The sequence below is a fragment of the Juglans regia genome, chromosome 15 (genome assembly GCF_001411555.2).
Source record: "Juglans regia cultivar Chandler chromosome 15, Walnut 2.0, whole genome shotgun sequence".
In the NCBI taxonomy this organism is placed as follows: domain Eukaryota; kingdom Viridiplantae; phylum Streptophyta; class Magnoliopsida; order Fagales; family Juglandaceae; genus Juglans; species Juglans regia.
The window spans coordinates 8593743-8654811 of record NC_049915.1 but is presented as its reverse complement, the minus strand read 5'-3'; the positions used below and the strand labels follow the sequence as shown (position 1 = coordinate 8654811).

The following is a 61069-nucleotide window of genomic DNA, read 5'->3' as shown; positions in this document are numbered from 1 at the left end:
AAATTTAGTTTTCTATATGAGTACTTTGAATAATTATATGTGAAAATAAATGAGCAAATTGGTTTGGTCCAATGCAACCAACCTGTGTTGTATTGATCAATATATATAGATTAAACAGTTTGAGTTCTCTAAAGTTCTACAATTGGTATTACACTACAACGCTAAAGCTAACATATCCTACTTTTATGTAATTCTATCTCCTCAATGATCACAATCTTTAGCTCCATTGTTATCCTCATCTGAGCTCGAAGCTTTATCTATATCATCCAGATCTTGATATTTATCTACATCTTCTATTGATAAGGTTTGGTTAATATCCCCCCTCAAACGAATAGGGATGGTACAGACATTGAGCTTGTCTTTGAGCAACATGAATCGTGTGAAAGACAGACCCGTGGTGAAGATGTCGGCCACCTAATCAACTGTGCAAATAGAATCAAGGTAGACATCTTGGGTGTGCTAGCCGGACGGCAACACCCAAGATTTAAATCGGAAATATGCATGCAATGTTCACAAAGAAGTGCACTTGTAAGTAAATAGATGTCTAAATCGCAGTAGAATAAGTAAAAGTAATTTAGTCAGAGACTAAATACTATTGTACTAGAGGTCTAAGAATAAATAGATTCATCCATTAATCACACGTATATCTATATGTCACTTCATTTCTCAAATAATAACATACCAAACCATATGTGTGTTCCCTACGACAAGATACGACGAACCAGACATGATGGTTGCCAGACTATACAATACAACTCCAAAACAATTCAAATACTAACAATGGAGATGGGACTCCATAACTATTGCTTGGGCGGGGTTGGTTTGTCTTCCTCGGGTAGTTCTCCTAAGGTTATTTCTGCATCCAAGTCTACAATTACGATAAACGAAATCATAGGTAGGTTAAACAATTATAACAAAGTTGCTAATGAGAGACAATGCACGTGAAGATGTAATGTATAGTTTCGTGTAAAAGATCAGTGAACATATATATTTATGGGTGGCGAGGAATCACCTGTTAAGTAAAACACAAGTATATAAGCATGGTGAGATATCCCCTTCAGAGGAATTACTCTCTATGAAAAACTCAATTATATATATATCACCAAAATGAGGAATCACCCTCTTCTCGAGCATGTAAAACTCATCATATCTCATCATATAGATTCTTATCACATAAAGTCTTATTGCATAAAATGCTAAGCAAGGAAAATCACTTCATCGTTCGACTTGGGAAATCGCTCCCACCCGACCAACGTGCAAGCTAATTCGCTAGTTTCAAATCATTCAACACATACACCGAAGTACACATTTTGCCCAGCCAACAAACTCAAAAACACCACATATGATACGTCTGAGGAATCTCTCGATTCGTCCATTAAGTGAGGCCAATACAAAAGCATTCCACCTCGACCATTACGGGGAATCACTCCCACCCATATGAAACTCATGTCAATGTGTCGTAGGAATGATAAGGAGAATCCTCAACCCGTCCATGATGATTGACACACAATTAAGACTCACACACCCAAAATCACCACATCATTAACCCAAACCATTCAAACATCAAAATCTCAAAGTCATAATGTAAAGATATTTGGAAACACAATGAAAGAAAATATTTATTATTTCATGAGCAAAAAGGGGAAAGTTACAAAATATGAAATGCTAGAACTCACAACCTACCCACAACATTCACCCCCTATTTCCCAGTAGCACAGTATTGTCTTAGAAGCTAACCTACATCAACGATATTAGAAACACTATGGTGGCGCTGCGTTGCTCCTCTCGTCGCTCCCTTTGAAGTCACTTGCTTTCGTCAAAGGCTTTGACTCCAAAGAAAGTCAAGTACTCATGATCTCAAAGTGAGATTTTATCATTTGTCCAATATCCTTTATAGGGCGGGACCGTCAGACGTTCTTTAGAAGTACTTCTGGCTCTCTACTTGCTTGAATAGGAGCCCTTTAGGTTGTGTTTGGAAGCTAAAATGATTAAGGTTATCTGAGCTGATTTTCATACCTTAAACACATCTCAGCATCCAAATAGCCACAACAATACTCATGTGAAGTGATCTCAGCATAGCCATGTGTTTTCATCACTATTCACTAAGGGGACAACTACACTGACAAATGGCAAATGGAAGAGAATGATTGATTGTCATGTGAGAGTATTGTCGTGTATGGTAGTATTGGTGACTAGTGCTCCTCCAACCCTTTCTTGGTTTTTGAGTTATTATTGGGTGCTTCCCAACCGCTTGATGGAACCGCACGCGTCTTTTTCGTTACGAGAAAAAATAATTGATTGTTGAAATTTAATAGCAATTGTTTCGGTATTGTATTTTTTTTTCTTCTATGTTTCCTCTATTTTTTAGGATAGTTACATTTAATATTCAAATTATTAAATTATTTTTCAGTGAAATACACTAAATACTCTCACTTTTTAAAATGTAATATTCAAATTATTTTGAATATCACATATTCCTACTGAAAAATATTATTTTGAGTATTACATATAGTCCTCCCGATACAACTAATTATTTTGAGTACTTATTAAATAATATGTAAAGGAATTCCATTTAATGTTGGGGCATGATAATTTTGTCTTCATAATTGATAATATTTAATATTCTTAGAAAATTTGAATTAAATAAATCTGGAAAAAAAAATGTGAGAAATTAATTTTTTAATGCATTGGGGGAATTTCCTCATAATATTTTTGTTTATTACTAAAATATTTAAATAAATTAATTATTTCATCATTACAGCAACAAACCAATCAATGATGGGAGCCACTACTTTTTCAACTTCTCATAAAAAGTTAAATATATCTCAATTTACTTTATACATCCAAACACACTCAAACTCATCTCAATGAGACATGTACTCTTACACAAGACTGACTCAAACATCTCAACTCAGTACTACTAACAGATCATCTGAGATCATCTTAGCATCCAAACAGAGCCTTAGTCTCAGTCATCCCACTACATGATGCTAGAGACAGACTAACAGGACAAGGCAAGCACATTCCTATGGTTTGCCTTGCATCCATTCAGCAGTCTCTCCTCGAGTGAGGGTCTCCTATGTGGTGCTGGACCATATCTCTAGGTTCAAATGATATGATCTGCAAGGTTGTGACCTTACTTCTGCGAAACCACTCCAGATGTAATCCTTCAAATGGAGTGTGAGCTTCTACGTACGACTGTTTTGCCTTAAACTTTCAGCATTTCCATATTATCCCAGAAAGCTCTTACGTCCGTAGTAGTCTTGTCCTTGACCGTTGCTCGTCTTAGGTGCGCAACCCTCCTTTCAGTAGCAGCCTTTCTCTCCCTCGTACAGCTAGCGCCCTTTCTCGCTTCATTGGTACATGGTGTAAATCCTTTATTAATTACTCCCTGCGCTAGACGTGTCAACCCAGCTTTCAACATAGTGCTACTCGCCCTGTCGTTGGACAAGCTACACTTTGCAGATCTCGTTGCCTCATTTTCTACCAAACTGATGAAAGGCTTTCCATCTTTGCCTTCCATTGGCACTCAAATGGTGGTCTATCTCCTTTTGCTAGCGCAGTCCTCCTAAAGTTGCCAGATGTTTCAGTTATGATGAACATTAAAAGCTAATACAAGTTGAACTGTGGCAGATTTAATGACTGGATTAAAAGTTTCAAAACAATCCTAGCCATGAACCTGTTGAAACCCTTAGCTACGAGCCATGCCTTTATAGCGGTCAATGCTTCCATCGGCCTTCTATTTTACTTCATAAACCCACTTGGTATGTATGAAATTATGGTGGGGGGTTGTAGACAGATAGTCCAAGTACCATTCACTAGGATTGCTTCATATTCCAGTTCATAACTCTCCTCCATTCCACAGATCTCATAGCTTGATAAAATGAGATTGTTTAAAAGAATGAGATTGAACTGTGGAGGGCCACCAAAGGGTGTTTAGAATTTAAAGGAATAGAACATGTGAGAGTCTAAGAATTGTTGGGTCTAGAGGAACCTATTTGGGAGCGAGTTAGGATCCTAGGTGGGGGGTGGTGCAGAGATGTCAATAGATGTAGGTATTTAGGAAGAAGAGGCAGTATCAACTATTGGACAATTTGGTGCTATAGTGGGAGAAGACAGGGTAGGAATGTTAGTAGAGTGAGAAGCATAAGTATGAGAAGAAGCTATTACTAGCGGGGTTGATGAAGAGGTAGGCTGTTATGCAGTCTGAGCTACAGTAGGCCTTGGCTAGGTAGGAAAAGTAAGCTCATTAAGGACAACACTACGAGAGAGGTAGACTTTCTGAGATATAGAATCATAGCACTTGTAATTGTTTTCGTTCGGAGGATAGCCAAGAAATATGCAATGCTTGTTTCTAAATGCAAGCTTGTTGGAAGCATAGAGATGAAGGAGAGAGGGTAACAAGCACACCCGAATGTTCTCAATTAAGAGTACTCAGGGAGTTCGTTAAAGAGAGAGCTTGATGAAATGTGACTTATGATTTAAGTAAAGGAGTTGGTACATTTATGAGATGTATTGCAATGAGGAATTCATCTACCCAGAAGGATTGAGGAAGCTGACTGAACTAGTAAGGCCAGTCAAATTTCCATGACATGTCAATTCTTCATCTAAGCAACTCCATTTTTCTTCCAACTCTCTCTCCAAGATGAGTTCTCTCCCTCTCCCTAGTGAGTTAAACCCTAGCTTCTTCGTGAAATTTCCTAAAGTCACCCTTCAAAAACCAGTTCTCTCCCTATTACATCAACCATTATCTGGTGAAATGTGTTGGCTATAAACCGGATACATTATTTCTGATTTCGGGACGACTAGTGCAGATAGGAGGGTGAACATTACGACGCTTGCATTTTTTTTTTTTTTTGGAAAACACTATATCCACACAAGATTTCTACAATCTTCTACCGATTTTTTTTTTGTTTTTTCTTTTTTAACTTAATGATTAAGTAAATGTTTTTAAATGAATATATAATTTTTTTTATTTCTAAAAAATATCTAAATACTTTAAAAAAATGGTGAAAGAAAAAGTAAAAAAAAAAAAAAAAAAAGAGTTGAATTATTTGGTGGTAGAAATTCTCTGTGGACGTAGCAACACTCCTTTTTTTTTTATTACACACATCTCTTATTTGATTAATGCCTAATTAACCGGAAAAAAAAAAAAAAGAAAAAAGATTAATGTCTAATGCGCCATGCTTTGCGAGTGGATCGACAAAGTAAATTCAAATATCTTGATTCAAACTGAAAACAAAAAAAAAAAATGAAGAAGAAATTGTCGGGTTCTGGGTTTAAAATCCGGTACCTGGATCGGGCGTACCCGGATTTTGCAACCCAAGTTCTGATCCGGGCTGGAATCCGGAACCAGAATCTAATTTCTCGGATTCTGGACCGGACCAAATTTTCCCGACTTGAATGAATAGTCATACTATATATCGTAATTTCTAACACATTTATCACTATTGCAAATTTTATTGCAAATCTGGAAAAGCTTTGAGGACAAGATCTTAAAGACTTATTTAGTTCATAATAGAGTTGTTTTAAAGGGAGGATGTATAGAACAGTCACATTTTGAGACCAAAACTATCATTATTAAAAACATAATAATAATACTAGATATATACAAGTCTAGAATGTGCACAAGCACCTTGAGGCCACCTTGCAAGAAGTGATTTTGGCCACTCTGGGGTAGCAATTAGCCTTACCCTGATCTGGGAGGCCAAACCACCCAATTATCTGAACCTTTTTTTTTTTTTAATATAAATATATTTATAATTTTCTCAATAATTCTACGTCGGTGACTACATTTTATTCATGTACAAGATATTGAGGTGTCAACCTATAATTGGAGGGTGTAAACAGGACATTTACTTCGCATCCTATTTTAAAATATTTTAATTGGATATTGAGGTGTCAACCTATAATTCTACGTCGGTGACTAACTAGTAAAGGGTAATTGTTACGTAATGTCAAGTACATATATATAGTATTTTCAATTTATCATAGGATACCATACCCCTCGTAGGATCATAGAAAATTCTCAGGTGCCACGTGACCCATATATATAGTAGTAGTATATATAACTGCATTACAAAAAAAATTATATTTTCTTAACTATATATAGATAGTTAAGAAATATAAATAACATAACTGCATCATAAAAAAAAAAAAGTATATTTTCTTACAAATCTATGAATCATATAGTAAAAAAAAGTTATAACCTCATTGCAAAAAAACAAAAAATGAAATGTTAAAGAAAAAGGAATAGTAAATTACAAAGAAAGAAAATAAATAATATATGCAACAACAATAGCAATATATATACAAAAGAAGTTTGATATAAGTTTATAAAATATAGTTTGATTTAAATTTTAAAGAGGAAGTAAAGTTCATATTACAACTATATTAATAAGCATATTTCTTTTTCTTCAGCAGAATTAATTGATAAGATATTAAAATTCTTATGGTGTTGTTGGCTCATGTTATCTATATCTACACGAAATTCGATTTCTAAGATTTCTTTGGCCATACTATCCAATAATGGTAAATGCTCCTGTAAAAATATAAAAAATTTACTATAAAAATTATGTTTTGATTTATAATTGTATATTTCAATTGAAAAAGTTAAAAAAATATAATATTATGTTGCCTTGACAGTATGATTCATAAAATGAATTGCTGAATGACCCAATGAATGAATGAAGGAAGCCACATTATACTAAAAAAAAACACTGCAGCATAAGAAAGGAAAAGACAGAACAACAACTACAAATGATACAACAACAAAAAACGTTTACAAGAAGAAAGACAACAAAAAATCATAGAATAAAAAAAAAACCAACACTGCAACAAAAAATATACAAACGAAAAAAAAACCACATCATGTAACCAATATAATAATGATGAGCAATGAAATGCAAAAAACAGTTCCCGTGTCTCAGACGTGATACTCTCATCAGAGCTGACTGCAATAAGTGATGTGTATCAAAAAACTCACTTAAACCAGCCTTAAAAAAAAAAAAATATGCAGCATCAAAACACCCACTTAAACTTGTTAAAAACAAATAGATCTCTGATCATGCATCACCACATAAAAAAAAAAAAAAAAAATCAGTTTTAAAGCTTGAAACAAAACCAAGTGGAATTATCTTTCATGGCATAGCAAAGGAAAAGAATCCATATATTTCTTTCACAAACAAACAAATATTATCCGTTAAATGGCAAAAGACCACAACCTTTAAATGCAAAAATAAAAAATCATATCTTTCATCAAAACTTCTCCAAACAAACTAAGTCCACAAACATGGCACAACCGAACAAAAATCCATATACTTCTTTTCACAAAAACAAAGAGCATCATCAACTACGGGATGAGAACAAAAAAATAAAAAATAAAAATGCAGGCCTTAAAGCAACATAAAAAATGCCGTCCCAAAAAAATAACCACTCCAAAAACCAAATCTAATCAAGTCTTCAAACACAACACAAAAGATTCTGTTAAGAACCATCATCAACTAATGAAAACCCTCATCATCTAAATTCTCTTTTTTTAGAAGAAGCAAAATAATAAACTTTATTTTTTATTTTATCCCACAAAATGAGTCAAAGTTAAAAAGAAATTCCTTCAAAGAACTAAACCAATTAAGTGTATAAATTCAAAGAGAAACAAAAACCAACGTGATAACATATAAAAAAAAAATGTGCGAACAACTAAATAAAAAAATAAATGAAGCAGAACCCAAAATTGAAGAAGTTAAAAAATGCATAAAACAAAAAACTAAACACATATACCAACAACATGCAAATCCACAACATATACAACCAAAATTCCTTCAAAGAACCAAACAATCAAGTGTATAAATTCAGAGAGAGAGAGAGAGAAGAAGAAGAAGAAGTGTGAACCGCTGAATAAAAGAATAGTGAAGCAGAACCCAAAAATGAAAAAGCTAAAAAATGCATGAAAGGAAAAACTAAACACATAAACTCACAACATGCAAACCCACAAATAACATAAAAATAAAAAAAATTGGAAAAACAGAATGAAAAAAAATCCCATGAAAAATAAACTCCAAAAAAAAAAAGGCCTAGAAACAAATGTATTTATTCACAAAATTAAAAATATTAGTAATAACTACGAAATGAAATAGTTGAGAAAAGCAAACCTTAAAGTAAAACTCCAATGTGAATGCTATTGTTAGAAACTTTCTACAAAAAAGAAACAAAAAGTTAATGTTACGTAATGAATATATTCACAATTAAAAATAATAAAATAATGCAAACAAATTACAAAATACAAATATAAAACAATCTATGCAACTACATATTCATACACATTGAGCAAGTTCAGAAATACCAACCTGAAATCAACAAACAAATAAAATGAAAACATATAAAGAAATCTTCGCAAATGCTCAAAATAGTTGCAGCTAAATCAAATATTATGGTAAGCACAATAATAACATACAACAATATAAGAAATGAGTACAAAATCATATATTGAACAAACAAATATTAAATATTTATGTTTAATGAATATTGATCAATGACTATTGAACAAATATATATTGAAGAATCAAAGCCCAAATTGAGAAAGTTAAGAGATACCAACCTGAAATGACAAGTCCAAACCACTTAGTCATCACAACATCAAACGAAAAAGACAACAATTTACAAGTTTTATCTTTTATACTAAAACAAAAATAAACAAAATATATTATAAAATGCTTTTATTTTATGTTTATTCAATATATATATATATATATATATATACTACATATCAAATCTTGAAACATACAAAAAAATATACAGATGAAAAAAAAAACCATATCATGTAACCAATATAATAATAATGAGCAATAAAATACAAAAAAAGTTCCCGTGTCAAAGACGTAACCCTCTCATCAGAGCTGACTGCAACAAGTAAGGTGCATCAAAGCACTCACTTAAACCGGCCTTAAAAAATAAAACAAATCTGCAACATCAAAACACCCACTTAAACTTGCTAAAAAAAACAAAGATTTCTGATTATGCATCACCACATCATCACCTAAAAAAATCAGTTTTAAAGCTTGATACAAAGCCAAATGGAATCATCATTTGCGGCATAGCAAAGGAAAGAACCCATATATTTCTTCCACAAACAAACAAATAATATATGTTAAGCGGCAAAAAACCAGAACCTTTAAACGCAAAAACAAAAAATCATATCTTTCATCAAAACTTCCCAAAAAAAAATAAGTCCACAAACATGGCACAACCGATCAAAATCCATATACTTATTTTCACAAAAATGAAGCGCATCATCGACCACGGGATGAGAATAAAAAAAATAAAAAATAAATGCAAGCCTAAAAACCACAAAGAAAAAAAAAACCCATACAAAATATTAAAACCAGATTTAACGTCATGAACAAAAAGATCGAACGCGAAAAAGCTAAAACCCACAAAAACAAAACAACGTATCTGCAAATCCAAAGAGAGAATGCGAAAAAATCCATGTAAAAAATCTATTTTTTCATAAAAAAAAAATACAAAAAACTCACAACATGCAAACCCAGAACATACAAAGGAATGACGTACATTTTCAAAACTTGCCTCTAGCTAGCGCAAAATAGAATAAAAAGAATTTACCATCAAACGACAAAAAAAAAAACCATACAAAATGTTAAAACCAAATTTAACTTCATGAAAAACAAGACCGAAAGCAAAAGGTAGAGAGAATGCGAAGAAACCCATGTAAAAAATCTATTTTTTCACAAAAAAAGGAGAAAAGGAACGATGGAAAAATATATTTTTTTCACAAAAAATCCACAACATGCAAACCCACAACATACAAAAGAATGACATATGTGCAAATCTGAAAAGAAAAAGCCAATAGCCCCACGAGAACAGATTCTGTGCAAATACCAAAAATCCACAACATGCACAAATATATGCAAATCCAAAGAGAGAATGCGAAGAAGCCCATGTAAACATTCTATTTTTTCACAAGAAAATACAAGAAGTCGAGAACATCAAAAAATCCAGAACATAAAAACGAACAATTTTTTTTAAAAAAAAATAAGAGCCGGTAGCCACCCGCATAACGGCCTCGTCTCAAGTTTATTAATAAGCCCTCACTTGTGACGGAGGAATACTGTGGTTACATTCAAGGAAAATACCAACCAACAAAAACATAAAGCAAAATAAACAAACAAAAACAAGCCTATAAAGAAGACACAACTAAACAAGCCTATAAAAAGACTACAAAAAAACTTAGCAATAGTAAACATCAACGAGATCTTAATGAAGGAATGCTAGACAAGTCCAAATGCAACAATCATTTAAGGGCCCGAGGCAAAATAGAATTATTTGTATAGACCAAATCGATGCCGTTGGCACCATCCTTTGCCAACCAATTCACCATCTAATTCCCTTCACGTAACATATGTTAAAACCAACAAGTAATTACTTGAGTCAAACTAACAATCACTTCCCAATAATCCTCCAGGTACCAAATCCCACACCTCCCCCTATTCCACCAAGAAATAATCACCGAAGAGTCAACCTCTACAATCACATTCAGAATATGAAGAGATTTGCAAAGCCGCAAACCTGTAAGAAGCGCAAGTAACTCCGCTTTATTATTAGAGCCAAAACCACTAGGAGAGGCAAAAGCTTGCACAAGCTGTCCCTGATCATTGCGAATAACTCCACCAATACCACTAGACCTCGGGTTCCCAAGACTACTACCATCTGTATTCAATTTAAACCACCCTGAAGACGGTTTTTGCCACTTGACTAATTTGCATCGCCTTACCTTTAATGGAGCCGGTTTTATCTATAAAGCCTCAAGGATCATGGCATCATAACGGGACAAACTATAAGAATTATCAACTGCTTGGCAAAGAGTACCAATCCAAATACAAATAGATTTGATGACCGCATCATAAGCTTCCAATTTACCCTCCATTCGAGCTAGACATCACCTTCTCCAAATTCTCTAAGTAATAATGACAGGGAGCAAACCAATAATAACACCCACCTGAGAATTAGACTGGGCACACCGGAACCAAGAGGAGACATGCAGCTTCCAATTACTACCAACCGGAAGTCCAAAGAGGTTATCGAAAAAGCACCATATTTGTTTTGGAAAATCTTCCTCAATGAGAACATGGTTAATGTCTTCATAATGACCTACAATACATAAATCACATTTGGAAACAATAGAGATGCCAACACGATGCAATCTGTCATCTACACTCAAAGCCCTATGCCAAGCCTTCCAAAAATGAATAGACATTTTTAGGGGAAGATTCTTATGTCAAATCCAAGAATGCCAATCCAACGATGAGACTCTAACTCGAATACATTGCCATGCAGATTTAGTAGAAAACATACCTGTCTTTGAGGGAGTCCAGACAAGAACATCCTTCCCCAAGTTTAGCTTGGATAAAAAGGCTAAAATATCATCCACATTCTCTAATCCGACCAAATTCTCTAGGAGATTCACATCCCAACTATCTGACAACCAACACTCTTTGATTTTCAACAAAGGTGACCCACAATAGGCCGATCATTGCACAAAGGACCATTATCCCTCCATTTATCATACCAAAAAAAATATCACCATCTCTAACTCTCCATTTAGAATTATTCAAAATCAAAGGAACACAACGAGCAACCATTCTCCAAAATCTCGAGCTTTTATCAACATCAATAAGGACCCAAGGTTTCGAATCCACATATTTAGCCTTAAAGAAATTTGCCCAGAGAGAATTACCTTGCAAAAGACTCCAAGCTAACCTCATATGCAGAGATGTCTGAGTGTCCCTGATATGCCTCAACCCAAGCCCTCCTTCAGTCACAGGTCTACAAATATTTTTCCACACCACCCATTTCTTTTTATCATTTTCATTTGATTCGCCCCAAAAGAAAGAGCTCATCATCTAATGGATCTTATTGATGACTACTTGAGGGACCTGTAAAACAGCAAAAAGGTGAAGGGCCATACTAGAAATGACATGACGTAATAAAACCAGTTTCCCTCCTGAAGATAGGAGTCGCATTTTCCAACCACTAAGTTTTTGTCTCACTTTAATCATCATGCCTTCAAGGTCTAAAATTTTTAGACGTCCCAGAATAATGTGAACTCCAAGATATTGAAAAGGGAAGTACCCCTCCACAAAACCTGTACTACGGAGAAAACAGCGCTTGCAAGAAGAGGAGATTTTATTCGAACAATACAGGGCGGACTTTTGTTTATTAATGGCCTAACCCGACCATCTTTCATATTGGTCTAAAATACTTTGGAGCACTTGAACAGATCTTTGACTTCCATTAGAGAAAATAACCACATCATCAGCATACATTAAATGAGAAATGATAGGCATACCTCGGGCCTGATGAAAATGCCCAAATCTATTCTCAACTACACTACGGTGGATCAACCTGGAAATGATCTCCTACTTAATAATAAACAAATAGGGAGATACAAGATCACCTTGTCGAAGGCCACGGCCTCCCGGAAAAAAAACTTTCATTGTCTCATTCATCATAACCGAATATCATGGGCTAGAAATACAGAAAAAAATTAGATTGCAAAATTTGAGGTTAGAACCCAAAGCTCTTCATGACCCTTATCAGGAAATTCCAATCCACACAATCATATGCTTTATTTTCGATTTCAACTTACCAATCAACTTACCAATCCACACAATCATATTCCCTTTTGGAAAGGCTCCAAAAGGGCAACTATTTTCGATTTCAACTTACCAATCAACTATTTTAATCTATCTTTAAAAGTCCCAACTCCCCTAATGTTCCCTACAAAAATGGGTTCAATCATTGGGGAAGGTTGGGGGCTCAAGCAAGGACCCGAGAAGAGCTTCTCATTTTAACAAAAAATCTTTTTTTTGTACTTTCTTTTACCTTCGTTGGCCTCAGATTCAGTCATATACTCTTTGTTCTGCAGAAGTACTCCAAGATATAATTCTATCTCTGGTTTAGAGACAACAACCTCCAAACACAAGCTTTCCTCAGCACGTTCTGCACCTTATTCCTCTGCATCTACATCATCCTCCTGATTCACACTCTGTTTCATCATGACAGTAGAATTAGACTCTTTTTCGGAGCCCATTTGCCCCAGTTCACACTCTATATCATCATCCATAGGCAATATAATGGCATATTCCATAACACATATTTCATCATCATTTTCCTTATCAACCTCATTTGTTAGAATTACATGTTCCTTAATCAATGGATCAGTCACAGTTGCGCATGGAACCATCACAACTGCACTTGTCACCGAGTCAACATGATCCCCATTCACAACTGCACCCGAAGTCTCCCCCTTAGGCTCACCACCCCTGTGAACCTCATTCTCTGTCTCACCACCCCTCTAGTCCCCATTCTCTGTCTCACCACGTTTCTGGTCCCCATACTCAGGTTCAGGCAACGGATCAGTCACAACACTCGAAACTATGACATGAACCTCAACAGATTCCCCGTTCACACCCGCGTCATTCAACTCTTTCCTGCCTACTCGTGACTTACCCAACTTCTCAATTTTCACAGCACGGCATGTGAGTTTGTTATGTCCTTGCATCTGGCATTTACAACAATAGGCAGGGAGAGTCTCATAGACTAATTCTTGTTTCCTACTCGAAGGCAGGCCTGGAGCACCAATCCAGAAATGAGATAGAGGGTCTTTTGCCGCATCAACCTCCACACACAACCTCGCACCATCCATTCTCGTGGCATAATGAGTCAGATTATCCTGCTGAATAAAAGTACCGATAGGAGCCATGAGAATACTCAAGAACGCTTCACTGTAAAAGTTTGGAGGAAGTCCCGGGAGTGAGATCCATACCGGAACACGAGAGGACTCGTCATCCTCAGTGAATTATGGTGTCCAATGGAAAACTCGATAGAAACTCCCATTGATCTCGCAGACATCCCTCGATAGAGCTTTCATGAAATCTGTCTCGTTGGCCATACGTGCAAACACGTTCCTCAACCTACGCATGGAAGAGACAATCAGTGTGGATGAGAGACCCCAACGATTGCGTATGAATGCACGGATTGCATCCAAAGAAGGACGTTGTTTCAGAAACTTGAGGATCACCGAATAGCGGAAAGACTCTGCAAACTTGATAATTTCTTCACGTGAGAATTGAAAATATACTTCACCGTGTAGGACCTTCGGAAGACGGAACGGCAACACCATCTCTGGGATGGGCTGAGGGACAGCAGCCACCAGATCGGCAAAGGACCGACTGGTGGCTCCATCTACGGCTGCCATGCAGGAAGCCTTGGGAGGCTACGCAGGAAACAACAGAAACCCTAATCCTCACGTAGAGAGAAAAAGGGCAAAAACGAACACTTAACAACATAAAAAAGAAACTTAACAAACCCACGAAAAAAATACTAAAACCCACAACATGCAAACCCACAACATGCAAATCTAAAGAGAAAAGTTTATTTTTTCACAAAAAATATCAAAAACCCACAGCATGCATAAACTCATGTAAATCTGAAGAAACCCATGTAAAATTCCCAAACGAATGGCACCAAAAAAAAAAAACCCCACAAACCCATATAAAATCCCCAAACTAATGGCACTCAAAAGAAAACAAGAAGCCGAGAACATACAAATCCAAATCATAAAAACGAACACTCAACAACGTAAAAAAGAAACTTAACAAGCCCACAAAAAAATATTTTTTCACAAAAAATACAAAAAACCCACAACATGCAAATCTGAAGAGAAAACTTTATGTTTTTGTAAAAAATACAAAAAACCCATAGCATGCACAAACCCATGTAAAATCTGAAGAAACCCATGTAAAATTCCCAAACGAACGACACCCCAAAAAAAACCCAACAAACCCATGTAGAATTTCCAAACTAACGACACCCCAAAAAAACAAACAAACCGCAAAAAACAAACCTGAAGAAATACTCAAAGAATACAAAACACTAGTGGAAGAGAGAAGATGCAGAGAAGACGACGCAAAGATGTTGAGAGAGAGAGAAGACGCAAAGATGCAGAGAGAGAGAGAGAAGGTGTCGCTTTCAGAGATAAAAGCTAGAGAGAGAAGACGCAAAGACAATAAAAAGAATCTCTGGAAGGAAAGAAACTAAAAGACCAAAACACCCTCACTTAAACAGACACAAAAGACTAAAACAAAATGATAAAAAGGACAAAACACACAAAAAAGGGACGACCACAACACGAAGGACGACAAAAAACATTGTTCACGCTATCCCCATTTTCAGTTAAACACTGACGGTAGTAGTTTTGGGAATCCTAGGCTGTCTGGGGTGGGTGGTATTATAAGAGATGATCATGGTAATTTACTTCATGCTTTTGCCTTCCCTCTTGGGGTTGGTTCGAATAATAGAGCCAAATTATTAGCTATGTTGTGTGGCCTTAAAGCTTGCAAAGCTCTGAGAAGTGGCTATGTGGATGTTGAACTTGACTCACTAGTGGTAGTTTCGTGGTGGAAATAACAGCGATGTGGGGTTTGGTATCTTGAGGATTTTTGGAAAAAGATTATTGGTCTTTTGGATTCGATGGTTTGCTCTGTTTGTCATGTTTCCAGAGAAGGTGATAAAGCTGCTGATTGGCTTGCTAAGTATGGTTTGCTTGGTCATCACATGGAGCAACAAGTGATTGGGGAAGTGCCGAGGTTGCTGAGAGGTCTAATCCACTTGGTCATCAGATGATGTGATTTCAGAAAATCATCTGAGAGATAGTATATATATAGTGCATTATATATGTTCGAACAGTCGAACAAACCTATAGTATATCTAAATCCCAAGAAAAATGTTTTCTTTTCAAAGAAAAAGATATTCTTGAATATCAAAACTTGGGATATAAATATATTCACATAGGTTCTGTTCAAGTTGCTGCTAAGCCTTTAACAAGGTTAGGCATCAACGCCTCTGTTCTTTTCTGTTTACGAGATGGCAGATTCCTCAAATTTGAGGATAGCATTCTCGGAATGATTCAATCCTCATTTTCGTAAGGACCATATATAATGCACTATATATATACTATGTAGTGTATTATATATATATATATATATAAGTCTTGCTGTTAGTTTTATTAATTATATATTATTGATTCTTATATATAGTATAGTATATATATTATATTATTATGTTTTCATTTAAAGTATTATGCTATCATATTATATATATATATAAAATATAGTATATATGTTATACTATTATAATATATAATATACTATATTATATACTATATATAGTGAAGATTACTCACCTTGGCATACACCTCTCATATTCCTAAAAATGAATATTTTTGTCCAACATATTCACAAGTGATTGGAGATGATGTCCAAATACACACTTTGAGTAAAGAAGAATTTAATAAGTAACAAAGAAATCTCGAACAAGCGGGTTATATGAAAGAAGAAAATAGTGACAAAAAGTTAGAACGTGAAAAATGCACGAAATTTCCCGCTCAATTTAGGCACCTATGTGATGATCTGAAACGTTCGGACATACATTTTCTCCATATGTACATTTTCAGTGTAAACGTTCGAATGTACATTTTCTAATGTTCGAACATAAAAATTAAAGTGCGGAAAATTTTTCGCTCGATTTAGGTATCTCTGTGGTGATATCAACGTTTGGAAGTTGAAATTTTACGTTCGAACGTTAGTCGATGAAAATCATTGGGAAATTGGTAGACGTTCGAACATGAAAATAAAAGTGCGGGAAATTTTCCACTCGATTTAGGTATCTCTGTGATGCTCTGAGCGTTCGGACGTTTAAAGTTTACGTTCAAATATTATTCGATAGAAATCACTAGGAATTTATAAACGTTCAAACGCGAAAATCAATAACGTTCGAATATGAAAATAAAAGTGCAGGAAATTTCCCGCTCGATTTAGGTATCTCTGTAATGATCTGAACGTTCAAACCTCTTTCTCAAAAAATATGCCCGAGTTCTTTAACGTTCAAACGTTCACTAAAAATTGGACAGGATATAATATAACGTTCGAACGTACAACTTAAACATTTAAACGTTTTATTTAAAAATTTTATGATTGAATGAATACACGCACGAGAGGCAGCAAATTCATTTCTGTTGCTTCTCCCTTGCGCGCAACAGAGAGAGACGTGAGATAGAGTCTTTGTGGGTTACAGAGAGAGAGAGGGTTAGAGTGAGAGAGAGTTGAGTGAAAAAGGGACGTGGGTTAGAGAGAGAGAGTGTGAGAGAGGGATGTGGGTTAGATAGAGAGAGATAGAGTGAGAGAGTGTTAAAGTGAGAGTTAAGTTGAGTTTTGGTAAGAAAAAATTATTTTTCTTTTGTATTTTCTTGAATTTTATAATATTTGTCTTGTGTTTTTGTTATATATATTTCTAATAAGTTAGCGTTTTATTTTTTAGAAGTATTGGTTGTTTTGGCAAGTTAAAAGCTTTTGATTTGTAAGATGATATTGTGAGTGCTAGGTATATTTCTAAACTTTAGCAATGTGTTTATACATTTTATGCTTACTCTTGAAATATTGTAATTATTGTTTGTATAGTTTTTGAATAATTTGTGAGTTTATAGTATTCATTGATAAATTAATATGTTTATAAATATTGTTGCGGGAATATTGTGAATATGTTGTGATATGGATTTGAAATATTGTGATTATTATTTGTGAATTTTGTTTGAATATGTTTACATGGTTAAAAATATATTGTCTTTAGGTTTTGGATTTATGTGAGAATTTTGATATAATATTTTTTGGTTTTGAAGAATTTGTGAGTGCTAGTTATATTTTTCAAATTTAGGAATATATTAATACATGTACATGTGATTTTATGGTTACTCTTGAAATAATTGTGATTATTGTTTGTGAATTTTGTGAATAGTTTGTAAATTTATGGTATTCATTGATGAATTAATATGTGTAGAAATATTGTTGTGGGAATATTGTTGTTGTTGTGATATGGATTTAAAATATTGTGATTATTGTTTGAATATGTTTATATGGTTAGAAATATATTGTGTTTAGTTTTTAGTATTTATGTGAATTTTTTTGTATTTTTTGAATTTGTTATTTAACAAGAAAATTATAAGTTTAAACTTTTAATTTAAGTAAAGATTAAAAACGTTTAATATACATTTAATATGAGACTTAATATTTAACATTTAATAAGAATATATAATATATTCATACTAATTTAGTAGAATATGATTATTATTCAAGTTATAACTATAGTATAAAATTTAATTTTAGATAGAAGAAGAAAGAAGTATATAACTTAATTATATATAAAATATAATATATACATACAATAACTATAATTAATAATTACTTATTAAATATTCTTACCATTGTGAGGTTCCAAACCATTATATTATTAAATATATGTATATATATATATAGAAAGTAAAATACTCTTCAAGGAAAAAGTGTTGAACCTACCAAATAAGTAGAGAGTTGGAATAAATAAATATACTTATTTATAATAAACTAGAGAGTAAAATAAGGATCAAATAAATGCTTATATATAAATTATATACTTATTGTCTATATAAATAAATAACTCACTCAATTAAGTATAACAATTAAAATTATACTTTGAGAATGATAATAATTAAAATTATGTAATAATCTTTGAAATTATATATAACAATTATAATAACAATTATATAATAAGAAATAAAATTACATAAGTATCAATTAATAATGTCCTAAGATATATAATAACAATTAAAATTATAATTTAGAAATAATAATCCAAAATCAATCATTATAATATTTCGTATAGGATAGCCCCACTCAATCCAAAATCACATCAAAAAACTTTGTTGTCTATTGAAAAATTTAAAGTTTAAATTCCATAACTATTAATTTTTAATTTTTTTATAAATTAACAATGTCACATTCGTATTGTGTTATATTGTTAAATTAGAGAGAGATGAAAGAATATGTGAACAAGTTTCATGTTTTGTACACCCTGGGAAATAATTATCTTGAAGAAATATCTGTCAAATTGCTTGACTCTCAAAGTCTCTCCAGCCTTTAGAGTTGTCAAGGTCGGACAGTTTATGACGCTTAATTAATTAGACTAAAGTTTAGACATTTCTTTAAGATTATTCTCTCTCGGTGTGTACTGATAGGAAACTTGTTCACATAATCTTCTATCCCTCTCTAGTTTAACAATATAACTGTGATAGGATGTGACATTGTTAATTCAAACGACATTGAGATATTGTTTGTAGTGTTTTTTTATAGATATATTGTGACATTGCATAAATAATCTTAGACATATTTAGAAATTAGTGTACATTTATATGTCCACTAATTCCTGAATTGTCCAGTGTGGACAGTTTGAGATTATATTATATGTATTGCACATGTTTGTTACTCCTATTTTTCACGTTTAATGTGAAGTTTCGGTGTCTTTCTCTACTGTTCTTCGGATATACTGTTCAGAATTTCACAATCTCTCTATTTGAACATGTATACTTGAAGAACTATGGGGAGGTGCTGCCAAAATTTCTACTAGCCTGGAAAGTAGTAGAGTGACGAGATTTGTGCAATATGAATAATATAATCTCGAATGGGATAGGACCAACTACCTTATCAAAAAAGCAATGAGAATTAGAACATACATGCATGTGAATTTTCTATGTATTTGTTATTAATAGATAGATGTTATTAGAAATGGACAAAAATTGGATGCGTCTGGGCGATAGACTTAGAAATGATTACATACCCTATGCGCGTAGAGTAAGAACCTTCATTGATTTTGTACGGGTCTCTGCTGATAGTCGTGGTTACATTAAGTATCTATGTCGAAGGTGTAAACATTTGTGTGCGATAGGGTTGAATGAAGTAGAAAGTCATATATTTGTGAATGGTATGGATCTGGGGTATACCCAATGGATATTGCATGGTGAGCCATATGAACAGTCAGCAGATGTATTAGTTGATCATCACAATTATTTACGGCACATGAATGATGATTATGAGTAGGATGAGATGGAGGAGATGTTGGGTGACATTAGAGCAGGGATATTTTGGAACAACGTGCTTGTGATTCCAGATCAATTTCTTCTGAATTGTATGCATTGGCCCGTGGTCCCTCAAATAGAGCACTTTGATACATTGCATGCACGGTTCGAGGTTATAGATTCCATACTCTGGACCGTGAACGTAATAGAAAGATTCAAAACTCTGGTGTGTTGGTCGAGGGGAGTCATAGAACAGATGATATTGACTATTATGGTGTTATACGTGATATTATCGGATTGAAATATATGGGTAGATCTATAACATATGTCTTTAAATGTGATTGGTGGGATCTAGGCAGCGGTCGGGATTCGATACATATGGATAATCACTTTACCAGTGTCAATAGTGCATCTAAATGGTACGAAGATGATCCATTCGTATTGGCTTGTCAAGCTACCCAAGTCTATTTCTTGATTGATCCAATGAAAAGTGCTGATAAAGACAGTAGAGAGATAACTTGGTGAGTCGTACAAAAATTTGTCATTTGAAATATATATGAAGCAGGAACGAGTGCAGATTACAAGAATAGTGGAGATGAAGATGACAGTCTGATTGTAGAGACATACCAGGAAGATAGAAAGGGTATTAATTTGTTTGTTGACATCGGTGCACTCGAGTTGCTCCCATTATATAGAGATGATGTCCCACCCATCCATCTCGACTCGTCCGTATTAAATTATCATTTAATTCAAGTAAGTGAGGAGGAAGAAGAAGAAGAGTCAGAAGATGAAGACAAACTAAAATCCGGCCAGGAGGTGGATAAGGACGATGAAGAAAATGTGCATGATGATGATGAAGATGTTATTGAGGGAGATTCTGAAACAAGCAGGGAAAATACATCTGAAAATGAAGAATAAAAGTACTAAATATTTTATTCATATAAGTGACTATAAAATATCTAGAATTTTCATAATTTCTTCTAATTAATTTTCTTTGATATAATTAATTATTTTCAAAAATGCCGCCAAAACTACAATGAAGAAATGTGTCTCCGCCAAGTCCAAGTCCCAAACCCATTGAGGACTCTCCACTCTAGGAATCCGCTCTTGAAGATCAAGTTAACACGCAAGAGAACAACAGCTAGTCCACATCTACTAGTAAGGAAATATTGTAGTTGATAATTAATTGTATAGTTAATACTTTTGTCTCAAATACTATATAACTATAATTATACTATCTATTATCATGTAGTTAATGCATCTGCACGTCGCGATCATGACTATACACATGGCATCTGTCTTGAGAAAAACAAAAAGACACAGAAAACTCAAGATCACCATTCTTGATAATTTCACTGGAGGAGTGGATGATAGTGCAGCAGCGCTTTCCTCCTATATTGGCACAGTAGTTCGAGCTTATGCTCTATTTTATATGCACTCATGGCATGATGTTTCGAATGAGTTTGTATTTTATTTAAAAGTTTTTAGAAAATTATAATAAGTAAGTAATGATTAGATAAAAAAAGTAAAAAATTATAAATTTGTTTGAAAAATGTTTATATTTGAATGGTATTTGAATGTTGAGATGAGATGAAATGAATTAACACCATCTATAAAACGATACGGGACCTAGAATGAAAAATGTTATGTTTAGGTAATGAGATATTCTCAGGTATTCTGTGAATAATAATAAAAAATTAATGAAAATATAATGATAAAATATTGAATAGTAATAAAAAATATGTAAAAAATAATAATAAAATAATAAATAATTTGGGCACCGAGATAGTTTGGGTATTGATATCTCAGTGTCGAAACTAGGCCTAAATCTAATAGCTATGTACAAAAATTATTTTTTTAATAATAATTCCTACTTTTTTATTTTTCTCAAAATCATGCAGATTGTTCGTTCCATAACAGTATTTAACATGGCATTTTTTTTTCCTCTTTTATGATTGTTTTTTTATTTTTTGACTGTGCTAGGTGGTTGAATATGACAATGCCACCTAATAAAATAAATAAATTTGAATTTCAAATTTAGTACAACGGCTATATTTCATTACCCTATTCGGAATGGAACGCCGAAGTGCAGTCGCAGAAGAAAATTTTCCAATTTCACCAGTTTTATAAAAAAAAAATTCCCCCCATCTGTCTGTCTCTGTTTCTCTCTCCCAATCGGAAATCCTCACGAATTCGAAGTTTCGAACGCCCTGATCCTTATAATCCCTCGCCAAACCCCCCTACCCATCTATGGCTGCCAAGAAAGAGTCCAAACCCCATGAAGAAGGAGAGAGGAAAATCCCGGTGTTCACAGTCCTAAAGAATGGTGCCATCCTCAAGAACATCTATATCGTCAACAATCCAGCACCGCCGTCACTATCGTCTGTTTCCCAGAACCCAGATCAAGAATACGAAGAAATCTTGACCGTCGGACGACACCCCAATTGCAACATTATGTTAACTCATCCCAGCATCAGTAGATTCCACCTTCAAATCTACTCAGAAGCCTGTAAGCAACGGCTCTCTGTCATGGACTTATCTTCCGGTAATTCTTTCTTCTCGCTTACAAAGTTTTTCTTCGGTTTGTGATATTGGGTTTTCTTTTATGATAAAAACCAAGCTCATGATGGTTTCTTGGTCATTCAGTGCATGGGACCTGGGTCTCGGAGAAGAAGGTGGAGCCGGGGGAATGCGTGGAGCTAATGGAGGGTGATACGGTGAGGCTAGGTGGCTCCAGCAGACTCTATAGGCTGCATTGGATTCCTATGAGCCGCGCGTATGATTTGGAAAATCCATTCGTGCCACCCGAGTTGCATGTGTCCATGACTAAGGAGAAAGAAGAGGAAACTTGTCAGGTGAGAGAGTTGTTGATTTTACCAGCAAAATATTTAGAGTGACCGCGAGTTGTTGGTAGAAAATTTTTTCTGATTTCGTTCTTCGTTTCTTTTTGGATCTCTGGGCTCTGTTAGGACGAGAAACCTTTATCGATTGGAAATGAAAATATTGAAGAAAAAGATTCATTGGTAGTGCAAGGAAAAGAGGAAGAGAAATATCAGGTGAGTTGAGAACATATTGGTGAAAGCAATAGAACCTTATATTTCTAAGTTGTTTGTAGCCATGCAGGCTTGCAGCTGATTTTTGTCTCTGTATTTCTATCTTGGACTTACCAAAAAAAAATATTTCTATCTGGGTTTTACAGGATAATAACTGGTTTTCAGTTGACAATAGAGACATTCACTCACTCGATCCAATTTTGGACGATCTAGATTCTTTATTTTCTGGGGTAAACATGGAATGGATTGGGAACAGGGAAATACCATCAGCTCCCCCTTTGCCTGAATTCTTGATAAGTGAGGAAAAGGAAGTTGATGAGAACCCATCAAGAATTGTTGGTGAACCGAGGGATATCTTGAACCCCTGTTCTGGGCACTTTGGACCAGGATCTGGTTTGGGAGACTTGTCTCTGCCTGTTGGGGGAGTCATACTGGGGACTGAAGATCAGCAATTAGAGAAAGAAAACTGGAACCCAAAATGTCACTCTGTCATTGATGTGTTATTTGAAATAGAAAATCTGGAGAGCCCCTCAAGAAGTTCAGAGCAGGAGTTTAAGCCTTTGGAAAGCATAGATTCCTCAGTTTTTGTTCAGGAGGGAGACGCAACGAATTTGGTGGATGCTTCAAGACTAATGTCAGGAAATTTCATCATGGAGAACTCATCATTGTCGGTTGAGAAATTTCCTGAAAAGACTATCAATCAACAAGTGAATGAAGAAAACCCGGCCCCACAGCCTCTCTTGGCTTTACTACCATCACTACTCAATGGAGGAAATGAGGATAACTGCACAGCAGAACAAACAATTAACTTGCTGGTGAGCCCCGGCTCTGCAAGTTGTGATGAAGAGAACCATTTGGTAGCTCAATTGCTTGAAGAAACTGGACACGTGAGTGTATCAAGGAAAGACCATGACATGAGGGAAATCTCAAGCCTTCATTCTGTACCTCTTGCGACAAAATACATGGACTCATCTTTGGTTCCTGGGGAGGGTACTGTTACAGTTCTCTCAGAGAGTACAGAAAAAGAAAAAATGCAGACTGCATTTGCTGCAGCAGGACTATCTGAAGCAAAACTCTCGGAAAGCTCCTCACTTGGATTGGAAAAACAATGCAGTATTTGGTCAAGAAGAGGTAAACCTGCTAGTGTTAAGATCCAAACAGGTGCAGGTGAGAGTAGAGGTAAGAACGTCAGGGCTGGTATTGATGCAGAAGTTAAGTCATATAGTCAGGAGGATATAGAAAATAACTCTCTTTCAAAGGCTCCTTTTACTGGTTTACATGAGCAGGAAGAAATATTTACCCCTGAGAAGGAGAATTTCACCTCAGATGCTCTTGTGAATTCCTTGAGTAAAAAGGGTGGGCTTGAAGATACTAAGCACTCTAAGTCAAAAGCATCATCCTCTTCAAAGGGGACTTTCAGCACTGGTATCCATCCAGAAAAAGAGCCTCTTCAAAGGGTTGGTATTGATGCTGAAGTTGTGTTAGATAGTCGAGAGGATATTGAAAAGAACTCGAGTTCAAAGGCCCCTTTTACTGGTTTACATGAGCAGGAAGAATTCTTTACCCCAGATAAGGAGAATTTCACCCCAAAAGCTTTTGTGAATTCCTTGAGAAAGAAGGGTAGGATTGAAGAAACTAAGAACTCTCAGTCACGTGCATCATCATCTTCAAAGGTGACTTTCAGCCCTGGTATCCATCCAGAAAAAGAGCTTCTTCAAAGGGCTGGTATTGATGCTGAAGTTGAATTAGATAGTCAGGAGGATACAGAAAAGAACTCAACTTCAAAGGCTCTTTTTACTGGTTTACATGAGCAGGAAGAAACCTTTACCCCGGATAAGGAGAATTTCACCCCAAAAACTCTTGTGAATTCCTTCAGAAAGAAGGATAGGATTGAAGCAACTAAGCACTTTAAGTCATGCTTATCGTCCTCTTCAAAGGTGATTTTAAGCCCTGGTATCCATCCAGAAAAAGACATGACTGCTTGTCTAGACAATGGAAACCCAACACAAAAAATTTGTCAAGAACGGGAATCAGCTAGACCAGTTTCAATAAATCGAGTGAGGTTGGACCAAGAGATTGTGCCAATAAGGAGAATATCAGAAAGGGTGCCCTTTCAACCTTTACTTGTGGACCCCACAGGAAAGAGTAAACCAGATGCTTCAATCCCTGAAACTACTATGAGAAGCTGCAATTCTAAATTTGAGGACACTAACATCTCTTCTGTAAGTTGCTAAAATCAAATGTTATAGCTCTTTAAATAATACATGCCTATGGTTTGGTTATAAGTAGCTATATCGTGTATACATGTAAGTGAAATTCGTTTGCAGAACAACCCCACTGGAGAGGCCAGAAGAAGCTGGACCATGATAGTGGACTCTACTACTCTTCTAAACAAGGAGTCAAGGAAGTCATTACATCTTTTACAGGGTCTCAAAGGAACTCATTTGATCATTCCAAGAACAGGTAACTAAGTTCTTAAGCAGTTCCATTATGTCATCCTCTGTGTGATTTCAATTTTTTCCATCAAATACTTATTGGAATCCTACAAATATGGACTACTCTTTTAAATTAGTCATAAGGGAGCTGGATTGTCTTAAGCGGCGTGGTAGTCTATTCAGAAGAACAACAGAGGCTCCTTCAGCATTAGAATGGATTGAAGAATGTATGTTGAGAACAACATGGTGGATTCATGTGCAGAGCTCATTGGAGGAGGGAAGTATGATTGCTCCTACCCCACCCCTTTCCCCTCAATCTTGTTATAGTGATGGAAGGGTGCCTTTTTCTCATGGGATAGCAAACTCAATGCTATCTTCATGCCATGGGAGTTTGTCTGAAATTGTTTCACCAACAGCAGAAGACCATATCCTGGACTGTGCTCTGCTAATCAGGAAAACAAACACTAAGGGACGTCTTGTCCTTCTAAGTGACAATGTCACTCTGAAAATCAAAGCCATGGCAGAGGTACATCTAATATCTCCACTAACTGTTCCTCCCCTCCTACATAATATGCAACTTAGATTATATTTTCTTCTTGTTTTCAGGGTTTAATCTGTGAGACGGCGGCCCAATTCCGTGAGAGCCTGGTTAATCCCTTTTCTGAGAGGTTCTTGTGGGCTGACAGCTCTCCCAGAGGGCGTACATGGTCTTATTTAGATGATATGGTTTTAAGGGAACAGTATTGTCGCTGCCCCTTCAAGAAGTCAGCAAAAGGAGAAAGTGCAAAGGGTCTGAAGCTTATTCTGTACCACAACTCTCATTATGGGCGGATCAGTTCAGTCAGCTAAAACAATTTACTTTTTCTTTTCAGTTTTCCCCCATGTTCTGCTTTCTCTGTTGAGAAAGAGGAGTGGGGGCTGTTCCGAATTGGCCTGTTTTGCAGTAGCTGGTACCAATTATAAAAATTTTTGAACAAGCGATGATCAAAATTGAAATTTAGTTTTTTTCAAGTCCATTTGTGGCCTAGGTCTATTGTTTTTCTGCTGGTTCACGCAAAGATTTCTGTTAATTTGATCTCGGCACAAGCAGGGGATCAGAACTTCTGTTCATAGATAACTTTACATGTTCAAGCACATGAACAGGTTTGACTATCTTAATATTCACTCTTCAGACTTAAAGATGGTATTTTTTTTTTTTCTTTTTTGCTGGATGCCTTGATGAATTAGGGACATATGTTTCTTAAAGCAGCTCCCACTCTGAGGGTTCTTAAAACCCCACAGAAACAGGCACTAAAAGATGAAGTAAAAAGCACAACCTTAATGTGACAGACAATTGATGCTTGAAGCTTGTTGTTTGGATTATGCATGTCTTGAAATTATGGATCACATGTTCTGAAGTTATTACCTCATTGAGATTTTAAGGATCTTGGGCAAAGAGAGTTGGGGTTTAACCAGGAAAACATAAGAAATAGTAGTTTGGTGACCTTATCAGGAATTTAGGAGGCGTCTTTATTCTTTTTGTGGGAGTGGAAACTCTCGTTCCAAAGGTGGCACGGCCATGGGGCTGACCACAAAAGGTTGCTTTAAGAGTGGTGCGACGATGGCCAAATGGGCGGTTAGATCTCCCTTGTGGGCTTTTGTAGGTGTGATTAGTCAAGTGATTTTTTATTCTAAGAAAATAAAAGTAAAGTTTTTTTTTTTTTTAAATACAATTGTGAAACTTGAAGATTTTAGAAAACTTACTACAAGTCCAATAACATTATGAGTCATACCCAACAAAAGAATAGTAATGCTTATCCCCATTCCTAATCGAGTATGCATTTCTCTAGGTTTTGGCTTCTTTGTAAATTCGAATTTTATCTCGGTGAAGATTTTTAAAACAGTTCTTCTATATACAGTCGTTAGATATAATCGGTGTGCAGTCGTCCATGCTTCCTCTCTCATCAGCTCTCTCTCTCATCAGCTCGGTCTCTCCCTCTTCTCAACTCTCTCATCTGCTTGATCTCTCTCTCATCAAGTGTTTCTACATCAGTCACGTTTGCACGAGGCGCTTGCAACAAACGTTTTTCTTTTTAAAATGACTCTATTACTTTTTTGTCTAGTATGTATCGTTAGGCGTACCCTCTAGTACAATTGTATTTTTTTCTTTTTCTTTCAAAATTTTTTAAACATATTTAAACATTTAAAAAATATACAAATTTATTAATAATTACTTTCTTAATTTTTAATCATTAATAAAAAAATTAAAATACATGAGTGATCAAACTCAAGGGACAAAACCGGAGAGCAACCTAATTGCTCATTTTCATTTTCATTTTCATTTTTTTAAAAACTAGAGGAAGAAAAGGTAACAAGTAAAAAAAGTAGAAAAAAATAAAGTCGCGGAAACTATTTATATAATAGTAAAATTCGACAAAATACTATTTATAAACAGCATTATTATAGGTGTATTATCAGTTGAATTATGTTTATTAAGTTAAAAAAATTTAGAAATGTTACCATAAATATTGGGAAGTCTTCATTATCACTTTTACTTAAAATCCCATCATGAAATTTGGATAAAAAACTTTACATGAAAAGATAGAAGGAGAGGTGAGTGAAGAATGAAATTTGACCAGCTTTAGTAATTAATTTTATAAATAAATGAGAGTTGGGGGGTAGTTGAAATTGCATGGAGTGGACCAATATCACAAAACAGCATGATATTGAAATATGAATAACTCCAAGCAAATGAGGGGCCCTATCCATCCATCCACCTTCTTTAGCTTCGGTCCTTTTCTCTCTCAGTTTTGGCATTTTTTCTTCTCATTCATCGTCCTGCAACTCTAAGCCCACCATCCTGAGAACCTTCTGGCAGGCGGCAACTACGATCTGCCTCAGAACCTTCCGGCGACTACGATCTTCTTCGAACACCCTCTTAAATTCAGCTCGCTCACTCTCTCTCTCTCTCTCTCTCTCTCTCTCTGTGTATGTAGTCTTCTTCCTTCTTCTTCTTCTACTTCTCTTTTCTTGGTGTTTTTCCTAGTTCCTTGTATTCATTTTCTCATACGGAGTGGTCCTCGATCTGACCAATCACCATGCCTTTCTAGGCATCATATCCCCATGTAGCTTCAATTCATTTTGTTATGCTACTTACCTCAATGTATAATGGCGTGTTCTTTTTTCTTTTTTTTCAAGTTTTGATTTTAAAGAAAACGGATTTCAATATATGCAGGCTGATCTGCTCTGTTCTGCCATTACTGGGTCTTTTTTAGAATTCAAGTAAAATCCTACCATAAGAGGTAAATAGATATGCAGAAGGGTACGAGTTTTTCCAGGCATAGCAATTGGACTGATACGCCTTCGTCTTTGAGACTGATCGCTCTTCAACTTTCCCTGAGACTCTTGGGTTTTTGTTCCCATAGCCAAACACAGCCTTGACGTCTCCTGAACTTCGATCTTCCACCCTCACCGAACGCCGTTTTCGAGTTCTCGTTGTTTTCGACTACGGCCGAGACTTCTGGTAAGTGGTAAGATTTCCCTTATTCTCTTCTTTACTTGAACGGGAAAAACGGAGTATTCTCTCTCGAATCTGTCGGTTTGATTATTGTATTTTTACTCGTTACATTAAAAAAAAATTTCTAAAAGCTTTTCATTTTGATACGGTGTCAATTAGTTATAAAAGCACCCAACCTCTCCCTCTCTGCGGACACCTTTTTTATATCTCTTCCGGCAATTCAGCACACCTTTATATGTATTGCTTTTCTTCCTCAGTGGTCGCCACTTTAAAAAAATGTTCTATTGTATCTTTTCGATGATCATTATTATTACTATAATGTGATTATGCTTCTATGGCGTGAGAAAGAGAGATAAATAGAAACGGAAAGAGAAATGAGAGTAGGCAATGCTTGAATGACTTGCTCGGCAACTGCTGTTGCTTTTATTTGAAGTCAGTCGATGTGTTCTTTCTTGCTGAGAAGTTTTCAGTTAACCACAAATATTGGCTGTGATAATGACGTAGCTACTGTAGTTGCAAAAAAAAAAATGATGGATAAAAGAAGTATTAATACTTTGGTGGATCTGTTTTTCAGCTTTAGTTTGTAATTAGGTGTTTTCTCTTGTATACTTTCTGTATACTTGAGCTATACCTAATTATGTGGTTTTTTAATAAATTTCGTACTTATCAAAAATAAAATAAAACACTTTGGTGGATCTGAAATGGGAATTAGGAGGAACAGTAGCAGCCAGGAGAGAGGTTGGTCGTGCCTGCCCGTGGGGATAATTGGTAAAGCGTCAATAATCGAATCGAATGGGTTCTTGCTGTTCATCAATCTCAGGAAAGAGGCTCTATATGGAGGAAGTGGTTACAATCGAGGCTGCTGCTGCTGAAAACTCTAGTGCGTGTGCAACTGCAGCATCAATGTCTTCTTCAACTTCTCCTAATAATAAGAAGAGTAAGAGACATGGTTCAGGAAGGTGGAAAAAGAAATCCTCTGCAGCTTCATTTGAAGGTGAACTGCTCCATCAGATGATGACTCCTGAGAACGGGAGGATGGTTATGAATGGTGCCAGCAAAATTGCCTGCTTATATACCCAGCAGGGTAAGAAAGGAACTAATCAGGATGCCATGATTGTTTTGGAGGTTAGTGCAGTCCTGCCATTCCTATTCCTTTCATCAACCAGTTTGTGCGTTTGACTAAAACCTCTAGTTTGAGATGAAGTCTTTTTTCTCTTAAAACTCAATTTCAGTTATATGCATTACTTAGAGTACAAGTTTGAAAACATCTTTGTCGATAATCCAGTCCACGATATTAGAAAAAGAAAATCTGACACATTTTACTATTTCAAATCCATGGATGCAATTTTCCCCATTGAACAATACCTAGCTCCATCCGACCATGGAGCCATTGCCTCTGTTTGGAACCCAAAACCTTATGGAAAAACTTAATATTCTCTCTCTCTCTCTCTCTCTCTCTCGATAGGTAATCAAAATTTAATATTCGTTTTGTCCTGTTCCCTAATGGTTTACACTTTTGGGTTAGATGGTCTAACACATTGTATGGATGAGATAAGAAGTGTCCTAACCAGCTATGTTGCTGCCTTTTGGGCGCTTCCATAAATATCATTGTTTATGAATCTTACACTGCGAAAATGCCCAGGCTGAAATACAAAGAATTGCAGCTTATCCTACAGAATAGTACCTTGAAATAAGCAGGCTTAATGTTGTTGCATATCAATGTTCTTTCCTCTAATTTGTAAAAAAGAAGTGTTTCTTCCTCTAATTTTTATTTATTTATTTGGTGCGTCCATGCAAAAGTATTGCCCGAAAAAATGGTACTAATCCTTTTTTTAAATGAATTCACTAACAACAGCCCTTTTCTAATGTTAATATTTTTTTTTCTATTTTTCTTCTATTTGTTTCATTGTCCTTTAGATGCTAATATTTACCCTTTTTCTTATTCCTGTATGTATTATTATGACGACTTGGTTGGCATGTTTCTACAATAGAATTTCTGTTCAAGAAGCGATACAATATTTTGTGGGGTATTTGATGGTCATGGTCCTTTTGGTCATATGGTTGCCAAGAAAGTCCGGGACTCTCTTCCAGTTAGACTATGTACTCAATGGACAACTAAATCTGGTAGTGAGCAGAGCAGCCTTTGCAAAATTGAAAATGCTCATGGAAGCTTGAGCACAGAGGAAACAAAATCTCCAAGCATGGATGATGAATGTTATGAGACATTAGAGGTTGAGGCCAATGAAAACCTTCCTGAAATGTATATTCCACTTAAACGGTCTATGTTGAAGGCTTTCAAGCTAATGGATAAGGAACTAAAGCTGCATCCCACAGTCGATTGTTTCTGTAGTGGAACTACAGCAGTTACTCTGGTAAAGCAGGTAATCTTCATGCAACCTGACACCTTTCCTTGCATATAAATAAATATTGTAATAGTCAGGAATGATTTTTGTTTTTGATACATAATAAAATTTTATTCATCGAATGCAATAGGCATAGTAGCCCATGTACACAGGAAGTATACAAAAGATACACCTAATTACAGACTAAGATTAGGAAATGAAAACAAAAACTGATGAATAGCCCCTCCATTAAGTAAAATAGCTGAAACCCATTGAAGCAAGGTATACATAAAAAATTTCCAGGTTTCCTCTGCAGTACTCTCCCTGTTATTAAAACACCGCTCATTCCTTTCCATCCAAATACACCACATAATGCACAAAGGAATCATCTTCCACGTGGCTTTCACTTGAGAACAACTATGAAGCCTATTCCAACATGCAAGTAGATCCACCACTGTTTTAGGCATTACCCAAACCAGCCCTGCTCTACTGAACACACCATCACACCTTAGCCACCTCACAATGTAAGAGTAAATTGTCCACCGATTTCACCATATTTCCCAAATAAAAAATGCTACCTTTGATGGCACGAGCCCTCCAAATACTCTTCCACGGAAAAGAGAAATGATGCTGAACAGTCAACAACTTATAGTATGATCCAACAGAAAACTTTTTACACGCTGTAAGCTTCCATGACATACAATCCCTCTCATTTCCTCCAATATCCAGAGAATACAACAAGCTGAAAAAATCTGCAACCTCTTCAAGTTCCCAATCCTAGACAGCTCTAATAAAACTATCATCCCAATGCACAACTCCATTAGATTCGATCAACAAATCTGAAACAAAAGCCTGCTGATTAACAGCCACTCTAAAAATTGCCAGAAAAACTCTAAAAAGAGCACGCTTACCACACCAATCATTGAACCAGAAGCGAATTCTTGAACCATCTCCAACCTCGAACTTAACATGTCACAAATTTTTTTTTTTTTTATAAGTAACTTGTCACAAAATTATCCCACCCCTTTCTAATAAATTTCCAAAGACTCTCACTGTTGATGCTATAAAAATCACACAACAGGCCAGAATGAGAGAAATAGTCATTCCCAGCCCACTAAGTTGACTGGGCCTTGATTGGTGTTGTTTAGAGCCCCCGACAATGTTCCGGTGCGGCTGTACGGTGGCGATGCGTTCGTCCATGGCAGTGGATAGAACATAAGTGGCTAAGTGTAGAAAAGCAAAGAGAGATGGACACAGATTTACGTTGTTTGACACTAGACCTACGTCCACTGGGGTTTGGGGAGGGGAGTCAATCTCCACTATAATATATTTGTTTACAGCCACTCATGGTCCCTCGTATCTCACCGTATAAAGAAATTTGGAGCACTTCCTGTTGGAGATGTTGTCTTCCTTGAGAGGTTGCTAAAGAAGAAGATGATCTAATCGAGAGAGAGAGTGATTTTTTCATCTGATAGAAGACTTTTTATATATCTCCTTGTTGCGTATACCGGTCTGCAGTGATGGGACCTGACCCCTTTGCGTGTGTAGCTTCCCTTCTCTTCCTACTTTCCCTCTGACCCCTTTGACACTTGTGTGCTCTCATGTCCCTCATTGTCTCTTTCTTATTTGTCTTCTTGTCTCTGGTGGTGGCCCGGTGGGCTAAGCCCAACTATGGGCTATGGTATTTTATCTCTTCACAGAAGCCGCAATTCTTAAGGGTAACTTGTTCTGATAGAAGTCCTTGAGAATTTTTAAGATAAAGTATGCAATATAGGTCGCTAGTAAGGAAACAAATTTAAAACATGAGTTCTCTGTTCTCCATTCCGCTTGTATTAAGCGATAAATGCCTCCAGGAGCAAATTTAGGCGGGAGTTGTACTCAACCGCGTATGACGCGAGCGCGGAGCTCTAACGTGGCAGGAGCCAAGCTATGCATTGGCTCAGGGCCGGAGTCTCCGAGCTCTGCCCGAACAACAGCTAGTCGGAACACAAGTCTTTAGACTTGCCTACCTTCACCGGGTACAAGCCCAATCCCTTGGCTGACCACGATACATAACAGCTGCCAGCGGGTTATCTCTGGGAACGAGCCTTCGGAGTTAACAGGCCTCCGAGCTCCACAACCGCCTAGCGCGGGTTACTTTCTAGAACGAGCTAACAGGCTCGACAACCGCCTAAAGTGGACCCAGGGGGTCGACAGGGCCCTCTGACTGCTTTGCGTGGGTTACTACACACAAAATTCCAACAAAAACAACAAACATCAGAGCTTCGCGCTTGCATCATACGCGATCGAGTACACCTCCAGCCTAAATTTTCCCCTGGAGGCATTTATCGCTTAATACAAGTGGAATGGAGAACAGAGAACTCGTTTTTTAAATTTGTTTCCTTACTAACGACCTATGTTGCATATTTTATTTTAAAGATTCTCAAGGACTTTTGTTAGAACAAGTTGCCTTTAAGAATCACGGGCTTCTATGAAGGGATAAAATACCATAGCCCATAGTTGGGCCCAGTCCACCAGGCCACCACTAAGGACAAGAAGACAAACAAGAAAGAGACAAGGAGAGACATGAGAGCACACAAGTGTCAGAGGGGTCAAAGGGAAAGTAGGAAAAAAAGGGAAGCTAACACGTGCAAAGGGGTCAAGTCCCATCACTACAGACTGGTACACGCAACAAGGAGATATGTAAAAAGTCTTCTACCAAATGAAAAAATCACTCTCTCTCTCAATCAAATCATCTTCTTCTTCAGCAACCTCTCGAGGAAGACAACATCTCCAATAGGAAGAGCTCCAACTTTCTTTGTACAATGAGATATGAGGGACTATATGAGTGGTTGTAAACAAATATATTTGTGTCCATCTCTCTGTACTTATGTTCCATCCACTGCCATGGACGAACACATCGCCACTGTATAGCCACACCAGAACACTACCGGTGGCTCCAAACAACACCGATCAAGGCCCAGTCAACTCAGTGGGCCGGCAATGACTTTTTCTCTCCTTCCGGCCTGTTGTGCGATTTTTACAGCATCAACACACACCATAAGTCTCCCTACTCTCCTTAGAACCCCCCCCCCCCCCCACTTCACTCCCATACTTATGATCAATAACCTCCCTCCACATCGATTCCTCTTCCCTTTGATATCTCCACAACCACTTTCCCAAGTACACGTTATTAAAACTACTCAAATTACGAACCTCCATTAACAATTGGACCGTAGACTCTATTCCAACTCACTAGATGGAACTTATTTTCCTCTCCCATACCACCCCACAAAAATGCTCTAAATAACTTCTCAATACGATTTTCCACACCTACCGTATTGTCATCACATGAAGCCTAAGATTTTTTCATGGAATGTAAGGGTGATCAATGATGTTAATAAGCGTTTTCGTATTAGATCTCTCTTTCGCAGCTGGAAAATTGATATTGTTTGCCTTCAAGATACGGCCGTAACTCCTCCCAGCTGGAATGATACGCCCATAAATTCAGCATAACTTGTGCTGTATGTGCAAGCCCTTCCATGTAGAGTCAGTGTTTTCTCGTTTTGATAACAAAAGGAAGATGGAAATTATGAATCTGTATGTGATTGGGGACAAGCACAAAGAACTTAATGCATTTGAAATAACCGAGAAACTCATCCTAGATAGGTGTTTTCCTCTTGTATACCATCTTGTGTACTTTGGGCTTTGCCTATTCTATTAATACAATCGTTTACTTATAAAAAAAAAAAAAAGTTAACTAAGAAACATTAGTTGGTGCATAGGCAAAACGAATAAATTTTGAGAGAGTGAAAGAGAGAGATTGTTGTTGGTAGAAGGTTTTTTCTCAACCACTTGCTTAGCTATGAACACAAAATAATATATAAAGCAAATTAAAAAAAAAAAAACAAATCCGAGCTCTCCTCAATATGAGGTACATAAATGGCTCATTAGATTCCACTATTTTCCAAGGCAAAACTACAACATTAGAATGCGATGAATGGCTCTTATGATAAGTTGTCGCCAATGATATTAAGTTGAACCTTCATCATTAATCTTTCATCCTCCAGGTAAACACATTTGACTTTGGTCATGATTTCAGTAGAAATATCATGATAGATTAGAAAAATTATGCATTACACAAGTCAACATATTATTTATGTAATATATTTACGAACCGAGTTAACATGTATGTAATATATATACATTGTTGGCCCACTCCATTTTTAATTATTTTCTATCCATTTGTTCTCATTCTCCACTTTTCTGTCGTAGATAAGCAAAAAACTATTTTTGCTATAATATTGTTCTAGCATACCAAATTTTTCTGCAGCCCTATTTGTTCCTAATCGAAACAATGTTCCTATTCTGGTAAATGCACTTGACAATAATCATTGAATTGAGCCCATTGTCTGCAAGGTCTAAAAGTAAAATGTATTTCTGACATTAAATTGCCACATCTTTTCACCAAGAACTTGTAATACCCCAGACCAAGAATAAGAGGATGGTGAATGAGATCCTATATTTTATGAGAAGGAGAAGTTCTTGCCCTTATAAAGATCCCATGGGGCCTTATTGGAATTTTGACAAATACTTTTGGAGTATCGACCCATATGTTGCTTGAGCTTTCATTTGGTCGTTAAAATGGTATCAGAATCAATTGTTGGACTTGTGCTGTGCCACCTATAATTGAATGGTCTGACAGGACATCAGGGATTTAAGGGAGAAGATTGTAATATCCCAAATTGGGCATGTTTGGACACTATGAGCATTCTCAAAATTCTATAAACTTCTCATAATTTCATTCCCAAACATCACTCAAATTCAAAATACTTTTTAATCTCAAATTTTCAACTTTTTCATTTAATCATATTAACTAATCATTACCTAAAACCCAATAAAACATCTTCACTCAAACCATTTCACTACTATTCGCAAAATTTTGAGTACTCCAAGTGTCCAAGCATGCGCTAAGTGTAGGAGCGTAGTGAATGGGATCCTACAATGTCTAGACAGAAGTTTTTGCCCTTTATAATTATTCCAATGGACTGATTGTAAACTTGACTACTTTTAAGGGATGTTTGGAAAAAATTTCCATCTCATCTCATCCCATCTCATATCCTTCCCAAACATCACTCAAACACAAACACTTTCAAACTAATCATTACAACTTTTCCAAAATTCCAAACAAAAAACAATTCAAATTTTTCTAATCCCAAGACATATTAAAATATTATATTCTAACAATATTTTAACTTTATAATATTTTTTATTCAACTTTTTTTCTCTCTTCTCCCAAAACCCAATAGATACTTAACTCAAACTATCACACTACTATTCACAAACTATCTTACTACTATTTACAAAATTTTCATCTCATCTCATCTCATTTCCCAAGCATCCCCTTAGAGTTCCAGATGTGGCTTGAGATTTTTCGTTGAGTCATTACAGAACTACATGTAATATTCAGATAATGCTGACGAATTTTCTGTGAACTCTGCTAGTTTGAAAGATGATCTTTTATTTTGGGCAAGCTTTCTAAAGGAATACAAGTTTTTCTTTGGCTAAAAAACCTCATGTTACAATCTTGATGGGAGTTCTACTAGTTGGGGTCAACATATGTAACCCCCTGGTCCCATGTTGGGGAAAGGAATAACACACACGGAGTGGGTAAAAGTTGTAAAGGTGTAAGTGCTAAGTCCTACATTCACTACTTAGTAGGGCTGCACAGCATGTTTCTTAAAACATTGTTTTTATTATATGTTTGATTTTCCCGTCATTCTGTGGGTAAATTCTTCCAATAACCTAACCTACTTTATCACACTAATTTTCTCATGTGTTTCGGTTTCCCTGAAAACCATGCTGGCTGATGGGTTTTCAGGGTCAGGATCTTGTGATTGCCAATGTCGGAGATTCAAGAGCAGTAATGGGAACGAGGGATATAGACAATTCTTTGATTGCTACACAATTGACTGTGGACTTGAAGCCTGATCTTCCAGGTCTCTCTCTCTCTCTCTCTCTCTCTCTCTCTCTCTCTCTCCTACTTGCACAGGCAGATCAGGAGAAAGGCAAACAATCTTATCTGTGAGATGACCTTTGTTCCTATCTATAAAACTGATACTTACACACACACACATACACACCTATCTATAAAACTTCTGATCAAAATAAATATCTATAGGTCTTGAGACTCTTTATCTTTTTGTTATTCAGGGGAAGCTGCTAGGATCCAGCGGTGCAAAGGAAGGGTCTTTGCTTTGCAGGATGAGCCAGAGGTGGCACGTGTATGGTTGCCTAATAATGATTCACCTGGTTTGGCGATGGCTAGAGCTTTTGGGGACTTTTGCCTGAAAGATTTTGGTTTAATTTCCGTTCCAGACGTGTACTATCACCATCTTACTGAAAGAGATGAATTCATTATTCTTGCCACGGATGGGGTATGTTTCTCGGCTATCATTTAACTACCCAATGTTTTAAAGTCTTTATGTAGTTTTGAAACTTAGAAGCTTTTCTTGTAATTTGGTTCGTTAGTTTTTCTAGCCAATTTCTGTGGTGGGCATGCCTTCAGTTTTGTATCTCATTTTAGCCACTTTTTCCATACTTGTGTTGTCACTTTGCTTTCTGCTAGCGTTAGACCTGGTTGGAATTGTAGTGTCAATTTTCATTTAGACTAAGGTCGTAAATTGGAGAAAGCCTATGTGTGCAAAATTTTCTTCTTTCTTCAATTTCTAAAGCTTATGTCAGCATCATATTATCTATTTGATATTGATGCAGGTTTGGGATGTCCTCTCAAATAAAGAAGCTGTCGATATCGTGGCTTCAGCTCCGGGTCGCTCGACAGCAGCCAGAGCTCTTGTAGACTGTGCTTTTCGAGCATGGAGACTTAAATATCCTACTTCAAAGAATGATGATTGTGCTGTTGTGTGCCTCTTTCTAGAGCATGTACCTGCAGCCAGTGAGGCTGTAGCAGACAATGACATGACAAAGGCACCACAAGAGGCAATAGAGATGGTTGCAGTAACAGATGAAAAGGCTAGGGGATTGGAAGCCGATGATACTAAAAGTTCTGTTCTCGACCATTCAAGTACTGTACGTGGCTCCGACGAGATTGTGCCTGTCTCTGAGCCAGCTGAAGAAAATCTTTCTGCAAAGTGTCAGGGTCAGTCTAAGAGGAGTCTAGCTGAGTGCATTTCAAATGCAGAAGATGAGGAGTGGTCAGCCTTAGAAGGTGTTACCAGGGTTAACAGTCTGCTAAGCCTTCCCAGGTTCCCATCTGGTATTAAAAGAGCAACCAGTTGGAGAAAGTGGCTATGATACAAATGAGGGCTTATCAGCCCTTAATTTTACCCTCAGCAACATGGAACTTCAACAATTTCCAAATCAGTATTGCATTGGGAAAATTATTTATGGCAGTATCTGTAGGTTTTAAACTGCAGATGCGGATCGACAGGCGTCGGCAGAATACCTAGGTAAGTCAGTCAGCCACACCATATTGGAGTAACTTTCACTGAAGAAAAAACTCGTCTTGCAGTTTCTTGTTGTGATGGGTTTAGTGAAATCAGTCTTTCCCTTTTCAAATACATTTAATAAAGTTAACTTTCTTAGAGGCAGGGGGGAAGGTTGTAATATAATGTTTTGTGCTCTGTTGCTTTACTTGATGCAGCCTACTGTTGATATCTTTTTAAGATAAAAAAGAATTTATGGTATGAAATTTTTTGAATCATCCAAATATTCATTAAACAAAAACAAAAACAAAAGTTATAGCTTTCCTCAATGGGGAGTCAAAAGCACCATCAACACATCCAACAAAAGGTGGTAACTCACCTAAGGGAATGCTTCCTTCCCGGGGTCAGCGTTATGGGTGAATTAGTTGCAATCCATGAGTTATATATATCAAGTTGATGCAGAGACTACTGATGGTCAAACCTTTGACGAACCGATCAGAGGACCTTGTAATCAATAGCTTGGAAAGTAATATTAGATAGTCTTAAAGAATTTCGTACACTCGTTTTCATAAATGTTGATCGTTGGATTTGAAGGATTATTGAAACTCAAATCTCCAAACAGGGGAAGTTCGCAGATACCATTGAGACAAAAACGCAGTGAGGATTTAGGCCCGGTTTGGATATACAAAATTATTTCATCTTATCTCATCTCATCATTATAAATTTCTCAAACTCCCACACAAAATATAATAAACAATTCAATTTTTTTCAAATCTCAAAATAAAAATTATATTAAAAAATTATATTCTAACAATATTTTATTCAACTTTTAATAAAACATTTCATCTCATGTTATTTAAACTACGTAACTAAACTAGGCCCATAATGCAATAGCTTTTGTTTGCTTTATAAATCATAAAATTAAGATTAAAAATAAGATGACAATTACAATCAAACAAAAAAATTAGGACAATATTCATAATTTATTATCTTTAATTTATCGCTCTTAAAATGTATTTAAGTGTTTTTTCCTGTATACACGGACTATGCCTACTTCATTCATATCAATAATATTTATCTCTTACTCATCAAAAATAAAAACAATCAAACAAAAATATAAAATGGCATCATGTCGAAAACATCATAAAAATCCGAAAAATCTGATTTTAAGTGCTATGAAAAACAGATACTCTTCTTAGGTGTTACAGAAAACAAATGGGGGATTATTTCAGGCCTCTAATAAGTAAAATCCACAGCAACCCATGGAACATCTGTGCTCACTTTCGATCCAAAGTTCTGGATAAATGTATATCCTCTCCTCCGATTTTAGTAAGCATTAATACAAGCTGCCCGAAATCATCTCTCCTCCGATTTTACAACGACTCCTTTGTACATTTTAGCACGTTCCTTTAGAGCATCTCGTCGGGGTCGTGCCACCTTATTGTTAGGGTCAAAAAGAAGCACTTCTTCAAATGCCTTGAGAGCGGACTTGTAGTCTTTCTTCTTCTCATAGGCATCGCCAAGGTTGTTCCAAGCTGTGACATAGCCAGGTTGAAGCCTCACAGCTGTCTCGAATTGATTGATTCCCTTGTCGGATTTTCCATCACGGATATAACTGACGCCAAGCGCATTGTAAACCTATTGAGTTGATTTGTGTAAAAATGATTATCAGCCAAGTTTCAACTTGCCATGTTTCACAAGTAGGGATAGAGCTAAAACTATATGTCAATTTCACAAGCAGGCAAACAGTGGGAAAATGACAGGTTTAGTTACTACACTAGCAAATACAGCCTAGCAAAAGACAGGGAGTCTAGAGAGTCTTACAAGTATTAGCCCACACCTAAATGAATGGGATATGTATGCACAGCTGCTTGTGAGTTATAATTGATACAATCCTATACCCAGCGATGTACAATTTTCAATTTCATCTTTGATGCATTGCATGACTTAATTTGGTCAGAGAAAGTCAAGACGGCCAAAATTCCTAATGGAAGACATTGCACAGGTCAAAGGCTCTGGCAGTACAATCTTTTGAGTCAAGAGATAACCGTACTTGTAAAATAAATTTAAAGATTATGTAGAGTTTCGATCATAAGAAAATACACAAGTTTCCAATTTACAAAAACCACATGTAGAGTTAACTATGTAATGCTTTAAACTTGTATTGTAGCTATTATAACTATCTTGAATTCTGTTTTCTGTTTTCCCTCTTCTTCTTAGTATAGTGTTGTCTCTTGTATAATTTCTGTATATATGGGTTGCACCGTTGTGCTTTTCGTTAAAATTGTTGCTTATACACAAAAGATATTATATTACCTGGGCAAGATCTTGATCATCTCCATCCCATTTCTCAATTGCCTGAAGCAAATATTTAGTAGCAGCTGGATAAAATTTCCTCCTCAGCATCACAGCACCTAGTTCAAAATACTCGGTTGCACTGGCATCACCACTTCTTACTTGTTCCTGAAATCATTGAGGTAAAAAAAAAAAAAAAAAAAAGGATACACACGTCCATTATTGTAGCAAAACAGAGGTAAAAAACAGAAATAAATGTGTCTTCACTTAAAGCTCTAAAATGGGTTAGGGAGGTTGCATAGTATCAGTCAATGTTGAAGCAAGGATCCCATCAAGGGCAAAGGCGGAAAATTCGCGAACTCTTACCTGCAATTCTTTAGCTGAAAGATCAAGTTCTCTGCGTACAAGGACTTGACGAATCACATAGAAGGTCCCAACCCCGAGGAAACCTAACAATAACAGCAAATATGATAGCTGGATTCCCAACTCAAACAACTCCCCAGTCTCATAAACCATGTTTGGTTTGCCATATTCACTTGCATGTGCCACTTGAGCATTAGTTAACCAAAAGGTTTGTGCACACAAGAACAAAGATACCCAAACTAACGGTTTTTTTCCATCATTGATATCCTCGGTAAGAAACCAGTTCGTTGGACATTCTGCAATAAATGAGGATGTATCATTTAAGGATATGAAAATCAAAATCAAAATCAAGCAAAGACTACCAAAATAACACCAAAACTAGAATATGAAATTATTATCTGGTTGAAAGCAGACATTATTTTTATTTACTGATCGTAAAAAGAAAGCAGACATTATTAACTTTAGCTGATTTAGGATAAAAGTAACAAATATACTCCATAGGCTATACTTATATTGAAGCCGACCAACATTTAAAAAAGAAAAATTCTATTTGCAATACTGACACACTAAACACAATTGATGAGGAAGCCTGCTACATCAAATTGAATAAAAGATATTTGTGCTTTCAATTTTTTTTTTATGATTGACATGTTCCCACAGTAAGTAGTGTGTTTACACACTGGCTTGTAAGTAACATAACTCTTAAAAAAAATATTTAGGACAGACATAAACTTGCAAATAAACCAAGGCTTTTTTTTTATCTTTTTTTTTTATATAAGTACAAATAAACCTTAAGGCTCAAAATATCAGGAAAAAGTAAAATTTCACGATAATATTGTTCTTTGTTTAGAAGGCTCACAAAACTTATCTTCCTTTTCTTGCAGCGAACTTCAGTCCCACGACCAATGAACTAACCTTCTCCATCCTCTTCCACTTGTTTCGTGTCATTTTTTAGAGACATTACTTCTCTCACAATGCCTTCCCTTCTCATCCACTCATAATGTCCAAACCTAGGACCACCAATGACCTTCACCCAAACCTCATGTCCATATGTACACACACATGCAAACACGTATATATATTACCTTTTACGGTCACTGCCTGACCAGCCATTCTATGCCTGAGTCATAATCAGTTGTTTGTTGGCTAATTAAATTTAATTGCTAATTCAGTTGATAAAAAAAATTAAATTGTTGGAAATACAAACTGAAATATTGAAGAGATTTCTGATTTTCGGCATGCAAAGAATGGTGTAGGGCATGAGTTGATGGCATTATATAAGGCTTTGAATAACCCAGACAAAAGTCACCAGGCAAGCCATGTTTACGTCAAAAACACTGTTTGGGGACGAATATAACATTGAAACTCCAAGGTGTCTTTTTTTTTTTTTTTTAAATATGAACTGTGGTACCTTTCTAACCCTCCAAGATTTTTAAAAGAGCATTTTTTTCATTTTATTAAATATAAATGCAATTCATTGTCATTCTTTCTTTCTTTTTTAAGTAAAAGATTTTAGTAATTCTAATAGAAAAAATAGGCATAGCCCAAATATACAGGAAATATATAAGAGGAACTGACTAGTTAAGAGAAAGAAATAGATACAAGGAAATCATGAAAATCAATCCCACTGAAGTCAATAGCTTTTGCCCAAAGAAATAACGTATGTAAAAGGAGTGATTTAATCTCCTTCTAGCGAATGTTCCCTATCTTCGAAGCCCCAGTCGTTTCGTCCCTTCCAAATGCACCATAGAAGAAAAATAGGAACCATCTTCCAAATTGCTACAATTTGTGGAATACCATAAAGGCTTCTCTAGCTGGCCAGAAACTCAACTACTCTCGCAGGCATAACTCAAGCTTAGCCCAACTCTGCCAAAGAATTTATCCCATAGTGTTCGGGCAACCTCATGATGGAGTAGCAAGTGATCCACTGTTTCACCACTTTTTCAGCACATGCAATACCAGTCAATAACAATCATCCGGTGCTTCCTTAGGTTGTCCATAGTCAGGATCTTCCCCAAAGAAGTTATCCATACCTCAACCTTTAAAAGTGCATTCATCCTCCAAATGCTCTTCTAAGGAAAAGGCATGTTATCTTGACTCATGAGAGTCTTATAGAAAGATCAAATAGAAAATCTCCCTTTCCTAGAGGGAGCCCACCACATCTTATCTACTCTCTGATTTCTTATTGCCGTGAATGCAATAAACTAATGAAATCTGATAAGCCAAAGTATTCCCAATCATGGGCCATCCTGATGATATTTACATTCCATCGAAGTGAACCAACCGACATCTCCACTAACTTAGCCACCGATGCCTCCTGGTCTTGTGCAATCCTATAAAAAACTAAAAATTTGTCCCACCATTTTCCACGGGGTCTCCCTCTCATAGTTATCACAGCCATTTCCCATAGAAAGCATGATTAAACACTCTTAAATTTCAGATACCCAAACCCACCCCCAGCGATCAGAGAACATAACTTGTCCCACTTGACTAGGTGAAATTTAAGGCCTCGTTTGTTTTCGCATATGAGATGAGATGAGTTGATATTAAAGTTAAAAGTTGAATAAAATATTGTTAGAATATATTTTTTTAATATTATTTTTTTTTATTTGAAAAAGTTGAATTGTTTATTTTATTTTGTGTGGGAATTTGAAAAATTTGTAATGATTAGATGAGATGAGTTGTGAGGAGTTGTGAAAACAAACGAGGCCTAAACTCTTCACCTGATCCACTCCAAAGGAAATTGCGTTGGAGCTTCTCAATGCAATTCACCACACCAGCTAGTAATGATAACAAGGATAAAAAGTAAGTAGGCAGATTGAACAGAGTGCTCTTAATTAAGGTGGTCCTACCATCTTTTGACAACTACAACGACTACGGTTTCTCAATCAGTTCTACTGATGACTTTTTATTAATGAGATTCTGAGTTAGTTTTCTAATGTGTACGAAAATCTTTTATACCTAGTTTATATTTGTTTACTTAGTGGCATTCCTAAACCTATGGGGAAGGGGGCATTACACCTTTATCAAATGCCAAATGAACCACAAAATGCAGATAGCTTACCCAATATAATGAGATGGTATATGGAAAGGTTGAAATAAAGAATAGGGAGTTACCGTCTAAAGTTTTCGAGGTAAGGAATTCCATTGCCATTTCTCTTTGAAATATCTGCCTTCATCCACAAAAGAATAAAAGGTTAGCAACAAGAGAAGTATGGGGACATGCATCTAAGTTCTTAGCAACAAAGCAAGCAAAAAAAAAAAAAAGATGGCACGTAAAGAGATAAAAAAAATCATTTACTCTATATTAATTATAAGGCAGGGAAAAGGTTATGCAGCACACAGGCCTAATGAGACCCCCTGGCCGCCCCAAAAAACACAAAAATTAAGCACAGAATACAACAAGCCAGACTTTCTCAAGATTTTAGTCATAATTACTGAAGGGTAAACCTCGATTTCTAAGTCACACCAGAGCATAAAATATGATCCTGGAGAAAACTAGGCATGTGATTTTTAGCTCCATATGCATACAAGCAATAGACAGAATAGAGGATTGGAACTTTCTGGTCATCCTTTTAAAAAAGAAGAGCTTGGAAGCTTTTTATTTTGACTGAAGTTTTACATTAACTGGCCTTTTTTTATGAGTGCATTAAGAGACCTTAACTCAAAGACTCTATAACAAATTCTTGAGAACCTCTTTAAAACTCAAAAACCAATCATATACTTCTAAAATTACTATGGGAAGGATCTCTCACTATAAGTCTCACATCTTGTGTGTTTAATCAGGGTTGATTTTCCTACCATGAAAAGCAAAAGCAACTTTGCAAGACCCCCTTTTCCTAAAACCAGAAATTTCTTGAGGGTCTCCATTAGTGGCGTTGTACAGAAAAGATAAGTGATTAAGAGGCTGAGTCAAGAAAAATTAGAAATAAAACTTGTGACCCTCATGCACAACTGTGATTTCTATTAGGCAACATTTGATGCAGAGATTATCAGAACACGTACCTGAAATCTGGGAAATCCAGCAAGGGTCAGTCTGCAGACTGTTTTAGAGGTTAGCAAAACCGGTGCAACATAGCGCTGCAAAATTGCCTGGGTGGTAACAGTAGCATTAAACTCAGTAAACTAGTAGCAGTAGTGAAGGAATACTTTACAAAGTCACTATTTATGAAAAACAATTCAAAGGTTCTTATAAGAAACATCAAATAAAGTATTCAAAGTATAATTTTTTTCACAATAATTTTAACTAAATAAGAAACTAGGAAAGAAAATTTCAATTACTATATTTTTCTTTTATAAGTGAAAAGAAATTTATTAATCCACACAATTAGGCATAGCCCGAGTACACCAAGGAGTATACAAGACAAAACACCTAATTACAAGCTAAGAACTGGAAAAAGCAACATAGAAATTATTAAAACAGGTCCCATCCAATAAAATAGCCGATGCCCAAAGTAACAATGTATGGAAGAAAAAAATCTCTAATCCCTCCCAACAAAAGTTATCGATCTTTGAAACCATGTCCATTCCTCTCATTCCATATACACCAATTACTAATTTTTTACACCAACTTGTCCGATATCTTCAATTATCTCATACTGATTTTATGCATCAAAATCCAGTTCAATCACTAATGCAGTAGATGCTTATCCTGTAGTTATATGAATACCTTATATATCCTACCACCCTGCTACAGAGTTAACTAGCCCAAATACCTTGTTATCAAGTTCCATCGCTAATGATCAACTGACAGTTAATCCTTGCCATTTTTAATCTTACTGATCAAAAAAGTTAATCCCTGCCATTTAAAGTATAGAAAAGGATAAAAATGGCCATCTATGGAAGATGGAAGAATACCAAGTGTTTAGGTAGTCTCTCATTTCCTCCGTACCAAAAAATGAAATTTATACTCTTTTAGCTAACATGCCAACTTTTAATGAACTCTCATCATTCAAATCACCAATCAGATTTGAGCCTTTTTTTATTATCTCAAATAACTCATCCACAAGTTTTCTTCGTCATTAGCAAGTCCATATAAAAAAACTCATCCACCAGAAATCAATCTCAGGGGACGGGGGACCTTACCGTGGGTTGACTGAAGTAGGAACCGACGGCGAGAATGAACCGAGAGGGGATAAGGAACTGACGGCGAGAAGGAACCGAGAGGGGAGAAGGAACCGACGGCGAGGCGCAGGGGCAGGGTGGGAGAAGAGAGAGAGATTGAGAGAGGAGAGACATTTGGGTAAACAGCTTTGAGGTCGCGATGGGAGGAAGGGGAGACGCCGTAGATGACTGGAGGAGAAGGAACCGTCGAAGATGGGCAGTGTTTGCCGGCGGCAAGGGGCGAGAGGCAGGGACGAGCGCTGAAGAAGAGAAGCGATTTCTGAGATTGAGAGTGAGTGAGGATTGAGGATGAGGTCGCGGGGAGATTAGAAATAGAAACCTTAACTTCTAGGTCCTGCTACCGGTACCGATAAAGTACCGATAGCTGGACCGATAAGTTAAAAAAATATATATATATATTTTTTTCATATATTTTTGTAAATATTTTTAAATATATATATTTTTAAAAAAATCAATTCATTAATAAAAATTTCCTTAACGATTTTAAAAATAACACAAAAAACAAAGTATCGGTCAATATGGGGGGGGGGGGGGGGTTTTCCCAAGACTGCAACTCGATGCCATCAAATCGGGTTTGGGCCCAGTACCGACTTGGTACTATTTGCGCACCAATCCGACCCGGCACTGTGTGGGTCGGGTCTTCAAATTTTTTTTTTTTAATATTAATGTGGGTGCCCTGTGTTAAGTTACAGCTTAATGGACAGAATATAGCATGCAAAACAGGTTCACTAAGATCTCAAAAGACATAAAAAAAATATTGACATAAACCAAATAAACAAAAAAAAAAAAACCAAAAGAACTAGAATATTAATTCTTCTAAAAAATAAACCAAAAGAACTAGAATATTTATTCTTCCAAGAAAAAAGTAAAGGTGCAAAAGGACAGATGAAGGGAAGAGTTTTTTTTTGAGTTTCTGGGATCCTCTAGGGATTGAGAGTAGTTTAGCTTACGAGTTAGTTTTTTTTCGAGTCTTTCATTTAGAGTTTTTTGGGTTGGAGAACGCAGAATGGCTATTCTCTCAACAACTCCCTCTACCGAATGGGTCTCATACGGTTTATCCACCAAAGCGTCACCGTACTTTGTCCCCACGCCACCAGACCACCACCATCGTGCTCTCCTTCCTTCGGCGACTACCCCATGCTCTTCCAGCCACCCATAGCTCTTGCTTCCTCCACGCACGAATCCATCTCTCACAGCAACTCCCTCTCTCTATCCAAACCAAAAACTCACAACCAAATAAGGTCTTTAAACGAAAGAAAGGAAGCAAGAAAATTTGAAATTCACTAGGTTAGCATCGGGTTTGTTTCTACATTCATATAGTGGAAAACGGAAACGAAGAAGAAATATGTTGTTGTTGTTGAAGATGTAGAAAGAAAACGAACATGCCAAAAAAATTTCTTAAAACAAAAAAGAAAAAAGATGCATAACTAAAATTATAAGAAGATTCCATACCAACGGCAAGAAGAACAAGCTTCAAGCAGCACAATAGATTTTTTTTCTTCCTCCACTTAAGTCTCAAAGCTCTGTAGATGTTACAAAACCACAACATGTCTCTGCCCTCCATCCCTCCTATCAACAGGCCACATTCCCTCGACTGTCATACCACAAAACAGTCGAAGAACTAAAATCGTGACTGAAAGATAAAAGAAATCATGTAAAGGAATGAGGGACACCAAAAACACAGACTACCAAGGGCATTGATGGGAAATAAATTGTCAAATATGGAATATTGTTTATTACTGTTTATATCTTACAAACGCTTTTAAGTATAAAGAGAGAGATATATATATATATATATATATATATATAAATTAACATTAGATACACAAACTTTGGCGTACTTATTTAAAAAAAAAATAACAAGCATTTTCATTTATCTTTCATATTAAAAAAATAAAAAATAAAAAATAATAAAAAATAATAAAAAAAAAAAAGAAAAAAAAACTTCTATCTTCCTTATAAAGGTCATTGGTCTTACTCCATGCGATAAATAATAGGATATGGGTTGGGCCGTTCAACGGGGATTAATACATCATGACACTACGTACCAGTCCTCATTTACCATCGGCCCGTGTTGCTAGTGCGTACTCCAATTCTGATGTCGTTTTGACTAACTTTGGATTCTAATGTGGTTTCGACTCATTTTGGAGATCAATCAATGGCAACATTAATGTTAATAATAATAACTAAATTCAATTTTTTTTTAATAAAAAGAACGTACATGGTGAAACTCGCTGTTCAAAAAAATTAGCAAGATTATTGGTGGAAAAAATGTGGGGTCAGAGCTTGATTTGGCCGTTTACCACCAATATCATTCCTGCCGGCCGGGATAAATTAATTTAATTCATGGCTTACCATATCATTGAGTTATGTTTCGAACATAAACTCATGTCAATCCATCTTAAATAAATTATTAATGAGATTTATTATTATTTTTTTAATTTTTCATAAAAAAAGATAAATTCATTTCAACTTATTTACATTCAAATGCATTTTAATGAGATCTATAATATATTACTATTCACAGATCAATAGGGCTACAAACCGATGCCATCCAACTGAGTCCGGGCCTGATCCGACCCGACCCGGTACTGTTTGTCTGCCAACCCGATCCGACCCGACCCGATCCGACACTGTGCTGGTCGGGTCGGATCTTCGGTTTTTATTTATTTAAATATCAATGTGGGTGCCCTATGTTAAGTTACAGCTTAATGGACAGAATATAGCATGCAAAGCAGGTTCACTAAAATCTCAAAAGACATCAAAAAAAATATTGACATAAACCAGATGAACAAAAAAAAAAAAAAACCAAAAGAACTAGAATATTAATTCTTCCAAACAATAAACCAAAAGAATTAAAATATTTATTCTTCCAAGAAAGAAGTAAAGGTGCAAAGGCATGATGTGAATTAAAAAGAAGCATATGCAAAGACATCGAAAATAAGGAACCCTTGGATGGACTTTATCCATACTGCCCCTTCATTAGAACTAATAAAAAAAATGTACATAAGTCATCTATTATAAAAATTATCTAAATTACAAAAATATGAACATTAACTGATAAAGGATTGAGGAGCATCCAACAATCAAATAACAGCAGCTTCCTATCTCTTCCTTTATATCTACCATTATGAAAAAGTCTAACACCAAATCAATAATAGCACATCAAATAATCCAAGTCAACACAAAGTGGTTTAGTTTCTCTAACAAAAGAGTGAAAATGAAAAGCATACCATCATGCAAACCATAAGCCTTGAGTTACTCCTCATCAACATAAGTAAAACTTGATTTTGGATCAAACTCTAAAAAAACATATGATAATTATTAAATGATATAAAAATAAACATTATGAAAAAGTTTAATAAATATGTAAATAAGAAATAAGTTTATTATCCAATTCCGCCTCAAAGCTTTCAATATTATCCAAGGAGGCACGAAGATCAATGGGTATTGGATCCCTCAACCAATTTTGTGTACAAACGAGTGTCTCGACTGTTCTTGGAGATAGTGAACTACGGAATGGGTCAAGCACCTGACCCCCTGTACTGAAGGCTGACTCAGAAGAAACAGTAGAAACAGGAATAACCATCACATCCTGTGCAATTCTTGACAAAATAGGATACTTTACTTCATTGATCTTCCACCAATTTAAAATATCAAAATTTGGAGCTCGTGTCTCACAACCATGTTCCAAGTATTGATTGATCTTTGATTTGTTCATCAAATTAGATTCAATTATTTCTTGCTCATACTCAACCCAAAAACTCTGTTGAGAATCAGAATCAATCATACTAGGATCAACTGAGGAAGGAGGGTTAGAATAGGAAACTCCACTTGAACTCCCATACACAACACTATATTCTCCATAAATGTCAATCATCAATTGTTTCATTTTTGCCATAATTTCTTCGACTAAATTACCACCATATATTTTTTTGAACAAAAAATGCAAAAGATTAAATTTGCATCTTGAATCAAGAACAACAACAATAAATATCATCAAGTTAGTCTTCTCGATTGATCCTCAATATTTATCATACTTAATTTTCATATTCGCCGCCATACATTTCAACACTGCATCATTACTTTGACACATTTTTTACAAATGTGATTAGATGCCACAAAACTCTTGAAAATATGCATTAGATGTGACATACAAAGAGCCAGAAAGTCTCACAGTAACTAACATCATAAAAAATCTTCAAAAACTTTATCAATACTCTAACTCTCTCCCAATCACTAGAGTTTGGAAGACTCAAGTTCACACTACAACAATAACGAAAAAAAGAATCATCATCTTTCTCCAATCGCAGAAATGGTTTTTTAAATGCTTCTACAACTTCTAGTATTAAATAAGTCTAATTCCATCTTGTGGAAACATAGAGGCATACCAATTTCGTACAACCAATTTTCTCCTTCTCTATACACTTTTTGAATTTATCCATTCTTGCGGGAGATGATCTAACATACCTAATCGCATTGTGCACCCTTGTGATTGAATCATCACAATCTTTGAGCTCATCATTCACAATGAGGTTCATAATATGTGCACAACACCTAATGTGAATATACTTCCCTTCCAACAAATGACCTCCTACGAACTTCCTCAAATACCCAATGGCAACATCGTTTGAGGAAGCATTATCAACTATAACAGTAAAGATCTTATCAATGCCTCAATCTTGTAGACATGATTCTACATACTTTCTAATAGTTTCTCCTTTGTGATTAGGGATCATGCAAAAGTATAGAATTCTTTTGTGTAGTTTCCATTCACAATCGATAAAATGTGCAGTAAGACGCATATAATTTAAGTTTTGAATCGACGTCCACGTGTCAGTGGTTAAACTAACCCGTCCAACCGTCTTAAATATTTTTCTTAACTTCTCATTCTCCATTTTAAATAGTTTAATACAGTCTCTCGCCGCAGTAGTTCGAGATGACACTTGGAACCTTGGTTCAAGTGATCTACATACTTTCCTAAATCTCTGGGCTTCTACTATCCTAAATGGAAGCTCATCACAAATTATCATTTTAGTAATTGTCATTCGTACATTTTCTGAATCAAACTTATGTGCATTTGCCGAGTTATTGACATCACTATCTCCAATTCCCTCAAGAGCCCCCCTCACGACTCAGTCTGTTGATCTGTAAGTCTGATTCTATGAGGATGTTGCTTACAAGTATCAAGATGTTGTAGCATACTTAACGTACCATGTCTTTTGGGATGACAAGAGTAAATCTTGTGACAATAATTACACTTTGTTTTTTGGTCAATTAAAGCGCATCCATCTATTTTAGTGAAATGGTCTAACACTGCTGAGGGGTCCTTATTTGCCCTCATTTTACAATGAGGGATTTGGAGACTTGTGTCACTAGACAAGTTAATATTTGAAACTATTTGTGAACGGTTTTCCAAAAAAATAGCAGTCTCATTATCTCTTAAATTTGTATGAGTGTCACTTTCGAAGCAATCTATATATAAGCTAACATATAATATAACATATAAAAATCAAAATATTAGGATATGAACTGAAAATTACTCTATTTTCATGTTTTCAAGTATGGTAAAAAAATAGAGCATTGGTTATAACATTACAACTTAATATTTTGCACAATGTATATAACAAATCAACATCCCATTAGTTCACAAAGACAAACAAGGGAAAGAACAAAAACATAAAACCGTTCACTGTTATCTTTAGGGTTTCACAACTATATTGAGTGTGTAGGCTTCTTTCTCAAGTAGTGGGAAAGAAATTTGCTCTATATATTGTTTGGAAACATTAAATGCATGCCTTCACTTTACTGTATGAAGTCCAAGTTTGATGGCCGAGTCCTTAATTAGCTAGCTGAATTAGTTCGCTGCATGCCTTACATTTCACGTGCACTATATATGTATAGTGCATTTATTGGTTAGAATCTCTTGCCAAGATTGCTTTCTCTAGCTAGCCATAATATTGTGAACTTGTGACATGATGCGCCATTAAATATTAAAGCCACAGGCAAGATTGAAAAAAGATCATGCACATATATAGGCATGCATCTAATTTATGTTTATGTAAATTGGTGCTTGATCGCAAAACCTAGGTTCACAAAACCAGCGCCACGTACGTCAAATTTTTGCAAGATATAAATGAATCTATCATTACTTTGTAGATAACTTCTTTTGAGGGATTAAAAAAAGAATAAATTGACTACTTATCCTTTATCAAAGTACTAACAACTAGTTCTATACAAATTAGTCCTTGAGAGTTGAGATCGATCAATGCTCATTGTGAAAGATATTCGAGTGACCAAAAGTTTACGATTATGATAGGTTTAATTTCTCATCCCTTGTATTATCTGATCTCCTATATATTCGAGTGACTAAAAGTTTAGAGAAATTAGATCACACTAACATGTGGCCTAAACTGTTTAAGCTAGAGTACTTAATTCACACAGATAGCATATATATATATATATATATATATATCTATATATATATATATATTTATATATATATGTTCAAATAGAGAGAGGAAAGACAGCACTCATACTCAGTGTGTAACAAAAGTGACCAGACTTATAGTTGAAAGTGGTGGATAGTCAAGAGTTTCTCAATACAAATTACCTAGGTAAGCTAATCTGGAAGAACAGAGTTGACTTACTAGAATAATGGTCCAGTTTGTGTCCATCTCAAATCATGGTCCACTTTAACGCACAAGGTTTTGATACCATGTTGGAGAATCAAAACCAAAAGCTCGAGCAATTGTTTCCAGAGGCCAACTAACTAACAACCCTAAACCCATTTCAAGCTCCACAAAATAGAGGATGGAATGAATCAGTTTAACATTTCAACAGAAATTACTGCATATTAAAGCAAACCCATAAAAGAAATTATGGATAAACAAAGACAACGAAAATCACCGCATAAATACATGCTAATCCAAAGAAAAAAAGAAGAAGAAGAAAGAAACACCCTGCATTTATAGCTCTCAAACCCATGAGAAATAGAAACTAATGGATAAAAGGGGTCCTCCATTTCGGTGCAATTTATGTTGCTCTACCCAACAGAAAATTCACAAAACAGTTCAACAGACTCTACAACCCAGATAACGGCAACCAAACAAAGAACACACAGAGCATCAAACAAAGCTTGAAAACCTAAATCTTACAGAGAGAGAGAGAGAGAGAATGCACCTCTACGATGATCGCTGTGACCGGTGACGGTGAAAGGAGACTGAGAACGGTGACAGTGACTAGGGTTTCCGCAGTGGAGAGGAGAGTGTTTTCTTCTTCGTCTTCAGAAATGTTTTCGTCTACAGATGTAGAGTCAGTTTGGACGGATTCGACGGGTTATTTTTACTAAAACCTGGCATCATGCATTTGACCCGATGAACCCGTCTCTCACGGGTTGGAGAAGCCGGTTCTGGCAGACGGATCGAGCTTAGGCCCAATTATGCACAGCCCTAGGTTTTCCAATCCATTAGTTCCCAGCATTTTCCTAACTTCTAACCACGAAAGGAGAAATGCTAGGAGTCCCGATAATGGGTCCCGAGCATTTCTCCCGATAATTTTTTTTTTTACTTAGTGATTAAGTAAATATTTTTGTATTGATGTTGTGAATTTTTTTTTTTTAAATAATTTTAAGGATATGAAAAAATTGAATCAATAAATAAAAAAGACCATTTGGTCTTGTCGGTAGCCATCCTCGTGCAACACCCTTAGCAAGTTATTGGCTTTGCTTTTACAAAGAAGTTGCATAGTGCTGTGGTTAGGCATCAGTTGGGGCTTCATAATTCCAAAAACCTGGTGTACAGATGGTCACCCCCTCCAAAAGACTCTCTTAAGCTAAATATTGATGGGGCTATCTTTTTTTATTTAAACAAAGCTGGTATGGGTGCGGTTTTGAGGAACCTTATGGGTGAAGTTCTTACAGCATCTAGTAGAGTGGAATTTGTTTTTCTGGAACCAGAACAAGTTGAAGATGTGGCATTATTGAGAGGCCTTCAATTGTGCATGAGTTTGGGTATCCCTAAGCTAATTATTGAAAGTGATTGTTTGTTCCTAGTAGAAGAGATTAACAGATCATCTAAGTCTAATGCAGCTATACGATCTGTGGTAGCATATGTAAAAGGTTTGATGCACACTTTTCTGTTGTGCAGTATTGAGCATTGCAGCAGATTCACAAATGAGGTTGCCCATCGACTTGCAAGATATGCATGGTCCATTGAAGATATGTTTATTTGGTGGAATAGTGTACCTTCTATCATTGAGAATGTAATTTGCATTGATCAACACTATTGTAACCTATCTCAAGGTGTTATGCCTTTATGAAATGAAGTGCTTTTCTACAAAAAAAAAAAAACTGTGTCGCACCATTTTTGCTTATGAAAACGATGCCCTTTTAGTTCAATTTTGGCTGTGTTTAGGAGGCTTTTTCATCAAACTAGGGATGTACATCGATGGGTCCGACGTCGGTTTTGACGCCAAACCGAGACCCCACCGACATCTGCTATGAGTCTATTGAACCGGCCGAAATCGTGGATTTTGGGAGAGAAAACCGATCATATCAGTCTCAACATGCGTAGGTGCGGTCTTCGGTCTATCGCGGCGACTTCTGTGAAGGAGGAGGAACTGAGGAAGAAGGAAGATGCATCGCGCCGTCGTCTACCATGGAAGAAGAAGAAAGTTGCAGAGAGGAAGAAGACGACGCGGGGAAGAAGAAAAGGCCCGTTATTAATTCATTTTGAAACGGCGCCATTCCGTTCGATTTTTTTTTAAAACTTTCAAACCCTAAAACAGCGCCGTTTTATATACATATATTCAAAAAAATATATAAATAGACTGGATTGGCCAGCGGTTTCCCATGGGTTCAAACTAGCGTCGAACTATCGATATCGGTTTTCCCTCAATTCCTCTTGCCCACTGACCGATTCCTTGCTGGTTTCGTGCTCTGGCGGTCGGTCTGATTGGTTCCCGGCCAGTTCCGGTGATTCCTGTATACCCCTACATCAAACGGCATCATTATGACTCTGTTTTGGGCTGGGCTGCTGCAGTTTTGAGTTTTAGGTTGTGTTCGGCTATTAAATCAAACTTAACCCATTTCAACTCATCTCGAACCAATCATTGATAGTATCCACTACCTTTTCAATTTCTCATAAAAAAATTAAACTCATATCAACTTATTTCATACATTTTAATCTAAAAAGTTAAATGCATCTCAACATAAAAAAAATTAAATTCATCTCAATGAGATCAACAAAATACTATTAGGGAAACGCTTTGTGTCTCGAGGATCCCTACCGACAATGAGTCCCGATACAATTTTTTTATTTAATGATTAAAGAAGTGTTTTTGAATGATGTTGTGAATTTTTTTTTTAAAAAAATTAAGAATATAAAAAATGTATAAAAAAAATCAAAACGAAAAAAAGGCATTTAGCCTTCTCGTGAGAATTTGTCATGCTGCACGACTCATACTACTATTCACAACTCAACTCATCTCAACATCTAAATGTAGCGTAAACTCTTTTTTTTTCTCCATAAACTTAGTTTTGGACTTTCTTTTCCTAAACCTTGAACCAAACCCTAAATTAATTTTAATCTTTCTTTTAACCATAAGTTTTTATTTACGTTTTTATAATTTTTTTATCACTAAATTTAATTGTTAGCATTGATTACTAATAATTACTAATTAACTAGTGTCTAATTACATGTTATTATACTATAGTATTACATTTTATTAACTCGGTATATTATTCTATAGTAGTGTCTAACTTATTTCTTTTTTTTTTTTTTTAGAGGAATGCTACTTCATATTAATATCTCAAGTGAGGTGATTGTGAATACACTGAGGATAATCCTTTACATGAATTGAGTCATCAGATAAGTCTGGAGAACTTTTAGCCAGGCAATGCGCCATTGTATTGGCTTGTCTAGGTACATGACAAACATACCAAGAGAGGTAAGTGCCTAGTAATATCTTGATGCCTTGATAAATCAGCCCCATCGTGCTCTAGTCTTCAGCTGAATCATTTATGCCATTTACCACTTGTTTTGAATCCCCTTCGAAAATGACATTGTTGAGCCCAATCTCAATGTCAAACTGCACTGCTCGCAAGGCAGCAAGTGCTTCTCCCAGAAGTGGATCAGGGAAGGAGTAATGGGGGCTCCTGAGAGTTGCTGTCACAAGGCCAAACCAATCTCTGATTGACACCCCGATTCCCACCCTGCAGTTAACCTTGTTGATGGCTGCATCCCAATTTAATTTGTAACAGTTGGTTGGAGGCTTACACCACTTGGCTGAAGGTTGATTCTGAGGAGTTATCTTCTGCTGGTTCCTTTCTAGCTCATCCAACTCTGTAATACTAGTGGAGACAAGCTTTAAGACCTATTGAGGTGAAGCAAATTTGTACTCAAAAATAAACTTGTTCCTTTTGTACCAAAGTTCCTTAGTTGTGAGAGCTAACTTAGTGTGTTGCTTTACACGTCCATAGGACATGGGACGCGGTTTCTGGATGAGTTAAACATATAGGACACATGGGTGAATCAATGATCTTCCTTTTGTGCAAGTTTACTTTGGTGGGAAGAATGTCCCTAGCTGATCTCCAGAGGAACATTTTGACTTTGTTTGGCACCCTAAGCTTTCATAGCAGTTTCCATAGGACCTTATGATTAGTACATTTTGATGCTTGCCGCCTTATTAAAAACTTGTACTATAGTTTTTAATTACATGTTATTATACTATACTATTACATATTATTATACTAGTGTTTAACTTATTTCTAATTTATTTTTATACTAGACTTATTTCTAATATCTAATTACATGTTATTATACTATAGTATTACATGTTATTAATTTATTATACAAAACTTATTTCCATATTAGTGTTTAACTTATTTCTATAATACTCCACTACTATTCATTATTTTATTATTACTTTTCACTTATTTTTCATTTCTATTCACTATTATTTAATATTTTATCATTACCTTTTCACTACTATTCATATATATATTAGATCAGTTCATTATTCAAACGCAATCTTATACTATAGTGTTTAATTACATTTTATTATACTAGTGTCTAACTTATTTTTATACTGAATTATGTATAGTAGTAATATTATGATGTTTACATATATTAAATTATTAGTTTATTTATATTATAGTATAAGTATAGTAGTAATATTATGATGTGCCACACAAAGGAAACAAAGGAATTTCATTTCCAAAATAATTATTGAGGAGGGTAACATGGTGTCTAAGGCAGAGGATATTGGGGTGCAGTTTCAAGAATTCTTTAGGAACCTTTTCTTGTCATCTAACCCAAGTGGCATAGCAACTCTTTTGGAAAACCTTGAACCATTTGTTACTACTGAGATGAATTCTAATTTAAACAAAAATTACACCTTTGAAGAGATAGAGAGGGCTGTATTCGAAATGAACTCCATTGGATCCCCTGGCCCTGATGGATTCCCTACACTCTTCTATCAAAACCATTGGCCCATTGTGGGAGAGTCAGTTACAGCAGCAGTTACAGAAATGCTCAATTCAAAGACAAGATTCCAGTCCATAAACCATACCTTCATCACCCTTATTTCCAAGAAAAGAACTTCAATCTTAGTAACTGATTACAGACCAATCAGCCTTTGCAATATTCTCTACAAAATTATTGCGAAGGTCATTGCCAACAGACTCAAAAAAATACTACCCCACCTAATTTTTTAGACTCAAAGTGCTTTTGTACAAGTAGACTGATTACTGATAACACTATTGTGGCCTATGAACTATTACACTTTATGCAAAATAGGATGAGGAGGAACGAGGGATATATGGCACTTAAGCTTGACATGAGTAAAGCCTTTGATAGACTAGAGTGGAATTTTCTGAAAGTTGTTATGCTAAAAATGGGTTTTGACAGTGGTTGGGTTGTCCTCATTATGCAGTGTGTTACCTTAGTGTCCTACTCTATCCTCATAAATGGATCACCTCAAAACAGCTTCACTCCTTCAAGGGGGATCAGACAGGGAGACCCCCCTTTCTCCTTACCTCTTCATCCTTTGTTTTGAACTACTAAGCTTTGCCTTGAAGCAAGCTGAGTAAAGAGGTATCATCTCAGGATTTCCTCTAACTAGAGGCTCTCTTTCTATTACTCATCTCTTTTTTGTAGATGATAGCCTTGTTTTTTGTAAGGCTCAGTCTAATGAATGGGAAAGGCTACATGGCATTTTAAGCTCCTATGAACAAGCTTCTGGCCAAAGACTCAACCTAGACAAAACCTCAATATTCTTCAGCAAAAATACCAGTCTGTCTACTCAGCAAGTGTCAATGCCAGGCATTCAAGCTTCGGGCCCCTTTGACAAGTACTTAGGCCTGCCCTCTTACATTGGCAAACAGAAATTCATAGCCTTCCATCTGACAAGATCCAATCCAAGATAGGAAGTTGGAAGTCAAACCTACTATCACCAACAGGCAAGGAGATACTCATGAAGTCTATTATCCAATCCATTCCAACCTACTCAATGGGCATATTTAAGCTACCTAAATGCATCTTGAGGAATCTCAATAAACTCATGCAATCCTTCTGGTGGGGGCAAAAAGAGCAGAAATCAAAGGTACATTGGCTCAGCTAGAAGAAAATAGGCATTTCCAAGCAAGATGGGGGTCTCAGATTTAAGGACTTTGAAAACTTTAATCTAGCTATACTGGCCAAACAAGGTTGGAGATTACTCACCCATCCCTCCTCTCTAGTTGCTCGAGTCCTTCAAACTAAATACTTTCCCCATACTGATTTCCATAATGCAAAAGTCAAGCCTTATGACTCTTTTGTTTGGAAAAGCATCACTGCAGCTCGACCTCTCCTCCTTGAAGGCCTAATCTGGAGAATTGGCAATGGAAGATTAGTCAAAATTTGGTCTGACAGATGGATCCCTTCCCCTTCCTCATTCAAGATCCAATCTCCTCCCAAAATCCTTGATCCCGAGGCAACTGTCTCTAATCTCACTGACCATGACACTCTCCAATGGAACACTCCTTTCCTACATCTCATTTTCAATGAAGAGAAGGCCTCTTCCATCTCAAAACTTCCCATTAGCCCCTATAATAGCCCTGATCAATTAGCTTGGAGATGCACCACCAATGGTAAGTTCTCTGTAAAATCAGCATACCACCTCCAAGTTTCTATCTCCTCAGACAATCTTGGTCAATCATCCACCCCTCCAAACTCTGCTGGTTTATGGAACCTCATCTGGCACTTAGATGTCCCCAATTCAACTAAGATGTTCCTATGGAGGTCTGCCAAAGACATTCTTCCCACAAAGTTTAACTTGTACAAGAGAAAGGTGGTTGACACACCCCTTTGCCCAATTTGTCTTGTTCAACCTGAGACAACCTCCCATATTTTATGGACGTGCAAAGCTGCCCAGGATGTCTGGAGCTGCAGCTCTAGAAGAATTCAAAAATGCAACATCAGTGAGGCTCCATTCAGCTTGATCTTGGACAATCTCCTTTCTTCACTTCCTGTGGAAGACCAATCTGTTTTGGCACACACCACCAAACTGCTCTGGCATAGAAGATGCAAATGGGTGTTTGAATCCCAATTCCTTTCTCCTCAACAAGTGACAAACCAAGTTACCTCTATTTTCTCAGAGTATAACCTGTCAAAGAGAGTCCAAGTGAATAGGACCCTCCTGCCCCTAGTCTCTCTACTAAGTGGTGCAAACCCCCTTTCACCAAATCAAAATCAATTGGGATGCCGCCCTTGATAAGATCAACTGCAGAGTAGGTATACGAGTGATCATTAGGGATTGGAATGGATGTGTCATGGCCACCTTAAGATCCTCATGTGCCTTATTCCCTGATCCTTTGTTGGGAGAAGCCATTGCAGCAATACGAGCAGTCAAATTCTACTATGAACTAGGCCTCAACTCCATCATCCTCGAAGGAGACTCTTTGAATGTGGTTAATGCCATTAATGGCCACGAGATCAGCTGGAGTTCTATTGGCATGCTCATAGTTGACATCAAGAAGTTGCTTCTATTGGTAGGAGTTAGGAAAGTCATGTATGTTCCACGCTAGTTAAATACAGTGGCCCACTATTTGGCCAAAAGTTCACTAGATCTCCCTTCAGAGTCTATCCATGTAGAGGATTATCCTCAATGTATCCACAACCTCCTTAAAAAAAGTATAGTAGTAATATTATAGTGTTTACATGTGCTAAATTATTAGTCTATTCATATTATAGTATAAACATATTATTTTATAATAATTAACGCATGCTAGTTTAGTATTGAATTAAACTATATAAATATTACTAATTTTATATGAGTATATATGATCAATATATAAATAATACATATTTTTATTACATATGTACGAAGTCGGATTCGAAGTCGGAGTTGGTCCAACAACAACTGACTCTATTTTTTTAGAGCTCCAACTCCAACAGTGCAGAATCGTATTCAAAGTTGGACTTTTCAATTTTTGCTCAGCCCTACACCTGGTCCTACTATTGGAGCCTCTCTCCTTCACATCATTCTCTACTGTGGACCGTGGGGAGTAAATGTAAGTATGAAAAGGACGTCAGTCTTAAT

General features: G+C 36.1%; 3 protein-coding genes across 7 annotated transcripts; 2 read left to right on the top strand and 1 right to left on the bottom strand.

The window, feature by feature from the left end:
• Positions 1–22063: 22063 nt before the first annotated feature.
• Positions 22064–26603, top strand: LOC108986731 (FHA domain-containing protein PS1). The gene is made up of 7 exons (XM_018959448.2): positions 22064–22502; positions 22604–22812; positions 22927–23013; positions 23157–25232; positions 25338–25473; positions 25583–25971; positions 26052–26603. Exons 1-7 carry the CDS (start codon positions 22208–22210, stop codon positions 26292–26294), a joined length of 3435 nt encoding a protein of 1144 aa, XP_018814993.1. The 5' UTR covers positions 22064–22207; the 3' UTR covers positions 26295–26603.
• A 1575-nt stretch (positions 26604–28178) lies between these two features.
• On the top strand, positions 28179–38968 carry LOC108986745 (probable protein phosphatase 2C 6). 4 transcript variants are annotated; one of them, XM_018959469.2, is made up of 7 exons: positions 28179–28412; positions 28660–28947; positions 29654–30066; positions 30933–31322; positions 37144–37261; positions 37476–37699; positions 38037–38968. In XM_018959469.2, the coding sequence occupies exons 3-7, from the start codon at positions 29734–29736 to the stop codon at positions 38574–38576; spliced, it is 1605 nt and encodes a 534-aa protein (XP_018815014.1). In that variant the 5' UTR covers positions 28179–28412; positions 28660–28947; positions 29654–29733; the 3' UTR covers positions 38577–38968. The 4 variants fall into 4 exon arrangements, with proteins under 4 accessions (XP_018815014.1, XP_018815018.1, XP_018815017.1 ...); XM_018959473.2 differs by having other exon boundaries at positions 28186–28412; positions 29762–30066; XM_018959472.2 differs by having other exon boundaries at positions 28186–28412; positions 28660–28954; positions 29762–30066.
• Positions 38969–39818: 850 nt separating this feature from the next.
• LOC108986751 (tetratricopeptide repeat domain-containing protein PYG7, chloroplastic) lies at positions 39819–46835 on the bottom strand. 2 transcript variants are annotated; one of them, XM_018959488.2, is made up of 6 exons: positions 46451–46835; positions 45371–45457; positions 44483–44534; positions 41369–41661; positions 41024–41170; positions 39819–40345 (listed from the first exon to the last, which is right to left on the bottom strand). In XM_018959488.2, exons 1-6 carry the CDS (start codon positions 46601–46603, stop codon positions 40064–40066), a joined length of 1014 nt encoding a protein of 337 aa, XP_018815033.1. In that variant the 5' UTR covers positions 46604–46835; the 3' UTR covers positions 39819–40063. The 2 variants fall into 2 exon arrangements, with proteins under 2 accessions (XP_018815033.1, XP_035542019.1); XM_035686126.1 differs by lacking the exon at positions 46451–46835 and having other exon boundaries at positions 44483–44538.
• Positions 46836–61069: the final 14234 nt, after the last annotated feature.

Excerpts from the sequence above, each read along its gene's own strand:
- LOC108986731 (XM_018959448.2), top strand. The coding sequence starts at position 22,208 with ATGGCTGCCAAGAAAGAGTCCAAACCCCATGAAGAAGGAGAGAGGAAA. Across the intron at positions 22,503-22,603 it reads TGTCATGGACTTATCTTCCG|TGCATGGGACCTGGGTCTCG; the intron begins GTAATTCTTTCT and ends TTGGTCATTCAG. Across the intron at positions 25,972-26,051 it reads AAATCAAAGCCATGGCAGAG|GGTTTAATCTGTGAGACGGC; the intron begins GTACATCTAATA and ends TCTTGTTTTCAG.
- LOC108986745 (XM_018959469.2), top strand. The coding sequence starts at position 29,734 with ATGGGTTCTTGCTGTTCATCAATCTCAGGAAAGAGGCTCTATATGGAG. Across the intron at positions 31,323-37,143 it reads CAGTTACTCTGGTAAAGCAG|GGTCAGGATCTTGTGATTGC; the intron begins GTAATCTTCATG and ends ATGGGTTTTCAG. Across the intron at positions 37,262-37,475 it reads CTTGAAGCCTGATCTTCCAG|GGGAAGCTGCTAGGATCCAG; the intron begins GTCTCTCTCTCT and ends TTTGTTATTCAG.
- LOC108986751 (XM_018959488.2), bottom strand. The coding sequence starts at position 46,603 with ATGTCTCTCCTCTCTCAATCTCTCTCTCTTCTCCCACCCTGCCCCTGC. Across the intron at positions 45,458-46,450 it reads CCTACTTCAGTCAACCCACG|GCAATTTTGCAGCGCTATGT; the intron begins GTAAGGTCCCCC and ends GTTACCACCCAG. Across the intron at positions 40,346-41,023 it reads ATGATCAAGATCTTGCCCAG|GTTTACAATGCGCTTGGCGT; the intron begins GTAATATAATAT and ends TCAACTCAATAG.